The sequence below is a fragment of the Dromaius novaehollandiae genome, chromosome 1 (assembly GCF_036370855.1).
Source record: "Dromaius novaehollandiae isolate bDroNov1 chromosome 1, bDroNov1.hap1, whole genome shotgun sequence".
Lineage (NCBI taxonomy): Eukaryota > Metazoa > Chordata > Aves > Casuariiformes > Dromaiidae > Dromaius > Dromaius novaehollandiae.
Window position 1 is genome coordinate 115,892,232 of NC_088098.1, and position 50,770 is coordinate 115,943,001.

General features: G+C 37.7%; 1 protein-coding gene across 5 annotated transcripts; it reads left to right on the forward strand.

Annotated features, from left to right (window-relative positions):
• Positions 1 to 2,479: 2,479 nt before the first annotated feature.
• Positions 2,480 to 30,745, forward strand: BACH1 (BTB domain and CNC homolog 1). Of its 5 annotated transcripts, none has more exons than XM_064523916.1 (7): positions 2,480 to 2,726; positions 4,855 to 4,921; positions 10,937 to 10,992; positions 14,902 to 15,199; positions 19,379 to 20,767; positions 22,343 to 22,549; positions 27,343 to 30,745. In XM_064523916.1, the coding sequence occupies exons 4-7, from the start codon at positions 14,960 to 14,962 to the stop codon at positions 27,802 to 27,804; spliced, it is 2,298 nt and encodes a 765-aa protein (XP_064379986.1). In that variant the 5' UTR covers positions 2,480 to 2,726; positions 4,855 to 4,921; positions 10,937 to 10,992; positions 14,902 to 14,959; the 3' UTR covers positions 27,805 to 30,745. The 5 variants fall into 5 exon arrangements, with proteins under 5 accessions (XP_064379986.1, XP_064379977.1, XP_064379998.1 ...); XM_064523934.1 differs by lacking the exon at positions 2,480 to 2,726 and adding an exon at positions 3,226 to 3,440; XM_064523907.1 differs by lacking the exon at positions 10,937 to 10,992.
• The last annotated feature ends 20,025 nt before the right edge of the window (positions 30,746 to 50,770 follow it).

Below are 50,770 nucleotides of genomic sequence, written 5' to 3' on the forward strand. Positions count from 1 at the left end.
TAAAGGTTCTTGAAGAATCCAGGAGTGTGTAAAAGCAATGCAAGGTGTGTCACTTTGGAAGATGGTTAAAGTTTATGTGCCAGACCTACAGCTGGTGTTAACAAAAAAACAGACTGACTTTCACCTGGCACAAATCTAGGTAAGTGCCAATATCTACTTTGAATGTTGCTGACTGAGGAAAAGATAGCTTTTACAGTGCAGACTTCTCCATCTGCACGCACAATCTACAGTGTAAGTACTGTGACTTCACAGCCTGGAGAAAGTGAGAACCCTTGAGTAAGTGATCTGGAACTGCTACTCAGGGTATGGTTGCAGATCTGCTTTTACAGTGCATCAGCTTGTCACTTTCATTTTGGGTGGAAATTAAGATGTCAGATTAAAGAAATGGAAACAAAGAAATATTAACACAATACACCTTACAAAAATTAGACTGAAGGACTTAGAGAAATGATCCAAGAGACAGTGAAGCCTACCTGAGGTTATGCAGCCACTCCCCATTAAAAAAAGAAAGAAATAGCCCATTCGGAACTCTCTCTTAAGCTAACAAAAGAATCAATAAACAAGCAGGGATTTCCTGTCTGTCATCAGTTTTAATCTGGTATAATGACTATTACGGAAAGCTATTGAAAAATTCCTTTCTAATTTGCAGTGAAAATGAAACTGTTTTGTGTACAAGGGTTTCTTAGTTCACTGCTCGGGGTTGAATCAATTGTAGATCCCGCAAACCTCCTAGCTGTTTGATTTCTAGCTGCCTGGGCACTGGAAATAAAGAAAAGAAGAATTTCATTAGATTTACCATTCTAACAGTAATTCTTTAAAAAAGCAGTATTACTACATGTATGGGTAAAATAATAGATAAAAGTATGCTTCTAAAAATGACACTCACTTGAACATACATGTTTTTCCCTATGGTTTCACCTGAGTTAGGCAAGTTCAGCCATTATGCCCAAACATGAATAGAACTCCCCTCCTCTTTTACACATACCTAACACTGCCAAAAATTACCAGGAAGATCTTGTTTATACCTTCCCCAAAAACTTGCAGAAGAGCTAAAATGAAATGTAAAATTTCTGAGGGCTTATTTTGTATTTATGAGGTATGAATGCAATCTCTTAATTCAAATGTAAACAAAACTGTTGAACTCTATTTAAACATCAAAATGATGGTGCTCATTCCTATTCATATTATTGGCAGCATCATTCACAACTGCCATTGTTAATGTTTTATTGAGGATATGCAGCTTCTGGAAGGAGGCTGCCTTCAGTGGCATCTTTGAATAAACAGGGTTCATGTAGTTCACCCACTTCTAATCTGTCTTACAGAGAATTTACCTGCTTTTAATATACAGCAGAGTTGAGTTTTTCCACTTTTTCACCTCTAGGGAACACCAGAGCAGTAAGTTTTTCTTTGCATTTCCCTTTAACATGATACTGGGGAGAGGAAGCTACCCTCTGACTCTTTGTAGTTGCAAGAAAGACCTGACATCTGTTCCAAGTTGTTCTGGGGAAGGGGGCAAATATGTAGCAAAGTCTCCAGTCCAGAAAATTCTCCAGTCCTGACCAGGGCAACACACACCACTTTGTGAGATATTCCTAAAATAGCTTAGACTGAAATTGTACATGTACAATTGCATGTACATGCACTGCACAAAAATACTAGGCAAGACCTGAAAGCAGTATGTTTTTCGGGAGGAAAGCTATGTCTGCATAGCACCAAGCATCCCATTTTGCCTTTCAAAAGGGCTACTAACAGTAATACCACACTGTTTTCAGTTCTAGCATTAGCTTGTCCTTTGCTAGCTGAAGGCTATCTCTTCACGTCAACTTGCTCCAAGGTATTTTTTGCCTTACTAGACATCTTATCTCCTCTTACATAGCACAGCACAGACCTTGATAGCTGGGTGACAAATCAGGCCTAAACTAGGAAAGGTCTCTCAGTAAGACACTTCCAGCAACTCACCCTCATATCAGCAGAGTTTCCACTATCAGAAGGTGCTTTAGCCATATTCAGCAAGTAAACAAAGTACACCACCAAAATCTCCCTTAGGTCGGTAGCTTTGCAAAACGTCAGTTTAACATTCCCTAGCGTAAAAACGTTAAAAAACACATTGCTAACCAAGACGCCTAACTGGCAGCATTTCCCAACACAGACCTCCCACCGCACAGCCAGAACAGTAGGACTGTTCCCCCAGCAAAACACAAGCACCCCCGCTCTCCCCTGAGAGGCGGCACGCGAGACGCCCGCTGCCGCCGCTGCCCGCCGGTGGGCGCACCGCGCCGAGCACCCACCGCTCCCCCAACGGCCGCCAATGGCCGCGCTCGCGAGGGCGGGGGAGGGGCGGCAGCGGGGCCCGGCGCTGTCCCAGGCGCGGGCCGCCAGCGGGGTGCTGGCGGCAGCGCGCAGGCGCAGGGCGCGGCACTGTGGGTGGCTGCGCGTCGGTGGGGAGCGCCGCGTCCAATCAGCGGGCGGGGTGCGGAGAGGGGCGGGAGGGGGACGGGGCGGCAAGGCGAGTAATGTTGTTGGGAGTCACCTGACTACTCTCGCCGCAGTCGGGCCGCAGCCTCTGTGGCAGGAACAGCCGAGGCAGGGGGAGCGGGAGGAGGAGGAGGAAGGCGGCGAGGCGGTGAAGGCGGCTGCCGTCCGGCCCCCTTCCGGCCCGCGAGTGATGGTGACGGTGCCCGCGCCCGTGCCCGCGCCCGCGCGGAGCGGCAGCGGAAGGCGCTGAGGTGAGCGGCGCAGGGCCGTTCGGTGCCCGTTGGGACGGGCCGTTGGGCTGAAGGGGGGGGGGGGGCGAGGGCAGCACCATTCCGGCGGAGGAGGGGGGAGCGGAGGAGACTGACGCGTGTTTACAGGGGCGGTATTATTCAGTGTGTCCCCCCTCGCCCCCCCCCCCCCCCCGCGCTGTGCGGCCGGAGTGGCGGCCCGTCCCGCGGCGGGCGCTGTCGGACGAAGGGCGAGGGCGGCGGGATCCCGCGGCGGGTGCGGGAGCTGGCGGCCCCGCCGCTCTCGCGGGTACGTCAGGCCGGCGCAGGGCGGGAGGTGCCGTGCGGCGGCGGCGTCCTGCCAGCGTCGGGCACCGGGCGGCGGCCTTGCTCCCCCGCGCCCCCCACGGCGGTATCGTGCCGTCAGGTATTTCCCCCCCCCCCCCCCCCCCCCGAAATCCGGCGCGGCGCGGCGCCAAGCGCCGCTGTGCTGTGGGCTCAGGCTTCTGATCACTATTCAGCGTCTCCTCCCGGTTTCAGCGGGTGCCCCTGTGCCCGTGCGCTCCAGTGACACAGGCGTGACTCTCCCAGTCTGCCCTCGCCGGCCTTGTGGGAAAGGGGCAACTCTCCAGCGCTGGAAATCCAGCGGTAGCTGTGTTTTACTTAGGTGAAACGTGCGTCTTGGGTCTTTAGTATTTGTTACCCTTCGTGGAAGCCGAGGAAGACTTATTTTAGACGGTAAACAAAGAGATATAAATCCTGTCTGTCTTGTTCTGTACTGTGAAATTCTTGGCATGATTTGGGGCATGTTGAAAATGAAGTAATTGTAAAAGAATCGTCACCTGCTTTTCTATCAAATTATATTTGTTCTTCATTTCTAGCACTCTAATATTACAGTAATCCTAAACCCATGCACAACCAGAGCCTCTGAAACACATGTTGAATATCTAATAATTAAAAAAAAAAGGAAAAGCAAACATTCTAGCAGTCAAAGATAACTCTATAAATATAATATGTATGTGATCATGCAATAACTTTTGAAATTTTAATTTGAGGCACATCAGAAAGGTGCATGAAAAAAAGGTTTTACTGTAGTAGTGGAGTAATCATAACATAGGAAGAAACAGTGTAAACTAAGGTTACATAGTATAATGAATACTCTAGTAATACAGTCTTTTATCTCAAAATAATACAACATACTGAAGAGAAAACAAATAAGAATCACTCTACCAAACATGGTGAGTGCAAGTTAAAGCTGCTAAGATAAGCCACAAAATAAAATTTGGATCATGAGTTTAACTTTAAAGATGATATAAGCAGCATAGTTTCTCTTGCACTCTGTTACATATATGAGTAAAGCTATGTGTGTAATAGCAAGTAGCGAGGCCCACAAATAGCAGACTTGCAGGGAGAAACAGTTGTTCCTGTAAAACAGAATATCCACATTGTATGTGTTTTGGAAGGCTTCAAGCTAGCTCTAGTGGATCTTTAGATGTACTTTGTTAGATATACTTCTGGAGTACATTTTCCAGTTTAATTTCGTCCAAAAAAACCCATTTTTTTTCTAGTCCGAGACCATCCTGTGAACAAAATTACAGTAAGTGGAGTGTTTGGCAAATTTGCTTTAGAAGCACTCTTCTGATTCTGACTGAAACGCTAATACAGAAGTTCAGGTTGCATCTACTATCGAGTATTTTATATTGAGAGAGAGAGAGTGTGTGTGTGTCTTTATATATATAATCATATACTGAGTATAAATTGAGGGGTTTTTTTACTCAAAACATGTAAGATCTTGTTGTAATATTGTTTGCTTAATAGGTTCTAAAACTCTTCTGCTAAAGATATTTTGAGCAATAATAATGTTAAAATACAAAATATACAGGGTTGATTATATCTGTGAAGAACAACACATTATTCTGTCATTACTTTCTGCTATTAAAATTGTCTGATATTAAAAAGTATACTCTGCATTCATTTAGATGTGGCACTGTCTTTGGACACAGACTAGAGATGTGTTTGGGAGTAGAATAGAGGTTGCTTCATACATTAGTTGAATGAGTCCTGGATAACTTTGCTCTGTGGTTTAGGAAAAGGTAACTCAAGAGTGTTTTTATTTATAAATTTATTTATAAATTTTGTAAATTCCTCATAGGTTTCCTGGTACTCATGGACCTGTCCTTCTCACTGCACTGGGCATGTTGGTGTAAGAGGGAGGCATGGTAGGTTTGTCAAATAATTTGTGTATATATGAGTGCTGGCATTTTAGTTGTCCCTTGGAATTCTACTGCTGAAAGGTTCATGAAGAAGTTCTAGGAACTGAAAAATCCTATGCGCTGTTTATCTTTATAGCATGAGTACTGTTTTTGTGCAACCTTATGTTAAACTATAGTTAACACGTTGATGCAAAAGCGGGTAGAGACAAAATCTCAAGTGAGCAAAAAATAACTGCTGAAGCAACTACTAAGTTGTGTGAATTCAGCCTAGTATGACCTAAGTAGTGATAATACATTAGGACCCCCTGCAGCTCCCCCCTCCCAGCTCAGAGATTAACATTTTGGAGGGAGGGAGGGAATCGCTCCGCCGTAACAATTCATAAGCCGTATCACAAAAGTTTCTTCATCTCCAGCAGTATTCTGTATTTTTCATTTAAGACCTCTTTTAGGGTGGAGGAAGGATTTGTTCTCTTCAGGTAATATGAAGGGAAATCGTAGTGAATGGTAGTTGTTCTAAATGTGAGTTAGCAGGTCAGAGTAAAGCTCAACTGACTGATCAGCTGCTGAAGCTTTAAAAAGAAGGGCAAATTGACTTTAGAAGCATTAGTGAAGTATGTTGGATGGAAGAGGTAGCTAAAATGCCTTCAGATGAGAGCACAGATCTTAAAGAATATTCAAGTAGTCTTTAGAATTGTACTGAGATAGCGAGTTTGTGAGTTACTTATTTTAACTCTCAGATAATGTTTGTACGAGTTTGGTTGGATTACGGTTTTGGCCTGTTGGCTAATACTCTGAAAAGTAAATAACGTTTGCTGTTCCTGTTTGCAGTCTTCATTAACCTAGATATTTAGTATGGTCCCATACCAAAAATACTTCTGTTTGTTTTAGTTTGTAAGGCTGTGGCTTTTAACAGAGCCTGAGATAGGAAATGGTCTACAGTTTCCTGATGGGAAAACTGAAACTTTATGTGATTTGGTAGAGGTCTTTAGTAAAAAGTTACCCTTTGAAGTTGGCTCTTCTGCGTCTTTTTTCTGTATTATATAGATATTATCAATTCTGATCAAATGTACATATACTTTTCTGTTTTCATAACAATGTTTCTGAAGTTTTGTCTGATTGATTTCTGAAATATTCTTAGAATTGTATTTCAGTTTCACATGCTACAGGGAAAAGCAGTTGTGGAAACAAATGGGAGGAGTTATTAAGCTAACATCACAAACATTATAGAGATCATTCTGTGAAAAGTATTTTCGTTGACTTGCTGATATATTTGCTTTTCAGTTCTTTCAGGTTGTTTCTTGCCTCTTTCTAAGTCTAGTTAAAATCCATTAGAAGTACAGACAGTTAACTTACTATTCTTCATAAATATTTTGACGTAGATACTTGTGAATGGATTCTGACATTCTGTAAAACAAAATAATTTGTGTGGTTAGTTTAACCACGGCAAAGTGTAGGATATGTAGATATGAATGCAAAAGTATTTGTCCTTTAAGCAAAGGCAAGAGTAGACAGTAGACACTAGTTGTGTGTGCTTTATGTTATGCTAATTTATCTCTTATCCTAAGTGAGCATTTCATAATCTAACCTAGTTCTTATTACAGAATCAATTTTTATTAGTATTTATTGAATTTTTTTTGAGTTGAACCATGCCTTCATGAACTTTGTATGTCGTTGTTTGAGTACCAGTGGAGATGAAGGGTTGCAAGTGGTGGGATTCTGTCATAGAGGAGGCTCTGAAGTTCCTTCACTCACAGTAATTTTTTTAGCACTGAAAAAAACCAAACTCTACAAAGTGATTTTTATCCCTGATCCCTGAAAAATTGATGCTTGATGACATATAAATCAAATGTCCTCTGACATGATGTTAAACTAGATTTTTTTTAAACTATATATATATTTTTTTTTCCCCAGGCTTTGGTATGGACTACTTTGCATCATCTCACCGGAGAAGCTGTTCAAAACTCTTTGCTCTGTGGACAATTTCTGTGATGATATAATCTCACAATTTTTTTTCTTCTTTCTTTGAAATCCCAGCTTCTGGAGTCCTATCACCACTAGGAATCTCAGCTTTTTTCTTTTTTCTCCCCCCCCCCCCCCCAAGTTCTCATATAGCTTGCAAATGTTAAAAAAAAGTGACTCGTAATCTGTTTTCCAGGTGTTAAGCCTTAAGACTGTCAGTGGAGACCTATAACTTGCCAGACTTCAAATTTCTGTGGGGGTGTGTTTTTTTTTTTTTTTTTTTTTTAATTTTCACTTGTGACTTGACAAGAGTCGAAGTGCTGTGGTAAGAATTATGTTGCGGAAGCACAACATAATCTTTTTTTTTTTTCAAATTTATTTATGTAATTAAGCTGTGAATAGTATCAATACCTTCCAGGTGTTTAGACTAATAACAGAGTACAACTTAGAATTTCAGTTATGAATGTGCTGATCATCTGAAGATGAGTCCTGCTTTTTAAGAGGAGAAAGTGTTGCTTTTATGAAGTAGAGCTTACTTTTTATTGGTTTTAATCACTTTGTTCTTTTAAAATCTTTTTGAACTAAAGATGAAGAAAAAAGCATGAAAATGCTTGTTCATGCCTTGTCAGCATAACATAATGAATCAGCAGCTATTAACTGCTCTAGGCATTCATCTGTAACATACTTTATTTCCTTAAAAGGAGAGGTAGTTGGGGGAAGGACATAGATATAAAATTTTCAAAAAAACCCCTTTGCCTTGTATTTTGAATGAACTGTCTTATATCTAACCATCTTGTTTTAGCAGTAGTAAATGATAGTTGTTTCTTTGTGCATTATGTCTATGGATGATAGAACTCTATAAAGAAGAGAGTGAATGTAAAGTAAGAAACTGAGGGAGATAAGTAACTTGCTGAAAGTCACTCAATAGATCAGCACAAAAATCAGGGATAGCACCCAGTTTCTGTTTATGTGGGTATTTTTGGGGGTGGGGGGAGGGAGAAGAGTGGGGGGGGTTTTAAGCTTTTTTTTCCCCTCTGTAATGCCTTTTTCAACTATTCAGGAATTTAAAAAGTGCAGTAATAAGATTACAGATAAGTTATAATCCCAGTGACTGCTGAGCAGACCTTCATTGTCTGTTGTCACTGAACACTATTAGATGGTGAATTAATCTTGCTGGTTTTGTTGTGATAATCATCAAAACTGAATTGGCATCTGTGTATCCAAGTTCAGCCGGCTCAGATAGCGGTGACGATAAAGGTGTCCTGCCTGAGTTCTGGAGCTGTTGAGGAGGAACTTTCAAGAATTTTACTTGTATGCAAGCATGTGAAAATTACTATGATTATTACAGAGGATTGATATTCCATATGTATCAGTAAATGGTTGCCCACTAAGTCCTTGAAGAATAAAGAGCAGGGTTTTGTTCAGCTTTTTTTAGTAAATTCTGTAACTGAGGCCTAGATCACTTACAGAGAACTTGTGGTAGCTGAAATATTTTAAATTAAAAAAAAAAAAAAAACCAAAAAACTTGTAGAATGGGTTGATTGGCGGTAGAGTCATGAAATCAATACCTGAATCTAGAAGTGAAAGATTAACTCTTCTGTTAAGACATCTCTGAAATTGATTTAATGACTGTTTGAATAAATAAAAAGCTCTCTTTGTTCTTTACAAGAAAACACTGACTTCATAGGATATAACTTCTGTAGCTCGTTTTATTTGCTTGGTTCTTGCTAGGGCTATCTTTGGACAGATATCTTTTGATTCTTTAAGCTCTACAAAGATAATAGATATAAAATTAACTTGAGCTCTTTTTTCTTTTTTTAACGTGCCCCCCCACTTGCTATTATGCTTACTGTAGTTTATTAGTAAATTAATTTAGTAAATTAAGTACAGTCCTGTATTTTTTTTGAGAGCGAGTCTGACATCTCCTTTCATGGATGTTCATTAGGCTTGGATGCTCACTAGACTGCATGCTTGTGCTTTCCCTTTGATGTAGGTGAAAATTAGACATTGAATTTCCCCCCCCCCCTTCCCTCCAGGTCCTTAGATTTACCCCCAAGTGCTCAGATTGTCAATTTAGCAAATGGGCTACCTCTTTCCTGAAAGAACAAGCCTTCAGGGTAATGAAAATGTGATCATTATTGATTTCCATGGATTTGTATGCTCTGATTTATTATTTTTAAGGACACTTGAAACACTTGAACTTGGCTTAGGCAAAAAGTAACTTGGCAAATGAATCATAGATGTGTCATAAATAAAAGCAGAAATGACAATAGTTTGCCATCTCAGTCCTCTGTCTGTTTTAAGTGCCATTTTAATATTTCTTCTGGCTGTTTGCCTGAAGTGAGCTCCATAGGCTCTGAGACTTTTCTGTGACTCATTCATTCATTCCAGTTAGGATTTTTTTTCTAACTCTAGCAGTGGATCTTTCCAGCTTTAGGTGGCCTGACATTCTCTTTAGTTGTAAAGCATGCCTCTTTGTTTACTGAAATCTCACACCTTTTTCCTTTTAGATTTTGTTTGTTTGAATGCAGACTAAAGGGCACTGAATTTACCTGTGTTAGCCATCCTGTTGCTCTTCTGAGTTATTCTGTGGTAGTTCCTGGCAGCTGTCATACAGGCAGAGACGCTTCCAACTGTTACATTTGTGTTCTCAGTTCAAAGGGAGCAATGCAATATACAGTAAAACAGCTGTAAGCATGCAAAATCAGTGTTATCTGTAAGTTATTGAAAAGCTTAGTTTTAAAGCATATGGTATTTGGGGGATTACCTAGCACTCATGCAGAATAAATCTTCATTTAAAAAAGTTGTTATTCAGTGCAGTGAATGAATATTAAACAGATAAATGTATTGTATTTATTTGTCAGTTCAGATGATATTTATGATCCTGTATGTTTAGCATTTGTTATCATAAAATATTTTGGACAGAGCGTTGATGTTTTGGAAACAGGAAAGTTGTTTTTTTCTGCAGAAAAGCTGGGTTTTTTTGATAGTTGGCCAGTGGCATCTGGATAAGTGCTGAAGATAATGGCTACTGATGTTAAAATTTGCAGTGAGCTGATAGGTGGTACTTTACTGTTTTTAGGTTTCAAGTGCTGTCTTAGCATCCATACTCCATTGCTATTGCTTCTGGTTAGGTATATAAATTGCCCCTTTGAATGGGATACCCACTCATGTAATCAGTCTTTTGCAACCACAGGGTCCTTAAACCTTCTCCCCCTTTCCCTTTGCCCCTCCAATAAAATTAGAGCTCGTATTGTGGAATAATACTTGCTAATAATGGCAGATTTTTTTGGTAAATTGTGAAGTTTGGGCTCAACAACAGAAAAAGACAAATACTAATTTGAGTGTACGTATACTGTGTGTTTTGCTGTTCGCGTAATGAGAAAATTACTATTCAGCACTAAATATTTGAGGAAATGATACTGTGTCAAATTCTGACTTGTAGGAGTGGTTTCTTAGGAAGACTTATTGGGTAAGGCAGTACAAAACTCTTTCTGGACTCCATAGTAGTATAAATTTTCTTAGGAGACTATGCTTCATCAAGCAGTTGTTTTGCCCTATCCTAAATGTATGGAAGTAAGGTGGTTTCTATGCCTGCTTTTGTGAGCTTCAGTGACAGCTTGATGCTTCAAAGACTCACTTCTGACTTAATACTTCTCTTGTTTACCACAGGATATTAATTTGAGTGCAAACTTCTACATGGCAGGATCTCCTCTGTTGTAATAGTGCTGCTGAGCATGAAAGTTAGAGTTAATTTACCATGTGCCACTTTTTTATGCATGTGGGTGAGAAATACGTACTGTTATGAGTTTGTCCTAGTAATGTGTCCCTACTCCTATGTTATCTATTCCAAGATAATATTATCTATAATTCTGTTCCTTCCGCAACTTAGTGACAACAGTTCCTTCTGTCTTTGTCTGGACTCAACCATAATGATTGTGTTATCTTTGGAATATATACATATATAAATATATAAATATTTTTAACATCACATGAGGTGACTTTATGGTTTATGTGAAGAGCTGCATCTTAGTGATTTCCCTCCATTTCCTTCACTCACAGTCCCAGATTTAGAGGATCATTTCATTAGCTTGTTTTATTCTGCAGTCAACGAGGAGGTAAGGAGCAACTTCTACCAATTGTAAGCACTCATATGAATGTATCTGAAGTCTAATTTTACTTAAAGCTACTTACAATTGGCAATTACCTCTGTGTTTATAATGTAAATTAATGAAAAACTTCAAATGTGTGAGGAAGAACGAGTCTGCATTTTCTAGTGAACCTTGACAGGCATCTTGCTCTGATCTTTACACTGTGTATTTAAACAAACTTCTATTCCCTTTTTTAGTGTTCTTAGTTCTGCAGTCCTAAATTCTATTAAACTTGAAAGATTTTTGTATATTCTTGGGAAAAATAAAATACATATATTAAGTTTAAAATAGAGGTGTTTAAATCTCCTGAAGATGTGGTAATTTTACAGATACTTGTTAGACCTAGTTTTTCCCATTGAGTCATATGCTAGCAGGGGGGAAAATGAGTGTAACTTCACTTTGATAATGCAGGGTAAAGTTCTATGGACAGTACTTAAGAGAAAATAGTTTTGCCCTTAGGCAAAATTTTTTTTGATCTCAACTTCACTGTCTGATAAAGGGAGCTTTATACTAACATGCTTGGTTGTGTTTTCAAAGTAGAACTTCGTTCATCCAGCTGCAAGTGCTCCTTTTGGAGGTTTTTCTGTATATGTGTGCATGTATATGTATATATATGTAAGCATATGCGTTTATATACTTTTTTCTTTTTCTGCAAGACTGGGGTTGTAATGTGTCCAAAATTTCACATGAGAGGAATTTGAGTGCCCTAGTACTGACAATACTAGTTTCCTTCCATTGAGTGAAGAATTCTAGTTAGTGTGCTTTCATATTGTTTCTTCTTTCATCCTTTCAACCTGCATTTGTAAGGACTGTTTTAGGCTTTGGAAGATCTTTTTGGACTCTTCTTAGTTTTGATGGTAACTGTGCTATATTAAATACCTTGAGGAATATTCTTGAATATTTTTGTTTCCTTTTTCATCTTTTACATTTATCCATTTGGTTGATAGCTGACACAGTCTTAGTTAAGTGCTTTAAATATACAGTAATCTGTTGATTCTTGGGGTACTTCTACAAGCTATCTTTGCCTACTTTTAGTGCTTCTTACTTGAACATTCCTTTTAAAGTAAGGATAGCGTAACAGAATAGGAGTTTTAGTCAGGTTTCCAGGAAAAGAGTTTTTGTTATCATTGTTTAAGTGTCCCTTTTTCTTCTTTTCTGTAACTTCTTGCTGCTTTCAACTAAATCATTTGAGGGAAAAAAAGACTAAAAGACAGTATTTGTAGAGACTTAAATTATGTAAAATAGACAACTGTATAGCCTGCAAGGGTCTTTGCCAGGCGAAGAGTTGCAGTATGAACTTGCAACTTGTCAAGCTGCTTTAAAAATTACTGTTCAATTGTTTTGTCTGCTTCACACCTTTACCCTCTTTGTCCATCCATAAATGGAATTAAATTTAAATAACTTCTAAGTGCTCCAGGAGAATAGTTAGAGTAGAAGAAAATTAAACAGTTTACAGAAGAGATGTTCTGTGCTGTTTCGAATGAAACTCTATCACAATATGATTGTGTTTCTTGTGACTGTATATAAAACAGGATTATGGACAGCTGTATTTTGTGCTTAAACACTGTGGAGAGTCTGGTTGGTCTTCATGACAAATACTAGCATAAATGCAGGGGCATGCCTTTATTTCACAATTAGAAAACAGAGTTAAGACATTCACCAATTTGACCTTTGTCAGAACTTCTCTAAATTGTTTTAATTTTTTGCAGTGGTTACATTTTCCCTTTCCTGTTTGACGATTTTTCTCTTCATGAGTGTTTCCAGTCTTCTGGTTCTTTTCCTTTTGATTTCTCTCCTTACTCTGTATGACAGCAATTAGATTTTACAAAGAAAACAGATAGAAGTAATTTTTTAAAAATTACTTTTTAAATATTGAAATGCTTAATGCTATCTTCTGCATTTTATGTTTCAGATAGCTCAAAAAAACCCTTTTATCCTGTAAAAACAGTTGGGACAAAACTTGGTGAAATCTTTACATTTGGAAATACAACATTCTGTCAGATTAAGCATGTTAATGGGTGTTACGCTCAAGGTATTTATATTCACCCTTTAGTATTCCATTACAGAGTGGGAAATGAAAGTAATGCTGATACTCTGTTCTTCACTGGAGACCAGACTGGTACTGATACATTACCAGTCTGTGCTACCATTGCCACTGGAAATGTCAGACCAGGGCACCTTTTATTCTCTATTTCTACTGAGGCAGAGACAACTAAGATCTCTGAAGGATCTCTGTGAGGTTACACTGTGAAATTTTGGAAAAACCACTAAAATTGCTTGTATTCTATGAAAATAACTTGTAGTAGTGGGTACCCAGGAATATAGCTGGTAAGATATTTATTTTCCCAGTGTATCTAAGAATGCCCAAACCCCCTCTCTGCCCAAATTGTGAAAGTTTTCCTATGTTGAAAAAATGAAGGTTTGCATTGGCTACAATTTTATTGTTGTTGGGAGCTGGCACATCACAACAAACTGTTGAGCAATACAATGATTGGGTAGTCTTGTGTCAGCTAAAGTGAATGTCAGCAACTGGGCTCAGTTATAGTAGCTCTTGGGTAAAATAGGTCAGTGTAATCTAAATGCTGAGTTTGTTAATACAATACTGTTCCCAGTAACATCCTATTTTCTTTGTAGGATGGTTCCAGATCCAATTATATAGTCCCTTGATTGAGCTTTAGATCTGAGAGCACTATCTGAGAGCACTTCTTACTATGCTTTTTTTTTCTTGTCTGTCTGTCTGTCTGTCTGTCTGTCTGTCTGTCTGTCTGTCTGTCTGTCTGTCTGTCTGTCTGTCTGTCTGTCTGTCTGTCTGTCTGTCTGTCTGTCTGTCTGTCTGTCTGTCTGTCTGTCTGTCTGTCTTTTTCTTTCTGGAAAGCTCAATCTCATGTATCCCCCCTAAAAGCAGGAAAATAGAAATACAATGTAAAGAGTGGAATTAAGTGTTTTTAGACTCTGGTTTCTGTAGAAGGGCTGTCTTCTCCCTAGCTCTTTTCTCGAATACTGAGAGTTCAGGAATAGCTTCAGGGTGCTTATATGTGAATTTATTTCAAAGTTTTAAATGTTGTATAACTTTTACTATCCAATAAATAGTATTATTTCAGAACTTCGATGCTTTCTTGCAAAAGGAATTCCATTGCCAGGTGATTTTACCAGTGGTCCATTAGGAAAGCAGACTTTAACAAGCATGAGAGTGTTGAGCAGAAGAGGGAAAAAAAGACTGCATTAGAGAATCAAGGCAGGTGGGAAATAAGATAACTGATGTAAATAAAGGTGCGTACTAGAAGGAAAAGGAGAGTAATTTAACTATTCCTGACTGATTTAGCAGGTAAACTACTCTTGAAAGAAGATGAAACACAAACATCTTAGTCTGTACTGGGTGAATCTGCAAACACAAGTAGCTTATATTCTATCTTGATGAAATTTGGCTTAAAGCATCTTGGTTTTGGTTTTGTTTACATTTCTGTAGTGCTGGCATCAGTATATACTGATAATTAAAAATAAATGCTTAAATACTTTTCAGTTATAGTAAATTATTACTCTTAAACACTTGCTGAGGGAAAACCTGCTTTTTACCACTGAAGACACACATGGTAATTTATTCAGAGATTTGTTTGCCTTTGCAGCTACTTAAGTAGTATTTATCTGTAGTAAAATGTGTGTTTTAAGATGTACATGTTAAGGTTTGGGCATCTTAAATGCATGTAAGTATGTATTCGTGTGTTAACCTGTATGAAATTTTAAGTGTAAACTTAGATGTTTAGCTCTTAAAAAGAATTAAAACAAGCAGTGTATGTGTCACTGTTTGCTTATTATGCTCTAATATTTCTGTAGGTTCCTATGGGATATGATTTTCACATGCATGACTTTTTTTTCCAGATTTGAAGAACAGAAGCATGCTTTCCACTGAGACTTACACTAACATTTGTGATACAGAATGTCTCTAAGTGAGAAGAATAGCGTGATTTTTGCATATGAGTCTTCAGTACACGGTACCAATGTACTCCTCAATCTCAATGATCAGAGAAAGCAAGATATTCTTTGTGATGTTACTATTTTAGTGGAAGATCAGCGATTTCGGGCTCATAAAGCTGTGCTTGCAGCTTGCAGCAGTTACTTTCTTTCAAGAATTGTGGGCCAGTTGGATTCTGATCTTATCATCACTTTACCGGAAGAGGTGAGTGTTATTCTAATCTGTTGTGTTCAATTCTGTTTTTACAATAGGCTGGTACTTAACTGGGATTAGTACTTCTTAAGGTAAAAGAGTTAAGAACTGTGGGGAGAGAATTTCTAAGTTGAAAAGTTGCCACTGATCAAGGTAAGGGCTAGATAGACAGTGTATATCACAGACTGAAGATAGGTGAATGCTGCCTTGGGGAGTGTATAGGGGAGTTCTGTTTACTTAAGTGGATGTTATTTCTAAAACTGTGCGCATGGTTGAAAGTACACAAGTTAGACAAAAACCCGGATATTTAACATGGTTCTCAAATGCTGGAGAAGTATTGTAGAACTAGGCTGCCTATATGAAATGGAAATACTTCTGCAATAATAAATAAACAAGTAGCAGTGCTACCGTAACCTTTAAATCATTCTTTTTAAGAAATATTTTGATGAACATGTTCCAGAATGCATATGTTTGAGATATACAGCCATGCTTATATTCCTTGATCGCAAGATTCTGCGATTTGCTACTGTTGCGTTTCACCAGTTCTCCATTGTTTTTACACATTGGTCTTGAGTTTGTCTATGGAGTTGCTGTACTTTTGAAACTGAGAAAATGTATTGCAGTTATTTGTGTCTTTTTTTGTTTTTTTCCCTAAATTCATAGTCTTAAGTCATACTGAATTTGGAGCCCTTCAGTGAGAATGAGCCAGAATCTGTCATCTGTAGGAAAGAAAATACATCGTCAGATGCCCGAAGCATCCAAGACATTTAAAGATTCCAGTCAGTATTTAACTAAGAGTGAATAGTCATGTTATAGGAGGCATGACATAAATGATTGTGAGTGGGTTCCTCCTGCTCCCCCCTTCCAAGGAACATTAGATGACATGCTACCTGAACATGTAATGATGTGTTTATAATGAGTGGTGAGTGGGTGCACCTGTACACTACAGGCTTGGACCTGAAAAGTGTGGTTATTTTCTCCTGCTTAAGCTATGAGAGTAGGCCCTAGCTTGCAACCTGACTGCAATTTGATGCTGCATGTACTTGCATTAAGCCACCAGATACAGCATTTAAGCTCCCTCCATCTTTTACAAACTAATAGTTGAGTCGTTAGTGATGACCTGCTAACAACCCCTTCCCCCCCCCCCCCCCCCCCCCCCCCCCCCCCCCCGCTATCCTCAATCTTCTTGAGTTCTGTGGGTTTTTGGTGGCAGGAACCAAGAATTAAGTTGTTCAGCACTGCACTTGTAGATGAACAGTGAAGAACCTCTAAGTGCTCTGATTGTGCCCTGAAGTAGCAGTAATCTAAAGAATAGGTTGCTTTAGATTTGATTCTGTAACTGAGAAGTCATGAACAGTGGCTTCCTGGGAGGAAATTGATTATAGTCAGCTTTGGGGTGGAAAATAACATGTAAATTGTTGACAGCTCTGCTAGAATCATCTAAAGCAGAAGGAAGGATAAGCGTCATTCAGTATTTCTGGTGATGTGAGGAGATCATGTTATTGACCTGTCCATGCACATGACTACATTGAATGTTAATAACATAGAGAAGATGTATTCAAAAGGCCTGTACCCCATTAAAATAGGTGCTTTGCTAGCTTTGTAATGTATCTATGGAGGCATATCTCCACAGATATATTACAAATCCAGCGAAGCACCTGTTTCAGGTGCTGTTGTCAGAATCTTCTTGATTTTTATTTAAAAAACAAAAAAAGGGGGGGGGGGGGCTGGCTCACGGTCCCTGTAAAGAGCTTCAGTGGTTTTTATTCACTGTTGATCAATGAATTTGTTACAAGTGAGTCTGTTACAGCATAATACCACCGTGTCACTTCTATCCAGCCTCCTTACTGTTCTGTGTGTAATCTCTTCTCCTCTGCTGTGATGGAGAGAGAACTTTGTTTTGGAGTAATGGAGAAAATACGGTATTGGAAGAATAAGAAATATACACTGAAATTGGAGGGAGGGAGGGGGGAAAATACAAAGCATCAGGGATGATAAACTGGAGTGAGCAGGGACCAGAATTTGTAAAGAAAATGGAAGAATGTAATAATCATAGTACTTATTATGTCCTGTTAAGGTTACACTTTTAACAATGTCACTTAGCGTTACTGACCTAAGAATTGAATCTGCTGAAGCAACAAGCAAATATACTAACAGTGAATCTTGTCTTTTAATCATTTTATCTGATCACTTGGTAAAAACATTTTGAGATTCAGCAGCTTGAGTTTCTCTTCTGGGAACTGCTAAGTATTTTGAAATGAGTCAGTTCATGAAGCTGCATATTTAAGAGAGGCAAATGTTAATCACCTGGTTTGACAACTTGTTAACCTTCTTAATCATCTGAAGTATTTAAAGTTTAAAATGAAAGACACCAGTCTTGTGAATGTGAAATACCAAAGTATTCCTGGAATTGAAGTAGTTCATGTATATTATAGTGTCAAAACTAAACACTGACAACTTGGTGTCAGTTCTCTTGTTTATTTGTTTTCATTCTAAGAATTCTAACCCAAATACAAATAAAAGGCTTCTGTACAAATCACTCTTCTGGGTCAGTCAGACCAAAAGTCCATCTAGCTTAGTATCTTGTTTGAGGGTAGGTAGCCAGCTAGAGGTGCACAGGAGAAGGTATAAGGAATGTAGGGTGGCCCTTTATGATCCTTCCAATGTTGAGTAATAAGAGGTTCTGGAACTCCTTTATGTGGAAAGTGTACAGTTTTTGAAATATTGTTGTATTTGTTGAGTTTCATGTATAAGCATCATCTGTTTCTAAATTTACTAAATGGTTTATTGATTAAATTACTAAGTCTGAAGACTTCATGCCAACATATGGGCCTTAGATAAACTCTGCATTTTACGTTTGCCTTTGTATTATATTGTGAACTTCGTAGTATTAAGTACGAATTAATGTATTTGTGTAATTGGTATGCTATCTCAAGAGCATATTTCACACACTATCTTAAGTTCTCTTCAGATAAGTCATAAGAGTTCAAAATCTTTCGCTAAATTGCCTCTGTGGGAGCTATCTTCTGCCTCCTTTTATGCATTACTTACGGTTTTTGGGTGGAGGGGAGAACTAATTCGTAAGTTAAATTTTAGTGTATAGTTAACTTTGACAGAAGTACAGTTAATAACATAATGTTTTATTCAGCATAAAGTTTTGTTTATTTCAATGTAAGAAGGGAACAATGTGAGCTTACCTTTATGGGTAGTAATAGTGGATATATCGCCCTATCCTTCCTAAAGGCTAAAGGAAGTGTTACATGACTTGTAATATGAGATGGTCTGTGTACAGCTTTCCAACTGATTTCCTCACAATTTTTTCATTTGTAGAAGATGGTCTTGTTCAGTTTGTAACAATACCGAATTTTTGTTTGTTATATTTGGACTTCCTCTGAGGTAACTGAGATGATGATGATGACTAAACTGTTCAAAATAAATCTACCTGCTCCAAAGAGGCTTTAAACTGAGAGTAACTGCTTTTGGTGTAGATTTTTTGAATACAATTGTTTTAATCTATGGGAGTAAGAAAGGAGTAATTGGCTATAGTAATAAATAACTATGTAGTCAAATTTCATTTTTCAAACTTTTTATTATCAATTATGCATGAAACTGAGCAAATAACAAAAATTGCTCTTCAAAGGAAGGATTAAATACCAAAAGTACTGTGATCTTATTTGAGGATAATTCACATATAGCTTGGGTTGAAAGGCATCTTTAAAATTGGACTCCAGCTACTGTTCTACTGTTTTTCAGTGTACAGCAGTCTCTTTGGCTATTAGTATTATATTGTCAAAACTGTTTAAAAGATTGATCATAGTGAAGTAAACAATTGTCATAAAGTATACAGGATAGAATTGTTGTATCAGAAAATTTGTCTCAAAATGAGTGTGGGCAGATTTCCTCTATACAGCAAATTTGCTGCTTTTGCCTTGCTCTGTTTTGCAGTTTGTTCACAGGTGAACATGGGTTCTGTGTGTTTCTCTATGCAAACCCATACTGAACACGTGGAATGTAACTGAAAGCTTGGCAGTGAAACTGCCCGATTCACTAGAAGTGGAAGTACATTAAGACTTGTTCTTTTTCATACTGTATCTTCTTATAGAGAAGGGCAAATGTGGGTTTGGTCAGAGTTTCACCAAGCAGGAAGTTGGCTATACTAACGTGTTTTTTCCTCTTTCTTTTTTTAAATAGGTAACACTTAAAGGATTTAGTCCTTTGCTTCAGTTTGCATACACAGCTAAACTTATTTTAAATAAAGACAATGTGTGTGAAGTTTGCAAGTGTGCTGAATTTTTGGGTATACGTGACATTGAAGAATCTTGCTTTCAGTTTCTCAAATTCAAATTTTTGGATTGTAAATCAGATCAACAGGAATGTCCCAGGAAGAAATGTTGTACACAGCATTGTCTGAAAACAAACCCTAAAATCGGCAATGTGGATGATGGAGATGTAGAAATAGAAGATGAAGCAGAGGAACTTATAGAAAAAGAATGTATTCAAACTCCTCAGACAAAGCTCTGTAAAGATGAAGAAAATGCTAAAACGTCTCCTGCTCTGCAAGATAATACTAACCAAACATGTGATCCTGTACATTTAGAAAGGGGTAACATTTCAAGCTCATCTTCCCTATGCCCAAAGTATAGGAAGTTCCAAAAAGCTTTTGGAAATGACAAAGTTCACACTTCAGAACCCAGTTCCAGTATTAAAGATATTCAGGTGCCACCAATTGCAACTTTTCTTGAGAAGGAATTATCTGATAATGATAGCATACAAAAAGCTCAGGAGTGTGCACTTATGCAGCTGGTCTCAAAATGTGAAGAGACTCAGGTAAAAATGGAAGAAGGGGAGGAAGAGAGTGAGAAAAAGGAAGAAAAAAGAGATTCTGTGACTCAGAGTGTTTCATGTCCTATGGAGAAAGTGGATGTTGCTGCTTTTCCCCAAAACTCTGCTGTACCTCATGGACCTAGTTCTGTGTCTTTTTTACATACATGTGAGCAATATGGTGACTTGAATTTCAGTGGTATGCAAAGCAACACAGTCTTAGCTGAAAAAAGTATAACAGGTACTGGAGTGAGGAATGACAAAATTGAAAGTCAAGATGCTGCACCTTCAAAGGTTGATTTGTGCACTAGAGAAGCCATTAACATTACATCAGCTGGTGATCGAAGCAGTGTGGAGAGAGAAGTAGCAGAACATCTAGCAAAAGGGTTCTGGAGTGATATTTACAGTACAGAAGCTTGCCAAATACATTTACCACCTGCAGTAGCAAAAGAATGCTTGGAACCAGTATATTCAGGGAAAAAATCAGAGTGTCCGTGGCTGGGTATCAGGATCAGTGAAAGCCCTGAACCTTGTCCTCAAAGAACTTTTACAACATTAAATTCTGTCAACTGCCCCTTTATAAGCAACCTTAGTGCTGAAGGATGCTCCAACAGCTCTGAAATAAGCAGTGGAGAGTATGTTCAAGGACAGCAACAAGAACAGTGTCCCTATAATTACGTGATAAGTTTGGGAGAGGATTCGGAGACTGACACTGAGGGAGACAGCGAATCCTGTTCAGCAAGAGAACAGGATTGTGAGGTAGGGATGTTCTTGTATACCTTTGCTTCTCTGTCTCTTGAGGCATTATTCAGAAACCTAGTTCTGAGTCTCTTGTCACTTGTGGTTGCTTATTTGAAGTCTTGAGTGTTAGACCTTTTCAGACACTTTTTCTGGAACAACTTTATCAAAAAGGTTGCAAGTAAACTGATTTGTGGGTTCTCTTGAGGGGGTTTTGTGCTGTTGTCTCTTTCAGTTAAACTTTGGGAAAGGTCTAAACTTCTTGTAAACTTTGTTTTATACATGGTTCAAAATGTTTTTGTTCTTACTTGAAGGGAGAAGGTGGGAGGAAATTAATATTTCGTATTTCCCGCACAATGGGATTTCTGTTTTCAAGTTGGCTTCATTAGCTGTGTATTGAAGACTGGTTTAATGCTATTGCCTTCTCTGTAACTTAAGTTATATTTGTTTCTGCAGCTGGAGAAATCATTGGCACTTCTTTCCTTCATGCCATTGCTTTGATAGCATTTCAGACGGATGCTATCAGTAATCTAATACCATAAGCCTACTGTATGCAGAAAATAAAATGATTTCTGTCACAGTTCTTAGAACTGCATGACTCTGTGCATGATGGATCATTTAATGTCAAGAAAATGTAATTGTTTGTAAAGCACTAGTTTTTCTCTTCAAGATCTAGATGTAGAAGCTATAACCAGTATAGAAAGTTAGCAGGCCAGGCTCAGGCCCAGAACTAGCTAAATGCATTTCCCATCTTTACATTACAAAGAAGTAAATGGCATCATTGCAGAGGGCAATACTCTGCCCATTTATTTGCCTATTTATGTCACCAGTGAGAGCTATCAAATGCAGAAGGCTGTTCCATCCCCCCCCCCCCCCCCTTCAGAACTGTGGCTATAGCAAGGTGACGTATTCCTGCTGCTTAATATACTCCAATGTAAGGTTTAATTGTCACATTTTATGAAGTACCCAACTATTTTCTAAAGGTAAACATGGTTTTCAGTATTAAGGCTTTTATGACCTGCATATGTTTCTGAAGCTACTCCTTCTATAGCTCAGGGGTACATGCTGTAGCAAGGGCCTGGTTCTATCTTTCTCCAGTATTAAAAAGCATAAGACAAATACAGATGCACTTTTTCTGCAGAGCCATGAACTTTTTCTGCAGAAAATTATCGGTATAAAACTGCATGCAGAATGCAGTCTTAGTAACAGTTTAGGGGAAACTTAGCATATGTTAGTGATTCTTGACACCTATTTTCATACACCACCTCACTGTAATTTATTCTTTTAGAGCATATCACTTAATTGATTCCTCTGAAAATGCTTATGAAGCTCTAGTGTAAGTGTGCAGTGTAACTCAGTTATTTCTCCCATGCCTCAGCAGTTCATCTATGTGAAACCCCTGGATTTTATTGACCTCAGCTGCTGGCTATATTATACTGCTCTTGTCTCTGACTTAATAAAACAAAGAGAGAGGAAAAAAAAAAAGAAAGGCAGGTACTGTTGCAAAGAATGCTTAAAATTAAAACTTTAATTGACCTGTTAGTGTTTGTGTATATCAGTTTCACCTTTCATTCAGAACTGTATCTTATATTCTAGGTAAAACTGCCATTTAATGCACAAAGGATCATTTCACTTTCTAGAAATGATTTCCAGTCATTTCTGAAAATGCATAAATTGACTCCTGAACAATTGGACTGTATCCATGATATCCGAAGACGAAGTAAGAATAGAATTGCAGCACAGCGATGTCGTAAGAGAAAACTTGACTGCATACAAAATCTTGAATCCGAAATTGAAAAATTGGTATGTATAAATATTCATTATTATTGAATTAGTCTTTCTTTAAATATCTTGACTGGACATCTGCCAGTATTGTGAAAGTAAAGTGGCTTACTACTTTGTCCAGTCAAGTTCAGAAAACTTTACCAGTCTTACAGATGACTCCTTGATAACTGTTCTACATTTTCTGTGCCCCACTCTAAGGAGCATGCATTTTTCCTTCTGTGGTTTTGTTTCCATTCGAGTAAAAGTACATCACAGCATAGTTTTTGGTGAATGCTGTTTCTGAAGCCCATTGACATTGAGCTTAATTACACAGAGGAATGATACCTAAACTATCATCCCACTCTGCTCAGTTTTCTACCTCTTTTCCCTCCTCTGCTTTTTTTTGTTTTTCAGCTCGTCCTATTGCTCATGGTCAAGTTAAATGTGAGCTAAAGTTTTCATTTAATTTGACAGAGCTGAAAAATATGGTGTTAGCTGTCTAAGTATTTGTTCTTGTAATATACCAACATGGGCTGGTAAACTGTTTCCCAGCTCTTGAAACTTAAAAACATTTTCCGTTAAGGCTCTTGCAGAAAGGAGGAAGATATAGCAGAACTCAAGAAGCTGCTTAACATTTTAGCAGTTGCATCAAGATTGTAGTTGAGGAATTAAAGAATCCAGACTTCCCTGTAACCACACATACAAATATGTGTGTGTGTATATATGGGTGTGTATATTTTCCCTTTCTTAAAAGGTAATAAAAAGTTAAATGCATAACCTCCAGACAAGGATGGATAATCTGAAGTTCTTCTGGCAAGAAAATCGCTGTGGATTTTTTCCTCAGTCTTTGTATCTGACCCACTCTTTTTACTTCAGATCTATGGCTGATTGTGCTATGCACTCTGTATAGTTCAGTGGCTTAGGGTTACTGTGCTCCTGATTCTTGTTTTTGTGGTGTTTTAGACTTTGTGCTTTATGTAGATGAATTTGATATGTATATTAGCTAGGTACATATGCAATTATGTAAGTACCTTTTTACTTACGACATTTGTGTGAAAAGGAAAGTAAAATAAGAGCAAAGGACTATGGGCTAGAAACTGCTTTCTCTTCCTGAAGTGCTCCATCATCTTTCACTACACACGCTTCTACTTCTGAAACAACTGAGATAAGGCAGGCCTATGGTGCCATACAAGCCTGGTAAATCAACAGAGCAGTCTATTCAGTGTGTTGAATGGAGATGATGTTCTAGAGGCAAGGCAAATCAGGTGGTCACATTAATACAAGTCATATTACTCTGACTGAAGAGAAATTGCATTTCCGATAGTTCCAAACTTTTTGAGTGTTTTTGTCATCGTAATGTTACTTCTGCTTGTTATGTAACTCTGTCAATATTGTGCAACAGTTGAAAAGGTTTTTTTTAAAGATATGATTCATCAGCAAGATTAGACATGAAGTTGACTGACTATCAGTCACTTGTTCTGTTCATAGTGTAATATCCTTTCTTCTTTGGACCAGCACTAGGAGAGAATGAGCGTCTGCTGTTTTTCAGATATCACAATGCAAATTCTAGAAAATGAGAGTTGAGAATTGTGAGGTCAGGTCTGAGCTCTGAATTGTGCTGTAGGCACAAACATGTTCCAATCATTTATTTTCTCCAACTGTGCAGGTAAGGTTTCTTCAGCATTTAGACCTCGTTTGGAGCTATTAAGAATGTATAATAGCAGTAGACATTGAGGACTATCAAACTTGTGTAAGTTGTGAGCAAATACAGAAACTCTGAGCTCTGTCTAGGCATAATTTCCAGTTTAGGTGACAAAAGGGAACATCTGTGAAAGGCTGTGGTACGTCCAGATTACTTCAGATATGACTCCTGCCTTGTTTCTGCTTCTCTGGGTCAGTGATGTGTCTTAGAACTGTTAGATTCTTTGGTCTTTTAAAGATACTCTCTGTAGCATGGCTTTAAAAGAGTATATAACATTGTAGCTATGGTTTGAAAACCCTTGGCAAGTGACTAATACCTAGTGTACTGTATGGCCTGTTAGAAAATATTATTTGGTTAGATTCCTCATACTGTATGAACTGGAAACAAGGATGTTTTCTTCTATTAATTTCCATTACAGGTTGCTTACCAGGCTTTTGTTTTCTCAGATATCAGAAAACCACAGTATTTGTGATATGTTTCTTGAGAGTCCTGCACCTGGGACAGACTAACCCCCTGCATTAGTACAGGCTGGGGACTGATTGGCAGGCGAACAGCTCTTTGAAAAGGGCCTTTAGGGACTGGGCAGACAGCAAGCTGAGCATGAGCCAGCAGTGTGCCCTGGCAGAAAAAAGTCATCAGAGTCCTGGACTGTATTAACAGAGGCACAGTCAGTAGTTTGAGGGTAGTGATTATTCCCCTCATACTTGGCACTCATTAGACCACATCTAGAATACTGTGTCGAGTTTTGGGCCCCCCAGTACAAGAAAAGCATTGATTAAACTGGAGCAAGGTCAAGGGAGGGCCACCAGGACAGTCAGGACTGGAGCACTTGTCCTGTGAGAAGAGGTAGAGGGACCAAAGGCTTCTTCAGCGTGGAGAAGAGACCACTGTGGCAGGGCCTAACAGCTGCCTGCTATGTCTGTGGGATGGTCATCAAGGTCATGGAGTCAGGCTCTTCACAGTGAGAGAAGAGATGTTATAAACTGATATGGGAGGTTTTGACTGGATATAAGGAAAAAACTTTTTTCTGTGAGGACAGGCAGAGAGTGGAGCAGGTTACCCAGAGGGGTTGTGCAGGCTCCATTCTTGGTTTTCAAGACCTGACTGGACAAAGCTCTGAGCAATGTGGTGTGATTGCAGAGCTGACTGTTTTGGGTGGGAGGTTGGACTGCAGACTTCCTGAGGTACCTTCCCGCTTCAGTGAACCAGTGAATCTGTAAATTTTATGTTAAGCTCTATGTATACTTGAAAAAAAATGCTATTCCATACTGAATCAATTGATGATGATATACTATTACAACCTCAGAACTAATTGGCAATACTTGGCAATATTAGTATAATATTGCTAAAATAACAGATAACACATTTCAATATTATTATTTTAAAGAAGTTATTTTAACTACTTCAGACAGGAAGAAGAATTATACTGCAGAACTGTTTCTGAATGTAGAAGTTTCAATGTTAAGCAATAGTCTGTGTCATTTCATAAGTCCATAATACACAGCTGGTTGCCTTTGCATATCTAAAATGTACATAAAGTGATTTCAGATTAGGAGATTTGGCAACAGCTGCTCCCAAAATGCTGACTAGTGGAAGTTTGTTAGTAAAGCAGACTTTCTAATCCTTTTAGGCAAAAAGGATGGGCAGCAACTGCTTCTCTTGCAAAATGCCATGTAAAGCTAGTCAGTTCTCTCAAAAAGAAGTTGTAAAGATTGCAGTATGAGGTTTCTCCTGCAAGAGAGAATGTGAGAAGAACTAAAAAAAAATTAAACATTCTAAAAAAGAATTGACGTAGCAATAATGATATGTTAAGATAACACAATCTTAGTGATTAAGATTTATTTCTCAAACTGTTTAAAGCTTCATCTGAAAACTGAAATTTATGTCTGAAACTGCCTCAATCCAATTTTTTTTATGAATTATAGAATTGTGTGCGACTCTCTTCTAATGGCTTAATTGTAGTCTTACTTGTTTGCTGCTTCCTGCCCTTCTTTGCCCTTTCCTCATTTTTCTTTTTTTCTAGATGTCACTTCTTCCATCATTAGGCCAGCCCCTCAGTTTTTCATGTCCTTTCATCTTCAGCCAGCTGTATTAGAAGTCTCCAAAAATTTCATGACTTCATGCAAAAGATGAAGTAAAAAATTTAAAAGCTAATTTTTAATGAATGGTACTCTTTTCCATTTGATATTCATTAATGAATTGCCATGCCTTTCACTGCCCTGTGTTTGGGGAAACCCTTCTGCATTGTGCAGCTGGACTAAGCTGTTTAAAGCGAGGACAGTCTTACTTGATGTCTAAATGGTATCTACAGTTCATAAGCATGTTTGCTGTGCAGCTAAAGCTCAAAACATTCAGCCTGTATTCTCTTGTTCTAACAGTGGGTTATCTACCTGATGATACCGCTGTTCTTGTCTCTTCAGTTCACTAATTTGTCACTTGTCTGTCTTAAATTCTCTAACTCCCAGTGTTCTAGTCAGTGTTTTGAAGCAAATGGAATTAGTGTAATTCCAGAGAAGATAACTTGTTTACAATTTTAGTAAGTTTTTTTTCTTTAAATTTTTTATGTTCTATGTTTTACTTTAGGAATAATTCTTAGCTCCATTCTTTCTCCTACAACAGACTTGGTGCTTCCTGAGAATTGAGTTTATTTTCATCTAACAGAATGGTATCAGTAGTGAAGGTGCGAGGTCTGATCTTCAGTATTTAATTTTTTAAATGTAAATCTCTGTAGACTGCTCTGCTTACCAGTTTTGTTGATTCAATGGTAACAGTTTCAAATGTGTTGTCCTGTAGAATTGGTGTTTTGGGAATGTTTAGAGTAATAGTATTTTTAGTAAGTAGAGCTAGGTTTCATTTATTTAATAACTGTAAACTATTCTTTAGGCTGTCAACATCAGTTTTGGAAGGGTTATGTGTCTGAAAAGTCACTTTAAATTGAGTTGATGGCACTTTCAAGAGAGTAGGATTGTCCTTTTTTGATAGGCATGTCAGTGTTGCTGTTTACTTTTATTGCTGAAATACTTTTGTTTCAAGACTGTTAGCTACAGTCTTGTTTCAGTTTTAATAGGAACACAGAAACCTGAATTTGTATAGTAAAATGTAGACTAAAAAGGTATTTTTCTTTCTGCAGCAAAATGAGAAGGAGAACTTGCTGAAGGAGAGAAACCACATTTTGTCAACTCTGGGTGAGACAAAACAAAATCTGACCGGACTTTGCCAGCAGGTGTGTAAGGAAGCAGCCTTGAGTCATGAGCAAATACAAATACTTGCAAAATATTCTTCCTCAGATTGTCCACTCTCATTTTTATTCCCCGAGAGAGAACGAACAGCTCCAGCTGATAGTGAACTCGTGATACCATTGTGTATGGAATTAGCAGATGGTCTTTCAGGTGTTACATCTACAAATGAGCAGAGTTCTTGTTATCAGTGTGTGAAAGGTGTGTGTGATGCGACTTATAGTCAAGTACAAGAACTGCATCCAGTTTCAGTAACAACATTGGAGAAAACCTCACTTGTGGAACAATGTGGACAGAGTGGTGGTATCACAGACTTCTGTCAGCAAATGACTGACAAATGCACTACAGATGAGTAAATCTGTTCTCTCTCTGTGGCCAGGCTCTCAACATTGCAACTTAGAGTGAGGATTGAGCATTATTGTAAAGTAACTTACTAAATGATAGAAAAGATGAAACTCTATCTTTTGAAACTACATGAACAAGTACATGGTCATTATGTTACTTGGCAAGCTTTTGGGTTTGCTCTGTGTAGTTCTGGAAGATAATTTGTATGTCAGTCCTGGAGCTTTTCTGTGTGGGGATGCCAAGGAGAGTTCAGGTAAGTTGATTGAAAGTATAAACTGTATTCATAGATGTTTTTTATGAGGAAGCTTTCATTCAGGTATAGAGTAGACTTCACTCTGATTTAAGCCACAATACCTAATGCCACTCTGCATCTCAAGAAAAATTCTCTTAATAGATGTTTAAGCACACTAACTTCTGTGTGTGGAGGTCTTACCTCTTCAGGTTCCCCTCCCTGCAGTAGACGAACTCTAAGAAGTGTATAAAGCTCTGAAAATGTTTTTGCTGTCAGTGGGTTAAGATAACACAACACTGAGGAGACTCTGGCAAATGGACTCTGGAACACTTCATTACTTTGCTGCTGTTCCGACCTCTGTGACAACACCGGTTTTATAGAATATATGAAATTTGCCTTAGCTCTCCAGTTTGTAGTTAAGCTGTTTGGAATGGCTAAGGTGCAGAAGCCTACTCTGTTTGATCCTTGTGGAAGGAGTGACAACAGACTGGAAAAGACAAAGTTTGAAACCGGTGCAGCTCTTCTCTCAGACAGTGTGCATTGGATCCTCTGGCATCTAAATCCCATATGCGTGTTAAAATGCTGTTCATTGCTGTATAATGACTTACAGTCCTAGCACCTTCTAGCTCACTATTCTTTGTGATGAGTTGGAGTTAAAGTATTGTGAAAGGCTAAAGGCAGATTTTTTTTCAAGGTATTTCAGGCACCAAACTCTAATTGACTTTAGTGCTTAGTTGTGTTTAAAGTAACCTACAAATGTATTTGTTCTCCGATCCCTGGGACCAGTAAAGATCTATTTTAGAATTTTAATCTTCAGGATGCTTTTATGGATAAACCTGTAGTTATTTCAAATGGCTTGTGCTACAAGTATAAACATATTAAAAAAAAAAAAGTATAATAAGGATATGAGCTGGAGGCATTTCCTGCATTTACTTTGTGAGGAAGAAATTCAGCCACTAAAATAAGAGCAATGGAAAATAATCTCTGTTTATAGATTTTTACATTATAGTAGATGCATATTGTATACTGATGATTTTGTTATTTAGATGTTATTCTCACATCAGAATTAAGTATTGAACCTCACAACAGAAAACTTTTTTGGCTTTGCTGGTTTACAAAACATGAAGAATTTTGTACAAGCCAGTGGAATTCTTCGTTTCCTACCTCAGAATGTACATTAGATTTTTGTGTCTTTGTGTGCATGTACAGTAGACAGCAACTAGAGCAAAAGACTATTGTAAATACTGTTTTGCAGTTATATCTTGCAATGAGATAAAAATTGCTAAAGAAACTTTTTGGCAAATTTTTTTCCTTCCTCTTTATAGGTAACATAGCATTAATAAATATATTAAGAATATTAGGCCACTTATAAAAAAGTAAATAGATTGACAGATCTCGACAGTGCTTCTCATAACCAGCATGTAATACAAGTGACTACACTACCTCATCCATGGAATTGAAAGTTAATTCAAATCTTCAGTGATATCCTTGGATTTTCATCATATATCATTACTTTTTTAAGGGGAAAATTTATATTAATGGAGCATAGCTTGTATAAATCACAGTGCTTACAGTAATTGAAGTTTAGAAATAAATGCTATATTACAGACTTCATGAGAGTTCTACCGCTTTGATTGTATTTTCAGATAATTGAAGTGAAGTTCTTTTAAATAACTAGCATTTATATTTGTTGATCCTTTATAAGGTGTTACTCATGAACCTCTTTGTGTCTGTTCTCCAGCATCTGTATATCCCCAGTTAATTTAATCCTTTTTCCCTCTCATGCTGCCATGCTGGGTGATATTTTGCTTCTAAGTCTGTTATATTATTTAAAAACAAACCAACAAGAAACAGTAAAAAAAACAAACAAACAAAACCCAACATCCCCTACATCTCCCCAACCCCCCCCTACTATCCATCCATATATCTTTTAAAGTTGGTGATATTCTGAATAACATGGATGATGACAGTAAATCACTGTCCTATCATACACATACTCTAAAATGGAATTCATTTGGTTAAATGCCTTTGTTATAAAGGGGTGGAGCATATATTTATAGAATAACTGGCTGGAGTCTTAAGCATACCCAGTGGCTTAAACCACTGACTTGTTCGGGTATGGACGGTGGAAGACAGGTCAGTGATTACCAACTTTAGAAGCTGGAATATCTACCAAAGAGCTGTGCTCCATTGCTACAGTATGATAATCATCCAGTGTCTGAATTCCATCCAGTAAACCTTACAGGGCTTCCAGTGCAGAATTAATGTCTGTAGTTTTTCATCATACCCCCCAACACAATTCATATTGTGTATTTAAACCTCTAATGAACTTGATGAAGTTTGATGGTAGGTGTTTGCCTAACCAACTGCATCTAAATAATTTTTAAAATATTTATTTAATACAGTAGACCTACAGATTGCATGTTGACTTCTATAGGTGCAAACTTGCAAAAGTTAGGAATGAATGACAATTTTATGATACCGAATTCTCAGGTAAATGTTTTGGAGTTTTTTTGGTAAAGAAATACTCAATTTTTGAAATTGTAAAATACTTTGTTAAAGCATGTTTTAAAATACTTTGGACAGAATATCTTAAAGCCATAAGAGTATGATGGCATACAGATTGTAAAATAAACAGATAATTACAACCGTTGATTTTGTATCTTTCATAATCCAGTATTTTTTAAGTCTACAATAAAAACCACTATCCTTTCTATAAAGGCTTTTCCTTTTTTGTACAAATCTTTTTGCAGTGAAAATGTGTACTGGTGCATTATTCACTTATGTAGTACTGCTGAAACAGATTTCTGAAAATAATAGCAGAATTACTTATAGCTTAAATTCCAGAATAATACAAACACTAGCAAGTATTACTGAATTGGAATAAAGGTCCCATAAGTTTATTTAATATTTGTTGTGTTCTGGTCGGTTTGAGTGGGTTTTCTTTTCTGGCAAACTTTGAACTTTTGATTTTGAAGGAGAGAAGAGGTGAATGGCTGATCAATGAGATATTGTTGTGCGTTTTGGTTCTAAAAAAAATTTTGAAATGATTATTACATGCATAGTATAGATCGGTGCGCTAGGCTAAGCTTTATCATTGGGAAGTTCTAATAATAGATATGTTTATTAATCTTAAGTATTTTTGTAATTACAAGCATGTTGAGTCTTACTAATTGTTCAGAAGGATTGCATAAGAATTAGCCTTTGAGGAACTACATTTACACTAATCTCTCTCTGACTGTGATACTGGACCTAGCCTTTTGGTACACTGATTTACCTTGTTTAGAGGCTTTTCATTATAGGTCTTAACTTCACTTAAAACCTTGTAACCTGTGCATTTGACTCCTAAATCTGAAGTTACTTCATTCTACAGCAGACCCTTCATTAAAAGTGGAAAAAATCTTTTTAGGGGAAAAAAGTTGGAAAGCAAGGTGATCGATTATAGGGTTCAACTTGCTGCCTGTAATTGGTAGGGTAGTAGAAGCTATATTTCTCTTTCTCAAGGACAGTTTTGTCCTTGAAACTCTTGCGTTTAGTTTGTAGATGTTTTGTATACTTCTCAGTATCTCCTAGGTCTGGACTTTAAGAATCAAGCTGTTGGCTTTCACAATAACATTGCTGTGGTTCCTCTTTTGGAAAACTAAAGTCTTGATGCAGGATTCTGTGATGCGTGTTTAAAGCTCCTCTTGAATATTCAGCAAAAATTGCAACAACGGTGAAAGGTATGTATGGCAGAGATCAGGACTATACAATTAGTTCTGTTTCTGGATTTTTTTTTTTTAAGAAAGTTAGAAATGAAAAAATGCTGGTGACTGGTACTCTTATGTGGGCACTTGGTTTTAGCTAAAACTGACAGAGCTGAGTGAAGACAGAAGATTTTTTTAAAGTGAAGTAGCAAAGCTTCTTCTAAAGCTGAAAATAGGCAAAAGCGCACCTACTTTAACTGAAACTGCTTTTAGAACAAACTGCTTTAAATTGCTACTGTTCTGAGAAAGGTATTGGTGTAAACAAAACCGTTAACTTACACAAGGCAAAGTGAATTTTTGTCCCTTTCTGGCATTGAAATAGAAACTGGACCTTTATGCCTGTTAGATATTTCATTGATTGCATATTGATTTCTTTTTTGTTTGATCTTCAAAAGAATTAGCCCTGAAAGTACACAGTTGGTATTCACAAGTATGTATAAAGGTGGATTTAAATTTTTTCAGTCCATTAAGATTTATTGTCAAATGAATTTTTGTGCACAGAACTAAAAGAAGAAAGGGGGGAAAATGAGCCTTTTTAGCAGGTATTTGAGTAAGAGAGACTTAGTGAATATGACTGTTTTAAAAGCCTCTTTAAGCACCTGTTATGTTTACCAGGCCTTTCAAATAATTTATATACACATCACTGAAAAATAAGTATGTATCCTTTTGACTTGCAGATATTTATCTGTCAAAATGCAGATAAGCTAATTCTACTGGCAAAGCAACTTTTTTCTTTTTTTTTCTCCCCCCTTCTTCCTCTCCCCACCCCACCTTCAGATATCTGGAGTGGGGCAGAGAAAGCAGTGTTCACCTTTGAGATTGAAGCTTTAGAATTGAACAGGATGTTTAAAAAGCACTTATGTGGAAAAGGTGTTTTATGAAGGTCCAGATGATAGCATTTATAGCTAGGAAATTTTTGCTTATTTTTGTGTTGGGCCAGGAAAAAGTGGAGGTGGAACCTGTCAGGAGTGGATACAAAAACACTTTTTTTATTATTATTATTTTATTTAATAGTTTAGATAGGAAATCTTATAGAGAGGTCAGTTTGACTTTTCTGTCCTTTCTCCATAGTCTGGAGGAAAAGCTGAAGAAATAAAAACATGCTTATGGGAACACTCATCCATAATATGGTGTAGCTTTCTAAGGATACTATTTAAGAACACAGATATGTGTAATAAAAAAGCAGCTTGCATGTATTGCGGTAATAACAGGATATCATGCCAGGTATTCTAGGCACAATACAAGTAGTGCCTTTTCAAAAGAGATTTTGATCAAGGAATTTGAGATAACACAATAACAGGATTTGCACAATTCAAGACAAAACTAAAATGAGATAGTTCAGGACAGTGTTTCAGCTTGTTATCTACAAAACAGTAGATAAGTCATTCTGGGCTACAACAAAGGATAGCATGACTGTCGGAAAATGGTTTTAGAGTATGACTAAATGTGAAGCCTGTTTTGTGGCGGATTATGTTGTTTAAACACTAAATTTACTTTTTCCAAAAAAGCCTGCCAATGTTGCTTCACGTATAAAGGTGTTTTTAATACAGGAAGTGTACCGAGTAGTCAATAGTATGTAGGAATATATATATATTTTGCTAGGAAAATAAATATATATAATTTTTTTTCCTAAACCCATCAGAAATGCTACTGTCTCTGTTTTCAAAAAGTACATCGTCCACAGCTTTAATTGCTTCTAGAGTCACCTGAATGGTATCTGTATTAACACCTTTATTAAGTATTGCTTGTTTCTTTTCTTCAGGTGTTTTCTCCTGTAAAGCATTGTTTCAGTTGAGTCTCCAAAAAACAGTAGGATTCTGACTTTGTGAACTGATTGTTTTGTTACTGTCCACAGTAAAAAAAAAAAAAAAAAAAAAAAAAAAAAAGGGGGGGGGGGGGGGAAGGTACCTGGACAATCAGTTGGGTTGATACACATCTTAAAGTGACTAGAGTTCTTTAAGCCATATCATCCATATAGGAGTTATGCAACTATCATTCATTTTCTCTTCCTTCTTGTATCTGGGGTCTGCATCTGAGAGGAAACTGAGGAATGGGGCATCTCCATACTGTACTTTATTCTGGCACTGTCAAGCAGAGAAAACTACATTGCATTATTGATATTCACTGGGAAGCCTTGAATTTGTATTTGTAAAGTTCACTGGAAGCTGAATATTGTAGATAATCTTGAACTATAGTATCAGATAAATATATTCTTTGTATGCCTGCAGTGGTTTCTTCTTCCCTTCAGTTTGTGAAAAGCTTTCTCTCAGCACTACAGATACTGAAGAGCTTCCAAGTCTCTCTCTCTCTCTCTGTCTGTCTCTCTCTCTCTCTCTATGTATGTATGTATATATGTATCTATCTTTATATACACACATATATGTATATGGATGTATAAAAGAGTGTAGATATAAATGAAAATTATCAACAAGAACTTGGAAGTTCTGGCAGTACTTTAAGAGTTCTTGTAACTAGCACTTTTTTTTAACAAAAACTTGACTAATCAATGATTTGATAACATTCCAAAATTAGAAGATCAAAATGAGCATATTTGTAACACCTATAGCAGACCTCACAGTAGTGTCATCTGCTTTTGGAACTTTAGTCAGAATCAAATTAAACAAGGGGCCTTTCTATGTTCTCTTAGCCTTTTAATGAATAATTAAAGTAAATAAAACCAGAAAGTGTCAGGTTCCGGAAGAAAAAATTCTATAGCTCAAAGGATTTCTATGTCAAAAAAGGTTTTTACATTATTTTCTTAACAGGAAGCAGCGTTTCTAGTTTTGTTTTTATCAAATTTGTCCCACTTTCACTTTTCTAAAACTCAAAACTTTCTGCAAAAACATACAATTTTACTATAAGCAACCTTGAGAATAGAAAAGCTCTTGGTTCACATTTGGAATGTGAATATTTTATTTCTAACTTTCCTGTATGTTGCTCATACCTGCCCTGGAAGTGAGTGCTGAAGAGCTTTTTACATGTATAATTAAGACTCATAAATCTCTGCTTCATACAGTTAAATAAAAGTTGATTTCTGAGAGTGCTGATGTCCTGTTGGTTGTTCTTATAATTGTCTGCACTGTGAGAATAGATACTTGATTTTATTCAAAAATATCTAGTGCTTTTTGAGGAGAGGAAAGGGCAACAAACTAGGAGGATCTAATCTGACCTAGGACTTTTAAGGAGGTCTCACTGATGTTTTAAATGTGGCCCTGAATCTTGGTCACTGAGCTAGAATGTGGGCATACAAATTTGAGACTGTGCATTTCTGTTGTTCGCTTGCTCTCTAGGAAAGTCTGGATCATTTTCATTCTAACAATGCTATGGCATTACAATTTGAACTGCACAATATTTTCTTCTTTAAACTATAGATGGCAGCATAATACTGCATTCTGCCTGCATTACTAGATATGTCAAAGTGAGAACAAATCAATCAAGTTACTGATTGTTGGTTTTTTAAAAAAAACTAAAGGAAAAGTGAGTTTCTTTGGGGGGGATCACTTAGCATTTGAATTTCAGTATATTGCAAATTATGTTTAATACTTAGCTTTTTCATTTCAACACATTAGTGATTCAAATGTAGCATACAGATTACTTATGTTATTGTAGTCAGATATGAATTCCAAAATGCATATATTCTGCCTGTAACTTTTCACTCTTGAAGTGTATAGTATCTTATGGACTTGAAGATAGAAATGAGAAGAATAGTAAAAACAACTAGCGGAATATTTGAAGGCTTTCAGCTTTGTAGATATCCTTAAGTGGAAGAGTACATTAAAGTTTGCTTTAGGCCCTGGCAAGCATTTCTGCACCTTTTTAATGTTAAACCAGCTGTTAGTTCAGTGAGTTCATCTTCTAAAAGAGAAGAGGTCTTCAAATTCTGTGTCAACATTGGGCCTTTTAAATGTAAATAAGGACAGAAACTATTTTCTGATTCATGTAATTTGCTGTATGACACTGGATTTAAGATCGTAGTTGAAAAATTGTGATGTTGCCAGTTTGTACGTACTACACAGTGATGCACTGGGAGATAATTTCCACTAGCAAAGTTGAGAAGGATGATTCTGTTCTCTCTTCTCCCTTCTTGGTGGACTATCTTCCTGGATGTTGCTCTGAAGAAAAAATGCCCTGTTCTTGAACAAGCTAAATTATATTAGATAATACCATGTATTTGGTGTTTAAAAATAAATAAAGACAAGCTTTGGAAGAAGAGATTTGCTTCTGCGTGTTTTACATAACGTCAACTGCAGGCTTTGGTTGATGCTATGTAACATGTCCACAAAGAAGAGAGAATTAGTTGAGATAAATTAAGTACATGAATGTGTTTAATTCTTTTGCTGAGAAACTATGGTAGTATCACTTTACATTGATTTCAGTACTTCAGTCATAGGCTAAATCTTTTTGTAATACTGAAATATTATGTACATATGCAATTCTAATCAGTAGCACATAGATACTAACAGTAACTTCTCCCATGTCCTTCCCCCCTGCCCCATGAGCTTAAAAAAAATAATAATATCATGTGTACCTGGCAAAACTTTGTGCCATAATATTACCAAAAGTTCAGTTACCTTGGTATATAACTTCTATAAACACAGTTATAGAAGTGTTTTGGAATCTTAAATGGCTTAAAAATAGCAAGGTAAGCTGAAAAGCAGTATTTTGATTTAAAAATATTTGGAAATGTCTTTGTTCTCAATGTGTTTAAATGCAAATACTAGAAGCAAGAATATACAAATGTTATAAAAAGATCCCTACTTCAAAGCTGCAAAAGTCCTCCCAAGAGAGAGTTTGGAGAAACTTCTAGGTGTTTCAGATGTGTTCTCTTAGGCATGGAAAATGATCTGTATATATTACCTGTCTCAAAAAATAGTTTTAAAAATTCTTTATTTGATCTGTCAAAATCTATTTCTGCTGCATCTTAAAATCAAATGGTTGTTTCATCCCAGAGAGTGTATTTAACACGGGACTATAAAACTCTGAAAATACAGGCTTACAATGAAACATTGAAACTAAGCAATAAAATAAGATGGCACATTAATCCTGTTTTCCTGTTACATTGATCTGAAGATCTAGTATCTGATCCTAGAAATATTCTTTGATTGGATTCAGTTATGGAGCTCCCAACAGGAAGAAATAAACTAGCAGGAGGAAAATTCAGTATTACACCTGGGGCACTTGTGCCTCTGGACAAGTGTTCAGTATTTCTCTTTGAATGCAACTGTTCCAGTACTTTTGGAGGTATTCTTGTGGCTGAAAGTTTGCTTGCAGGCTGAAAAACATATGAAGTCAGTCAATTAAAAAAAAATTTGGCCAAACTCAGTTGCTGTGGATTGTTGGGTCCTTGTGTTTGTTTTCTGAAGGAGCTGTGACTTGAGCCTGAGGCTCAGAGCTGCAACAGATGCTGTTTGGGACTAGAATTTTTGCAGGCGTGTGTTAGGCTTTTTGATAGATGAATTTTTCCAGCTTTTCCCATGAAGACACCCTGTAGGGAAAGATGGTCTCATATACCCTTGCAGAGAATGTCATATTGTAGAACTTGGTTTTTCTTAGTCACCTTTTACAGGTTTTAGGCCTACAGGTTGAGAATAGACATTTTAGAAAGTGCTGACTGTATTGTAGCTAAGTTTATATCCTAAAAAGACAATTCTTGTACTTTCTTCTCCCATTATAAAGGAAGTTGCAGCAGCTGGAGACCTAGTCACTCCAGCTGAGGAATTTATGAATGCTTGCAAAAATATTTTAAAAGTCAAATTATTCTTAAGGAATGGTGTCTTTTAACTTCTTTCTTAAATCCCGAGTTGGAGTGAGCAATACTGATGGGTAAGTTTGATAAAGCTTGTTGCAGCACTGACAGTTATGTTCAGAATCACTGATAGGATACGAACAGAACGCAGACGTTGCTTCAATGTCGTTAGCTAGATAGGAAGAAAAAGCCCTTTGCACAAGTTTCCTCTTTTTATATCCTCTTTGCCTTTCCTCCCAATCTGTAGCTAGTCATATGATTAAAAAAATCGTAATTCTGTGTGTGCTGCAGCACTGTTCTATATCATCACAAATCTAGTCCATGCATTAGCAGGATCCAGGATGATACTTTCCTCATTGTTCACTAAAATGTGAAGTGTGATTTGTTTTCTCTTAAATTGAGTAACTAGAGTGAATTGGAACAGTATTGTGCAAGACTTGGTCTTATGATCTTCCTGATTTTCTTCTGCTATTTTTTTATCCTCTTTAAAAGCTATTTTGTGCTATTCAGATAGGCAGTAAAACAAATGAAAAAGTGATGTAATATTAGTCATGACTTTTTTCTCTTACAATTTTTAAAATGATGGCTTAAGCATTTTAGTTTTTTTACAACTGTAACCCCCTTAAGCTGTAAATTAGACTATTTTTACAAAATAGCAAGGGATCTAAATGTATAAACTACTGTGGCAGGTGAAATTACACATACAGCTTAAGAGCTAGAGTTTTTTTCCAAACTCATCCCCAGCCTTCCTCTCCTTTGTGGTGCTGGCAAGTTTTCCACATAATCTGAAGTTGTGGAAGGCAGCAGTAGTCTCTGCGACCAAAATTCTTGGGCTATTTGGGCTACTTTGCAGTCTCTCTGCGTGCCTAGGCCAGGTCCGTTCTGCAATGATGTGGAGTTGTTGTCACCCCTCATCTGTCCTCTGAAGTGTACAATGTGGGTGGGTTTATTTTTTCCTTCTCCCTTTTCTGTAGGGAGATGCTAGCATGAAAACTAAGGTCGAAGTTTGTTTAGCTTTGCTCTAAGGCTTGAACTGTCTCTGTGGCTAAGTAGTATAGCTCTGCAACTTTTGCAGATCTGACACAGGAGGGCACAAAAATGTAGGTTATAACAAGTCTTTTTAACAATAATAAAACACTGCAAGATGAGCATTAAGATAAACTGGAAGTATCTTATCAACGGGCAAGTATGTCCATGGTTGAGATGTACTGAATGAACTGAGGCTAGCTTAAAGCATTCAGTGTATTATATGTTTTGGAATTCTTTGTTCTTCCAGGGGTGAAGAAGTTCAGAAATGCTCACTGTGGGAACAGTAATTGCAATAAATAGTTTGACTGCTGAACAGAAATATTCCTGTCTGACTAGATGTCTAGTAAACACCAAGGGAAAATACCTGTGACTGTGATTAATTTTGCTACTACCATCAGTGATGCTGATGGAGGGATTCAGTTGCACAAATACAGGCTTTTAGTGCCATTTCAGGTATGTGGATATCCTGTAAGTCATACCTGTTAAGCTCATATGATGTCTTGTATACTTAAAGGCATCCCTGTTATACTTGAAATAGAGGAATGATTGAAAGAGGGTTTTTAGAGCACTGCACACCAAAGCCCCCCCCCTAGATACTGAAGACAAAGCCCCCAGTTAACTAAGAAGAGTTGGGAAGGATAACTTTAGGTGACAGTACTGAAAGCCTTGGCAGCTCTCCAACCCTCCAGCCTTTTCAGGGAAGAAGTTCTGGAAGTGTATATAAGTAATACAGTTTTAGGGGTTAGTGTTTTTTTGTGTTTTGTTCTGGTTTTTCCTCCTATCAGGAATCAGATTAACCTAGGCAATAGGAACTTCAGGGTTTAGATGCGCAATTAAAAGAGGAGGGTTTGGAGTGCTGGACAACAAAGCATCCCTTCGGTATTGTAAGAGAAAGCCACCAGTTAACCCAGCAGAGTTGAGAATTATAATACTGGTGAAACAAATAGTCGGGAGTCAGTAACTAAATTAGAAAAATCCAAACAAATTTGTGAAGAAAAATAAGAATTCTTGATATAAAAAAAGGGAAGCAGAAAATAATGGTGCAATTAGGGGAGTCTTCAAAATGCTAACAGGAAATAGTTCTTCCTGTGTTGTATAATTTGACACTGATTATTTTGGTCTTGCATTTTAAAGGCTATTTTAAGGCTAGTCTTGAGACCAAACTTCTTGAGCTTGGAAGCAGGTCTCAGTTGCTACTGGATAGTGCCTTCTGGAGTGCTTTGGTCCAAGTGTGTATACACAGGCCTGATAAGTTAATATACTGTTAGTTTAGTATCAGGCCAAGTGGAATTGCTAGGCATGTTCAGGCAACCATTTGTATTAGATGGATGAGATAAGTGGCTCTGGAAGTCTGAGCTTCTAGTCACCCTGAGACTGCTCCTCAAGAGCCTTGTAAACATAATCATGAAAACAAAAAATTACTAAAAATCACAGGGTGATATTTTCATTTAGTTAAAGTATTACTTGTTATAGCAACTGCAGATGTCAAATATCTCCAGGGTATTAGACAATGAGATGCAACCTAATGTGCAGAGCTTTGTCTCCCAGTTTATTTTTCTCAGATATCCTTTGAATAATACTACATCAAATTAAATACTTAAAGTAGAGTCTTGCTTCAGGTGAAGATTTTGGGTAGTAAGTTAATGCAGAAGTATTTTAGACATTAACAAACAGATTTTTAACACCAGTGTTGCAGAACCAGTCTTAGCCCAGTTATGTGTTGGTAAACACAGCCTATCGACAGCCTAATTCAGTAGTTAAGGCTTTGCTGGTGCCTAGACAGTGCCCGCCTACCTGATAAACTTCAGCGTTCATCATCTGGGTCTAGATGCTGTGCCGAAGTTCTGAGTCTAAGCTTGACACACACATGCACGCACACATGCACACCCTTTGCCTTCCCTATCTACAATTTATTTTACTGATTTCAAGCAGGGCAAGACTCTAGGAAGCAATCCCATAGCTTTCTGTTCTTGACTTTCTTCTTCTACTCTCTGACTATGTATGGAGTCATGTGTAGATGAAGAGAAAAAGATACAAAGAAGAAGGTACATACAAGCTGATCTATTTTAATGCAAGCTTTCATGTAGGAAACAGGTGGAGAGAAGGAGAGTTCATGCAGCTGTTTGAAATGAGTGAGTAAAATCCTTTAGGGTAATTGTAAACATCAGTGAAAGCTTAATACATGTATTTGAAGAACTACTTGGTTTGCAGTTAAAAGGGAATTGAGCAAAATGCTTTCTTGCTCATTCCTCTCTCCTCTTTGTAAAGGAACTATTTAATAAAGTAAGATTCCCAAGAAAGCATTGGAGTGCCAGTGGTAATGTAAAAGTGTAGGTGAGAAAGAAGCTACAGCCAGGAAGCATTGCTGGGTATTGAAATGGTTGTAATAGTAGAAACTGAATTCAAGAAAATGTCCTGTTTTAGAAATCAGGTGAGACACCCCTGCAAAATCTGATTGTAGAGCAAGGATGGGGATGGCCATTATTTGACTAGTTTGTTACTGGATAGGCACCTCCTTTTCCTTGGGCAGGTTTCAGATTTTAACTAGACTGGTGTGTTTTGCTTGAGCACGCTGGAGCAACTACATGTGTTTGCACTGATTTGTGTTGGAACAGCAACTGAACTGTTTTATCTCCTCTTTTTTGTGAAGGTGATGATACTGAGAAAATAGAAGGTACTGAACACTTGGCATGACAAGCTATACTTTCATCTTAGTTCAGGAGCGAAAAAAAGCAGTAGAATAATAGCGCTGTCCAAACCACTAATAAATATGGGCTTTTGATACTAGATGATTTTTGGTCCTAGCTGGGACTGTATGATCACATGATGATTTCCTGACTTCACTGATAATGCTTTCAGAAACCATAAGGAGGATACAGAAACACTTTTGACTTCTTCCAGAACACTTAAACTTCGTTTCTCAAATAATCTGGGTAAAAAAGCAGTTATAACTTCTGAAAAGCTGAACAGCCAGCTTCTGTTTTGCTGAATTCCTTTTTCATTCCACTATTAAATTTGAGGATTAAAGATCTTATTCACACTAATTTTTCTTGTTTCTTTCAAAGACTAAAAGTTTTAAGGCTGTAGCAGTAGCAAGAAAAAATTTTTTGACAATTTTGGTGACAGTAACAGACCTCTTGCTAAACTTGGAGATTATTAAGTGGAGCTGTATATGCTTTTATTAGGGAAGGTGGTGAAGAAAACTCTTACCTATGTTGCTCAAGGGTGTTTCTGAAGAGGAAGTTTTACTCCTGAGCTATCTTCCTCAAGGGAGGAAGAAAGATCTCTGCTAAGTCCTTGGATAATGTGAATGACCTGCATGCTTACAAATACACTGCATAAAAACCAGATGTTAGAAGCCATACAAGAAACATTCTTTATTCACTGAGGAATTTTGTCCTCTTTGCATGGTCTGTATGGAAAATGCCTTTCTGTTGTAATAATTTGTGTAATACTTTGTGTTGTTTTATCCAGCAGTTTGTGCTCTTTAAGGAAACAATCCAGATTAAGGAAAGTTTAATTCTAGCTCACAGCCATCAGATGAATTTGAAGATAGTTCAAAACACTCATTGAACTTCAGGAAATATAAATGGCTTTTTCTTAGCTTTTCTTCTCTTGAAGTATTTTGAATAGTTCAGGAAATGATAAGCCAGGATAACCATCACTAACAATGATGTAGAATAAAATATTTCCAGGACTGTGGTGGAAAGTGCAAGGAATTTAAAATGAACTGTGAAATCAACACAGGTGTCTTGATGTGGGTGATGAAGATTTCCATGACATTAAATGACTTTGGCTCAGCTACATACAGTGAAAATCAACCACTGTTTTATTAGGCAACTCCAGCCTGTGGAGATTTATATACAAGACAGGGAACTCAGCGTAGATGGAATAAATGAAGTTGACAACAGAAGAGGGGTGACTTTCCCCTCTTTAATTTTGGATCTCTCTTGCAATTAGCAAATGCTCAGCATGTGCTTGCTTTTGGGCTAATTAAATCATCCATATTGTAATTTATTCTCATGCCAAGTCTGAGGAAAAACCCTGGAGTGGGGCTGTCTTGATGTGCCAAGGTGAGACAAATTACTAGATAGCCTGAAAGGAAAAACAGCCTGGAGACCCAGGCACTATCCTGTACCCCAAGGACCTGGGCTCGGTGTCTTTATTCTGCCATGGGTTTCTTCTCAGAAGAGGCTCTCTTCAAATGCTCTGATAATGCCCACAACTCATGGGCACTCCAGAGGGCTAGAAACACCCCTGGAAGAGGAAAAGGAACATCGCCAAGCACTGCAAGGTGCTGGGTGTCTGCTGAAGAGCTGGTTCAAGTCTTCCATTAGCTCTCTAAAATCTCTACTGTGAGGCAGGTCAGGCTGTACAGACCCTTGAGGTCCTTGCAGCCGGGGCCATTTAAGGCACCCTCACTTATGCCTCCATGATCTCATTCAAGTACTAAATAGGTTTAAACAGTCGTCTTAGACACTTAAACACTCTCATATACTTAAAGGAATTGCTGTATGCTTTTCTAGTTTAAAAAAAAAAAAGAAAGTCCCCGCCCTAAAGAATTTATAATAAAACAGACACACTTGGTAGTAGTATCCCCAGAGATTTATTTTTATGTCAGTGAACACAATTCCTAGCTTTGCACAAAGTACTTTGTTAACTCACATCTGTTTTATGTACCATGTGTTATTAAATCTGAGTAGGCATTGAACCCTGTAGGTTATAGAGGTCTCCGGTGCTCTGGGAGCAAAGGAGTTCTGCATACAGCATTTTCTTTAATGAGGGATCTAGCTAAAACAGAATGATTTTCCTGGCTTGTTAACAATGTTTTAAAAGAAATGCATGCACCCTCTGGTGGATTTTAATTCAACCACGAAAAAGGGGGGCGGAGAGGGGGGGTCACATTTTTCCCTATAAGCGAATATTGATGTACTTTCCCTCTTTTCCTAAGACCTTCCCACAGGTTTGGAATGACTCTCACTTGCTACTACTGTGAGAATGAGAAGGAAAAGAGGAAGCAAGCAGCTGTTTACCACAGGCAGGTCAGGGTCCTCTAATCTTCTATTTTATACATATAAGATTAAAGATCTGCTTTGAGTTTTGATTAAGAATGCAAAGTTAAAAGATTAAATATCAGCAAGCCAAATTAAAGAGGTTTAAGTCAATCTCAGAACTCATCAAAGTACCAAATTTTTAAGCTGTCATTACCACACAGGATTAGTGCAAAGCTTCTCTGAACCCTGATTTGATGTCCTTCAGTTAACAATGTTATTCTGCCTACAGTTTGTGCTCTTGGCATAAAACCAGCTACTGTCTTGTATTTAGAGCTCATCTCACCTAGGACTTTCTCTCTCTATATATATTTTTTAATACCTGTGGCCCAGTTAACCTAGGAACTCAACTATTTTTGTGACCTGCGGTTTATACTCCAGCAGCAATATACTGTTCTATATTATGCATTATCACAAAAAGCAGTAAAGCTTAGTAAATTTGACTGCTTTAGAAAAAGATCTTACTCACTCATATGATTACATAGACTACTCCTATGAGTCTGAAGGAGTAAATACTTCCCACTTCCTTTATGCATTTCAATCTATCTATTCCAAAGATGAAGAAGAAAAATGTAACGAATAACTAGATGATGAGCGTATTAACCTCATCTCATTCAAGTACCTGAAAATTAATTTTAAAAGTCTGTAATTAATTTTTCAGACCTTTATGTAACCATGAATCATTTCAGCTAAAATTAGTGAAAACTTGGGATGAGGAGGGTGGAAGTCTGGAAAATGATTACATTCAGGAATCTGCTAATGCAAGTAGCTACTTTGGTAATAAATTTTACAAATTGTCATAAACGTTATTTAAAGCTCATGCTGTAATACATTAAAGTAAATGTTCCTCTGCTTTTCTGTATAATAATTTGTGTCCTTTCCATTTTTATTTACAGAATTTGGGATGTGTTAGCTGCATTAACATTATGCTTTCCAGGATTGTAACCATAAAAGATAACTCACTAATGTTACTAAATGTTGTATTAATTAAAGCTTTAATTTGAAGTTATTCCCCCTTGCACGATAGTATGTTAAATGATCTGTTTCAAAATTTTTGTCTTAAGACCTAGAGCTTTTTGGGGGGGTGGGTGGGGGGGTTAAAAACAGCAATACAGCTTTTTGAACAGACCCGCATTTTACTACTACTGTTTACCTATAGAAAATAATGTCTTATCTAAAATATCAAACTTATGCTAAATTCCATCTTTTTTGAAAAATGCAAATTTATTTTAATGTTCTTCATTGAAAGATATTAATATCTCTATATTAATAAGGACTCTTTGCTTTCTGATCTGACACTCTGTGTTCCTTTCTGGGATTGTTGTATTTAGGTAAGTGACATTAAACAAGTACTGCCATACAAGTTGCTGTGAGCATACTATACTGTTGTCAGTATCTTGTATCTTTTAGAAATATTCTTCAAGATCATGGAAGAAAAGGAATAAATTTCTTGCCTTTGAAAAATTGTATATTCTTTTTTCCTGTAATAGTTTTCCATGACTTCTCTGGAAACTTCCTACTGCTCTCATTTGTGGTGGAAATACTGCATACAACCTGGAAATACTTTGTCAGCAAACAAAGTTCTAATTGGCTAGGTTTTCTGCAAGAAATTTAATGTGTCTCTTGACTAAAGATGGCAAAGACTGAATACAGAAGAACAAGGGCCATCATGAAGGAGGAACAACATTTATTGTTTATGAAGTTCCTGGCATCCTACTCTTGGCAGGCGTGCAATTATTTTTCTGTCTAAATTTCTCTTGTTTCATTTATTGGTATTCAAGTTTCAGAGAGAAAAGGAAATACAAGAGTGTGATTTCCAACCCACAACAATCATAAGAGGTAAGGTATTCACAACAAACTCCATCTGAAAACTATATTGGCAAATATATCTCTGGAGTAAGCAGATACAGATTAGGTAGAGCTTGGGTAAATTCATTTGTGAGCTGGTAAAGCTGAGGTGCAGCTGATTCCTACCATTTTCATGTGAATTTGCTCCTGCAGTTTTATGGACTCTTTAAATTTCAGAATATAAGCATAGCCATACTGTTTGTACACAGGGCCATCGGGTTCTGTCTAGTTTCTGACAGTGGCTAAATCACTTTGGAGAAATACAGTGTCATCCTGCCCCAATATTTTTTTTCCCGGTGATCAGCAGGTTATGAACTTCCTGAGCCCAAGGTTGTATTTGGATTTTTTTCCTTAATGATTTAGTGGTCCACTTGTTTTTTAGACACAGGGTACATTTGGTACGCTAGTAAGTATCACAGTTAAGTATGCAAAAAACTTACTTTTTTTTTTTTTTTTTTTTTTTTTTTTTTTTTTTAAATCTGCTGCCTGGTGAATTCTTTTGGTACCCTTAAGTTTTTGTATTATGAAAAAGAATGAATATCAGGTTTGCTATTCACCTTCTCCATACTATCCATGATTTTGTAGAGCACTAAAAATTTGTTCCTTTTTCCCATGCTGAGTCATTTTTAAAGCTGTTTTCATTATTTACTTCACCTTTGTGTTTCTTCACCGTACACCTGAAGCTCTGCTGTATCTGTTTGCAGATGCAGTGATCATAACTACATGCCTCATTTAAGATGTATGAATGATTAAGAATGATTTCTGTTTTCTCCTCTATTCCTAATCTTTTCTAACCTTCTGTTTGTTGTTTTGACCCACCACTGAGCACAGAATTTTCAAAGAATGATCCACAATGGCTCTGAATATTTTTCTTAGTGATACACAGCTAGTTTAGAGCCCCTTTGCATGAATGTTTAATTAAGATAATTTCTTCCCTATATGCATCACTGTTTTAACAACATAAAATTTAATCTGCCTATTTTACCATGCAGACTGCTCAGTCTTCTCCTGCAAATCTTCATAGTCCTTTTTAGTTTTATTTTTTACTGCGCTGAGTCATTATCATCAGCAATCTTTATAGTTCACTTTCTCTTTCAAATAATTTATGAGCATGTTGAACACACAAATCCTTACTGGACCCATGTAGGAACTTCCTCTACAGTGAAGGTTAATTATTTATTGCTGCCTTCTCTTTCCTGTCTCTTAACCCATTATTCATCCATAACAGGACCTCTCTCTTGCAAAGAACCTCAGTTAGGTAGTATTACAAAAACCCATTTTGGAATCCCAAATATGGCTCACTCCAAGCTCTTGTAGATTTGTAACTTCGCTCTTCAGGTCATACTGTTCCTTCTCCATCATATCTGTTACGGGTCTTTCAATTCTTCCCCTATTATAACTTCAAACAGCTTGATCTCTGCAGGCAGGAGAAGTACTAAACTGTAGCTCCCTGCATCTTCGCATAGCTCTTTTTAAAAGAACTTTCCTTTCCTCTAATGCTCAGGCTGTAGGAGATGCACCATGCTTTTTAGTTCAAGAATTAGTATATGAGATCCTGAAGACCTGAATGAAAACTGTCTGGTCCTGATCAATTGTTACTATTCATTTTATCTATTTGTTTTACAGCTCTTATATTGATGCTTCTGTTCAGCAATTTCTCAAGCTGATTCTTTGGCTAGATGCTGAAATAGGCAGCTCCATACTCTTCCCCATCCAGGAGGTAGATGTAAAGAATTGATCCAGCATTTCTGCTCTGGCTTTAACTTCCTTGCATATTTTTCTTGCATCCGTTTCATCTTCTGGTTCTACATACACACAGGTTGATTTTCCACTTATAAGTTTGGAAAAATCTCTTGCTATTGGCTTTTCTGCCTTGAAAAAAAATTTGCTGTGTTTTTCTTATTATGGTTTTATATTTAATTAGGTTGAGTTAATGCTCTTTTCTACTTTCCTTGTTTGGACATAGCTTCCACCTCTGGAAGGATGCCTTTTAACTGTTAATAGCTTTCTTTACTCTGCTGTTTGACCACACCAACATTTTCAGGAATCTTTTGAGGGTCGTTTTTGATATGTGGTATGCTTATATTCTGTAAGCCTTTGATATACTGTCTTCAGACATGCTCAGATCACCTATAAGCATTTTGACCCTTTAGATGCTGCTTTTAGTTTTATGACATGTTCAAATACTTCTACCAGGCCTGCATAATTTCAGTGTGCACAGATAAAAATTTTGCACAACAACTGAAACAAGCAGATCAGCAAATATCAGAAAATTAGTCTGGGCGAAGTTAAATTCTGAACTTTTAGCAAGATCAGGATCACCCTGTTCTTTGGATTGGGTCCTGCCTGTTACCAGAAACACATATTTATTAAACCCTGCTGCCCCTGCCCTGCTGAGCTCTGCAGAAATGCCCGTGTGCCCAACGGGGCCATGACTGGGTTCCTGCTGCACTGTCCTGCTGAAAGTAAAGTTTTCTTTTAAAAATGCTTTTTAGGGATTTCTTGGTGAAGACCAAAGGCAGGCCTAGTCCTGCTCTTCCTCAGGCCCACGACCGGCATGTTTCCCATGAGGTGAGCAGCCTGGCGTTGCCTTCCCCCTGGCTGCAGAAGCCCCAAGCCCCCAGGTCCCACTTGCACCTTGTGCTCAGCCAGGCCCTGGGCATTGAGGAGAGAAGAGGACTAGGGAAGGGTCTGCAGGTGCCAGGGAGGACAGACTGAGTCTGCGCAGTGGGAATCCTGTTGGCGTCTTGTGTTTTTCCAACCCTACAATAGGCAGGTGTGATGATATATATTTTGACCATGAATGTGTTGAATCCAAACTGATGTCAGGGAGGAGACTGAGTGTCTCATGCCGTCATGGGACAGGGGACCCAAGCTGAAGACCCTGCAGCTTAGAGGTGGAAGGAAAACGTTGGTCAAGACTTTACAAGTGATTTAGTGACTCCTGGCTGCCCAAATTTTGGGTAGGTACTTTGCTCCCCCAGGCAGAAAGTGGCCCCTCTCTCATCCGTACAGGGTGGAGACTCAGCAACATACACATGGGATGCCCAAGAGGCCTCTTGCTGCTGGCTGGCCTCTGCACTGATGCTTAGATATGGCAGCCTCTCTGCACTGCCTCACATTTATTAAAAACAAAATGAACAAACAAAAGGGTCCAGGATGTTGCCTAATTCTTCACACTTTTTTTTTTTTGGGGGGGGGGGGAGGGGGAGGACATGGTAAATTCAATGATTAAAAATGAAAATAAGAAATGGAATAATGCATGGAAGAAGGGAAAGTGATTTGACTATGTCTTGCTATCCATTATTACTAAACTGAGGAGACACAACTCAGAACAAGGATGTGTTCCTTTTGTATTTATTATATAAAATCTTTACTGTATCAAGGGGAAGAAACTTAGGATTCTTGCAGCTTCTTGGGAGAAGAATAGAGGGGAGTCACTTGATGTCTCCGCTTAGCCTTTTTTGTTGTCCTTAAACAATCAATGTCACCACTGTGATAAGGACATTCGATTTAATGATCTGAAAATTAAGGTAAATAGTTGAGGGGCCCCAGAGAAAACAAACTGCATTTAGAAGCTAATTGACATAGAATAGAATAAATTGACCAGTTATCCCTGAGGTTGCTTGTGAGGATCAAAAGCCTGAAGTGGCTCCTGTGTAAGGAGTAGGCTAGTAAGCTGCAGCCTGGAGGTGACATAAGAGATATGACGGGGGTCCTACAGGGTCATGGCTAGCACAGAGGGGCTGCATGTTCAACATCCCTTCTAGGGGCCATCAAATGAAGTTGGTAGGAAGCAAGTTCAAAGCAAACAAAAAGTAGCTTTTCTCTTAGTGGATGGCTTAGACTTCTTGCCAGAAAGTATGTATCAGTGCTAAAACATTGCATATGTTCAAAGAGAGGGTGGACAAGTGCTTGGAGAAGTAACTCTCAATGGAAGTCTAACGTACAGTCACATCTAGCTTAGGAATTTTCCTAACTCTGAATAATGGGAAGGAGATTATTGAGAGAGTATTACGGGAAGCATCATGCTTGTTTGTCCACTTTTCTTACCCTGGCATCTGCTTATGGCCCCCGTTGCAGACTCTACGTTAGATGGGCTCTTGGTCTTACCTTATGTGGCTGCTTTTATGCTGTTATCATTTCTGGTGCACAAATCTGTGTAGGAACATTATCATGATATTAGAATCTGATTTCTCATTTTTTACAATGGAACTTTGTTGAGTATTTCAAAATCATGTGAGGAGATGTTGGTAAGATTAAGGTTTAAGCATGAAGGATGCTATAAGACTACTTCAGTGAAGTCTGTACCAGTTGACACTCAGCACTGAGCAGGTAGCTGGAGGGTCAGTTTCGCCCTGAGTATTCCTAAGGCAGATAAAAATGCAGTGTGGTCCTTGGGCTCCTTTTTAGCATTTTGAGGGGAAGAGAGGAATAGTTACTCCTATCTTGCAGTATGAAACAGGCTACAGAACTGTACCAGTTAAGGTCATCAGCTTTCATTTCCTCAGGCACATCTTTCAGAAGGACACTGAGTAAGCGAGCAAACACTTTAAGGAAGAAGACTGTATCATATTCTTTCATTGATTGTTTTAATGGTTTTTAAATAATATGAAAATAAGCAATTTTATAAGTCAAATCAGACTACTGGACCAGACCTTTACATTGATATTTCAGACTATCATCACCACCAACTACTGCAGTACAAGTGGTTGGTCATACAAAGTGAAAAAATGACTGAAAAAATGCTACATTCCCTTCCCCCAGCTTCCTGCTGTCCCAACCTGTGAAACAGCTGATTTTGGATTAAGTGAGAGAGATGTAGGTGCATTTTGGATTGTGAGCAATGAGGGGGTGCACCTGCCTGCGGTTTCTGTGATGAGGAGAGGCTGCTGTCCCACAGTATGCCTGCTGCTCCAGCTTTGTGCAACAAGGGGTCCCGTTAAGGCTTAGGTTTGCTGGCTCCACTGTACAGTCTCTCTCCAGCTTCTTGTTTCTGTGCATCTTGCATCTGGTTAGCAGATCCTGTGGACCAGCTCATCAGCTCATGGAGCAGGAGGGCAATAGCAGTGCTCTCCTGCAAATCTGTGAGGCGCTGCTGTGAAAACACATGAGACAGGAGGAAAGTGCATGTGTCCATGCTCAGTGCACGAGACCCGACCTGTATGCCTCCAAGCCGCAAAGCTCTGGATTGAAGGTGAATATGTGACAAAATGAGGAATGTCCAACAATTCAGATAGAGAAGGTATAAATGAGGATGTAATTCTTTGACATAAACAGATCTTTCTAAACTTTAAAATCATGAGTCTTTTTTTTTAAGGAAAT

Coding starts and splice junctions, on each gene's coding strand:
- BACH1 (XM_064523916.1), top strand. CDS start 14,960: ATGTCTCTAAGTGAGAAGAATAGCGTGATTTTTGCATATGAGTCTTCA. Junction 20,768..22,342: donor CAAGAGAACAGGATTGTGAG/GTAGGGATGTTC, acceptor CTTATATTCTAG/GTAAAACTGCCATTTAATGC. Junction 22,550..27,342: donor AATCCGAAATTGAAAAATTG/GTATGTATAAAT, acceptor TTCTTTCTGCAG/CAAAATGAGAAGGAGAACTT.